This window comes from Dipteris shenzhenensis, chromosome 12, assembly GCF_047967505.1.
Source record: "Dipteris shenzhenensis isolate YYH24624 ecotype China chromosome 12, Dip_SZ_1.0, whole genome shotgun sequence".
NCBI lineage: Eukaryota > Viridiplantae > Streptophyta > Polypodiopsida > Gleicheniales > Dipteridaceae > Dipteris > Dipteris shenzhenensis.
In genome coordinates, this window is record NC_141607.1 from 53,973,531 (window position 1) to 54,045,619 (window position 72,089).

Below are 72,089 nucleotides of genomic sequence, written 5' to 3' on the forward strand. Positions count from 1 at the left end.
CTCTCTCCATTGAGCAAGATGATGAATCCAAAGACATATACACAACTCTTACTTGGAGAACCCTAATGATCTCTTCACACTCTACCTATACACTAAGGGCATATTGATGTCATCTCTCTTATGTGCACTATATGAACATGGTGCAATTTTACATCCTCCACAAGACCTTGTGATAATTAGAAGACCTCCTTGCTGGGCCTCAACTACATGTCATTGGAAGCACCCTCTTCCTTCACTTCTAAGACATCACCTCTATAATGATCACAAAATGTATGCTTCCTCTTTAGACACTTTTTCAAATGCGATCAAGCATGTTTCCATGATGTTAGTGCATGTGACCTTTAGTGGTTGAATCAATGCTTCCCAAGTGTCACTCTTAGGAGACCCCATTATTTGTTGTCAAGAGTCTTGTAAAAAGTATAATATATATACTTTAGAGAAAGGTGCACAAGCTACCACATCTTACCATTTCCATAGGTCAAGAACTACTATGCGAGATAGGTTAGGAATTTGTCCACTTACCATTCTTCATGGCTCTATACACTTTGAGCATGCATTCCTTTTTGTCGTTTAAGTGTGTTTTGGAGAGGTCTTTTGATGTGCCTAGCCTTGGTAGGAGGGATGCATAGGGATGAAGCCTATTTCAAGTCAAGGTTGGGCATCATGTGTCCCTATTTAAATTGTGGATTTGCCTTGTGAAATTTTGATGTCTATCCTTTTAGAGCACTTATTGCCTTTGCTTGTGCTAGGTCGAAAATTTGCTCTTGCCAATTTGTAGGTAGTCAAATTCTGCTCTTTGTAGCTACATTCTCCAAGATCGCCCTATATATTGATCAAGGAATTGGTTGCCAAAAGACTACCTTGCTCGTCGAGTGTGACAATCACCTTAGTCATGACTTTTATCCATAAGTTAGATTGATCTCAAACTTGCACCACAGCTATTGGCATGATATCTGTTACTGAAATCGAAGACTTGATGAATCTCACAGCTATATCCTTGCTTAATATCACAATTCTTGGCTTCCATCAAACACCATCTTTTTTATCTTGTAAGGCCCCTTGATCAGATTTCCCTTGTCATAGAGAGCCACCTCTTTGCAAGAGGCCTTACAGGTGACACAATAGCCATTATTGCCAATGGTCGACACTACATCTAATGGTAATCACAGAGGAGGAGGATGAGTGCTAAGGAGAGAGAAGTGAGAGACCTCCGAATGGAAACTCAAGTGGAGATGTCAACCATCTGGCTACCACATAGGCGACTTGGTAGCTTAAGAATCCATCATTCTTGGGCGGCACAGAATCTCGTGTGCCACATAAGGAAAATTGTGATGCAGGCATGGCACTATGCAGGCATGGCGCTATGCAGGCATGGCGCTGTTGAGAAGGCATCATGTGGGGAATTGATGAGGAGAGGCATGAGGGAAACCCCTTCCATGCGTTTGAGAGGAGGTGCATGCAAAGCACATAATAGATGATATCGGAGAGAACATCAATAAATATGAGTGGTATGCTACACCCTTTTTGAGTAAGAGGAACAACTTTGTGCATAAGCCATTCCCATTGCTATTGCTCATTTGGGTATTCATTCATTTGACTCCCCTATTTGGGCATGAAGATGAAGATGCAGACCGCCCCTTGAGACCGCCCTTGATTGCCATTCTGCTTGTTGCTGCATCCCTTCCTTGCCCTTGCTAGCGATGAAAAGAGGTGCAGCAGTAGCTTCCTCCTCCTCTTCCTCTTCCTCCTCCTCCTCCTCCAAACAGCACGCTGAAGATACCACCCAGCAGGCCACTTCTTCCTCTCTTTGTGCCTCCGAGAATCCTGTCATCCCTGGTCGATCCGAAAAGAGCGTTGCCCGAGGCGGAGAGCATGCAGATGAGCCCCGAGAAGGTGGGCAGGAGTCCGTTGTCGTAGAGAAGCGCGGTGAGTATGCGGCTGTCTGCAAGTGGACGATCGTGCAGTTTGCCAAGATGAAGGCACGGGCATTATGGAGCCGTTACTTCGAGGTGGGGGGTTACGATTGCAGACTTTTGGTTTATCCCAGGGGGGACACGCAAGCACTGCCAGGTTATTTGTCCATCTATTTGCAAGTCATGGATCCTCGGGGTTCATCATCATCCAAGTGGGATTGTTTTGCTAGCTATAGATTATGCGTAGTCAATCAGAGAGATGAGGGAAAATCCATCCAGAGAGATTCGTGGCATCGTTTCTCAGGAAAGAAGAAGTCCCACGGCTGGTGCGACTTCACTCCTTCTTCAACGGTTCTGGATCCTAAAGCGGGATTCCTGATCAATGACACGGTGTTAATTACCGCAGAGATCTTGGTTTTACACGAGTCTGTATCATTTTCAAGGGATAACGACCTGCAATCCATGATGGGCCCAATGCCAGAAGTTCTAAGTGGGAAATTTAGCTGGAAAGTGTACAACTTGTCCCTCTTCAAAGAGATGATTAAAACACAGAAGATTATGAGTCCCGTTTTCCCTGCTGGAGAATGCAATCTTCGGCTCAGCGTGTATCAATCTTCTGTTAGTAGCATCGAATACCTATCCATGTGCTTGGAAAGCAAGGACACGGAAAAGTCAGCTTCATCGGAACGCAGCTGCTGGTGCCTCTTTCGCATGTCTGTACTAAACCAGAAAGCAGGATCAAATCATATGCTTAGGGACTCCTACGGTCGGTTTGCCGCTGATAACAAAAGTGGGGATAATACCAGCCTGGGTTGGAATGATTATATGAAAATGTCAGATTTTGTAGCACCAGAGATGGGATATCTTGTAGATGACACTGCAGTATTCACTGCTTCTTTTCACGTCATCAAAGAAGTTAGCACGTTCTCTAAGAACCTGGGTCCTTTAAGCGGCAGCGGAAGAGCAGGAGCCAAAAAATCAGATGGGCATCAAGGGAAGTTCATTTGGAAAATTGAAAATTTTACAAGGCTTAAGGACCTTCTCAAGAAGCGGAAAATCACGGGGTTATGTATCAAGAGCAGGCGATTTAAGGTTGGAAATCGGGATTGCAGACTCATTGTCTATCCAAGAGGTGGGTAATCTAATATCATCAACGGTACTCATGCTGCTGCAATTGTTTCTTTTATTTGAAACAGAATTTCCGTATATGGGTCATCTGGAAACTTGGTCGGGCAGTTTCCTTGATCTGAAGTTTTATACATGAGTCAATATTTCAGAGACATTGGAATCCTACAGTCTTGTCACTACCTTAACTAATCTTGGCATCTGTAGGCTTTTCATTGCCTTGTGGCAAAATAAACATTTGCTAGATATTGGTGAATGTCAACTTCTTGTGGAGCACTTAACTTATGATAAGCCTTTTTGGGTCCTGCTCTGTGGTTTGTAATGTTGCAAGGCTGGGTGAATGTGAAATTCCCTCAAATGCTTGTGGTGTGTTGTTGCCAATCCAAGCACGTAAGCTCAGCCTCATCTTTGCTACCTGCATTTGCATAAGCAGGACACAAAATTATGTGCTCACTAGCCTTGCTTGGTATTAATTGCGTTGGATTCTTGCCCATAGAAATTCTTTCCCACCGAGGTTGTGGAATGTACTCCATGTGGAGTTTTTTGAAATGAAGAAATGTTTTTTTCTAGTTTTAATGGGAACAACTCAGTAGCCTTGGAAAAGCTAGATTGTCATATCTAGCCAATATTTAAAAAGATTCCTAGTCCTTACATGCAATATGTGCTCACTGCGGTGCTTTATTTTGGTTCACCAGGACAGTCGCAACCGCCATGCCACTTGTCCATGTTTTTAGAGGTTACAGATCCCCGAAATACTGCAGCTGATTGGAGTTGCTTTGTTAGCCATCGGCTCTCAGTTGTCAATCAACGCGCAGATGATCGGTCTGTGACAAAAGAATCTCAGAATAGATATTCCAAGGCAGCCAAGGATTGGGGCTGGCGAGAGTTTGTTACATTGACAAGCCTCTTCGATCAAGACTCTGGTTTCCTTGTACAGGACACTGTAGTCTTTTCAGCTGAGGTTCTGATTCTCAAGGAGGCTTCTACTATGCAAGAATTCATAGATGCTGACGAGTCATCTGCCACTGTCTTGGGGACTGAAAGTGGTAGGATTCTGCATAGGGGTACATTCACTTGGCGAGTCGAGAATTTTCTTGCATTCAAAGAAATTATGGAAACTCGCAAGATCTTCAGCAAGTTTTTCCAAGCTGCCGGCTGTGAGCTGCGGATTGGTACATCTTTACCATCCAGTCCCTGCATGTAGCAGGATATTATTTTTCTGTCACTTTACTTTCCTTAGCTCCTTTGATTTTCTTGGAGTTCACTCCTTATGGTTGCACCTCACTGCAATCCGATTTTGTTTTTTACAAAAGTGGATCGTGATTTTGTGTGCACATCCTGTCCGCAAAGCTGTGTTTCTAGGGCTCTTCAGACCTTTGTCGTGTGCTTAGCTGGTTTTCTTTCGATGCAGGTGTTTATGAGTCATTTGATACTTTATGTATATACTTAGAAAGCGACCAGTCTGTAGGAGCTGACCTGGACAGGAACTTTTGGGTCAGATATCGAATGGCTGTTGTCAATCAAAAGCATGCTGACAGAACAGTGTGGAAAGAATCATCCATCTGTACAAAGACTTGGAACAATTCAGTCCTGCAGTTTATGAAGGTTTCTGAAATGGTGGAACCAGATGCAGGGTTTCTTGTACGTGATACCGTAGTATTTTCCTGCGAGATTCTGGATTGTTGCCCTTGGTTTGAGTTCTCTGATCTCGAGGTGTGTCTTACTGGCTTGTGATTCTCTTGTATTCATGTGGATATTGCATGCATCATTATCTTATGTAATAGGTGGCACAACACATATTCATTTATTGTCAATGGCTTGGCTTGATACTGGATTAGGTGATGATGTCTGACGAAGAGCAAGATGCCATCTCGACAGACCCTGATGAACTGTTGGATTCCGATGATAGTGAGGGTATAAGTGGGGACGAGGAGGACATTTTTAGAAATCTGCTTGCCAGAGCTGGTTTTCATCTGAGCTATGGTGACAACCCACCGCTGCTTTTAGATCCTTCACAGCTGCAGGTCACTCTTAGGGAGAAGCTGTTGATGGATGCTGGGGCTATAGCAGCTTTCCTTACAGGCCTGCGTGTGTATCTTGATGATCCAGCCAAAGTTAAACGGCTACTCCTTCCCACAAAGTTGTCCTCCTCAGCTGCCAATGGGACAAAGAAAGGTAATGGGAAGGGGGAGGCTACATCTCCAAGCTTAATGAATCTGCTGATGGGAGTGAAGGTTCTTCAGCAGGCCATTGTTGATTTACTGCTTGATATTATGGTGGAATGTTGTCAGCCATCAGATGGAGATGAGTTTGCAGATGCCAAGTCACGGTTTGTGCAGTCAGATGCAAGCAATTCTGGTGCAAAAAGCTCTTTTGATTGGAGGGCCTGTGGGGCTGCTGCACCCGATACAGCGATACAAAATCCTATTGTTCAAAGATTAGATGGTGACTTTGATGGAATGATGGTTACTCAAGCAGTTCAAAGCAGTGACACATCAGCCATAGACCCACAGACTCCAAAGGCCTCAGCTCTACCAACAGGAATTCTGGCACATTCCCTGCAGCGGGAGTCTGTGATGGCAAACAATGTGAATCATATACAAAAGGTGCTCTTGCTGAACTTCGTTCATAAATATCGGGTTTGTTTTTGAGAGCTTATTATCTGTGTGATTAGCCAGATGAATCAAGCTTTAATGTTTCTTCCTTTCGTGTGCCTTGTTTTTTGGGGTGTTTCATTGCAGGCAAAATGGCCAGATCAATCGGAAGAACTACTGGGTCTGATAGTAAACTCACTTAGGGCACTGGATGGGGTAGTCCCACAAGGTTGTCGTGAACCACGCAGAAGACCGCAATCAGCCCAGAAGATTGCTTTAGTTTTAGAAAAGGCTCCAAAGCATTTGCTGCCTGATCTCATTGCATTGGTACCAAAGCTTGTTGATGTGTCCGAACATACGTTAGCAGCTGATGCTCTCCTTGACCGCCTACGGAAACCTAATGCTGAACCTGCCTCACATCTGCCAGTATGTATATTGCTTTATTGTGTATTCTAAGTTTCCAGCACCACAGTCTCCTTTTGTAGGAGAATGTAGCATCCTTTGTGCATTTGAACGTTTCTTGAGGCAAGAGGGCCTTTTTATTCAAATGCCACCTCAAATTGCAGGTATTGGGGGCACTTAGCCAGTTGGAGGTTGGTAGTGACATGTGGGAGATAGTATTGAATCAGGCTTTGAAAATTCTTGCTGATGCTAATGATGAACCTCTTGCTGCGGTGATGAGTTTCACCTTTAAGGCTGCAGTCGAGTGCCAGCAGCTGTCACCTGCTGTATGTTTTCTGGCATATTTTATGTTTGTCAATTTCTGATGGAAATCTCTATCTACGTTTTATTTGTTGCATCCTTCAAATTTGGCTCATTGGATGCGATGTGCAGGCAAAAGCAGTTCGGGAAAGGCTGAAACGGTTGGGGCCTGCTGTCTCACCTCGTGTGTTAGATGTCGTCAGAAGTACAGTCTGTAGTCAAAAGGATGTTGCGGAAGCTTTGCTTCGAGACATTGACAGTGATTGTGAGTGTAGTGAGCCTGACATGGCCTCGCCATCATCAAATCTTGTTTTTGAGGATCGTGATGGTGGTGCTGCAGCTGAACACTTACACCTGGCAGCTGCCTGTTGGCGTGTAGCAGATGTGGATATCCTCGTAGAGATGTTAACTGTACCTGCCCTTAGAGTAGAAGCTCAGAGGGTATTTGAGAGAGCCATAAGTAGGGGTGCATTTGGTGAGCATTCTGTAGTCATGGTTTTGGAAAGACGGCATTCTCAAAGGCTAATTATGGATTCTCGATGCAATATTGCGGGCTTACAGGGTTCTGAATCATTCATATCTAATGCCGTGAGCATGCCAATCCCTGAGAATGATGATGATTTTCCGGCTGTGCTTGGGTTAGCAGAAACCTTGGCTCTTTCAAGCGACGTCAGGGTCAGAGAGTTTGTCAGCACATTATATGCTGTAATGTTTAAAGTATATGGCGATGAAGGTTATCGTGAACGAATGTTAAGGGGACTTGTAGAACGTGCAACGAGCAGCGTTAATGGTCCTCCTGAGGTTGATCTGGGCATGGATATTCTCACCTTTTTGGTTCGAGAAGAAGAGGGTACTGCGAGGCCGGTTTTGTGTATGATGCGTGAAGCAGCTGAGCTGGCCCATGCAGACCGTGCTGCTTTGTGGCAGCAGCTCCGTGCCAATGAGGATGAGATTGCACAGGCTCGCAATGAACGGCAGGGGGAGATTAATATTCTTTTGAAAGAGAAGAGTTCGTTATCTCAAAGAGTTACAGAGGCAGAAGCAGCACAAGCACGTTTGAAAGTAAGCTGTCTATTCGTTTGTAGCATTTTGGTTTAATGCATTTTTTTTGGATTGCATGGAGACTTCTTAAAGCTTTTATATACAGGCCGAAATGAAGACTGAAGTGGATCGCTTATCGCGGGAAAAGAGAGATCTTGCGGAAAGGGTCCGTGAGGCAGAGAGTCAACTGGATTGGGTCAGGTCAGAACATGATGATGAGGTAGCAAGACTTTCTACAGACAAAAAAAGTGTGCAGGATCGATTGCGTGATGCAGAAGCACAACTGTCTCAACTCAAGTCTCGCAAGCGTGATGAGATCAAGGTACTTTTTTCTAAGAGATGGGCCCACAATTGCAATGAGAGGTGATACCTTTAATTTTGCAATTGGAGAAACAATACCATTATGTATGCAATTATGCACCCTCTCAGAAGCTTTTTTATATTTATTGCCTTTTTGACACAGTGATCAAGGTTTCAAATACATATTTGTATCTTAATTCACTGCCGATGGCTAATAAGGACTCTAGAGGTTGCACAATGCGAAAGGCTTTTTAGGCTAATTGTAGGTGTGCGCTATCGATTAAGATTTATTCTTTATGAAACACATAAACATCAAAGAACAATCGTCAGGACATTGAGAGGAATGAGTTGTACTAATGTCAATTGGGACTCTCAACAGGGATAGTAGGTGGATGTTTTCGGTGGCCCAAAGTATCAGATGGGCAGGATTCATTAAGATAGTGAACTGTGAGAATGATGAAGATGCGTAACATCTCGAAAGGGCGGTGAAGAATGTTGGAGTAGTTGCTATGTGGGCACACTATTTGAGTGCCACATGGGCAGATCTAGGAGGAAAGACAACTCCACGTGGGCTGCAATGTGGGCAGCAGCATGACTGCTGTGTGGGCAGCAGATGGATCAGCAATGTGGGCTGTGCATATGGAGTTACATGCTTGACCCAGCATAGAGGGGTGGGTAGGTGAGCAGCCCGAGAGAGTCTAATGCCACATGGGCTGCGTATGGAGCTAGATGCTTGGCCCAGCATAGAGACCTGATAGCCCCCACCCCCGCCACTTCATCACCTTGCTCTACCCCCACCTCCTTGCCACTTCACCACCACCTCTTGCCTCCACCGCCCTCCCCCCTACCTGTCTGCTGCTCCCCTCCTCTGCACTCGCTGCACCCCCTGTTGCCACACTGCAGCTCTTCCCTCCCCGCCCCATAAGTTTCCGGCTTCGACAAAGCTAGCAGGAGTGGCCTCTCGGTTCTCGTAATTGCAAGGACCAAAGTCTTGTCTAGGATAGCCCATCCTGATGGAGTTCTGGAGGTTAGGGTGTTGGAACGAGCTTGATGTCCCACTTCTTGGGGTTTCAAATTTTGCATCTATATGAGAGGAGCGATGGACCCCCTTCTCTTTGACCTTATGATGTGGGACTAGATGTTCCGCATGATGGAGGAGTGGCTGGAACAACAAGGGAAGGGGTTGTGGATCACCACAGTCACACGGCGACGTTTCAGTTTGCCTTCTCAAGGAATAAACGTGGCTTGGGCCTTGCAGTAGCGGTGATTCGTTTTGGACCGGAGGATCAACTTAAGCAGGTCACATACTAGCCACTAAATTTATGCCTAGCTGACGAGGAGTGAAGGCCTCCTTCTTGGTGCTCCCCCCTTGATTGGGATTTCTTGAGGAGTGAAGACCTCCTTCATGCTCCCCCTTTTCGTGTGCTACCAGCAGGGCCCAAAAGAAGATCCGCAGTCAGAGAAACAGCAGCCATGAGGAGAGCAGCACCTCGAAATGCTGCTGACAGACGGGCGAAAAAACCCACGACCAGGCTCTTTGGGGGGGGGGGAGCTGCAGCACTGCTGCAAAGGAGCGTGGCAGTCAGAGAAAGAGGTGCAGGGCGTGCAGGAGAATGGAGCAAAGGGATGGAGGAGGCCGAGAAAGAGTGGGGGGAGAAGCCAAGCACAGAAAAAAGGGGGAGAGGGGGGGGGGGGGGGGGGGAACATAAGGTGGGGTGAGACAGGAGCAGAGGAGATGATAGGGGGGACTGAGGATGGGGGAAGGCGGGGTGGGGCTGGGGCTGGCAGCAGGAGTGTGAGCAGGAGAGATTGGTATTCCTATTCCTCGTAACTATGTCTTACATGCAGCCCAAAACTAGCTTCCATTATACTGCAGCAGGCCTTCCAAAACAGCCTTTTTCCCGTCACCATCTGATCTGCAGCTCTGCTGTGAACTTCGTGCCAATTTTTGTGAGAGCATATGCTTATACGTTGGTCTATATCCGCTGCTGTTCAGTAATTGAGTTTGGGAAGATGTCATGGTAGCCATTTTGATGCATGTTGAATTATTGATTTAGAAACCTTGGGCACAAATTTATAAGGTGAGAAACTGCATGTTTCTTGTTTGCTTTTAAATGATGGATTCAGGGGTGCTCCCAAAATCATTAAATATTTATCAGCTATGCCGGGGTTATTGTATTGCAGAAAGTGATGAAAGAGAAAAATGCATTGGCAGAGAGGCTGAAAAGTGCAGAGGCAGCTCGCAAAAGGTTCGATGAAGAGCTGAAACGCTTTGCTACTGAAACTGTGACTCGTGAAGAGGTGAGACAATCATTGGAAGATGAAGTTCGTCGATTGACAGAAACAGTTGGGCAGACAGAAGGAGGACTCCGGGAAAAAGAGGAGCAAGTTATGCGATGTGAAGCATACATTGACGGAATGGAAGCCAAACTTCATGCTTGCCAGGTTGGTTCTATGTACAATATATTGACTTTTTTCAGGTACATGGTCGATGAATTTCTTAAAGTGCTTGAAAATGGGGTTTTTATCGGCACATTGCAATGGAGACGTTGGTTGTCGGTTAATTAGTAGAATCCATCTTCATCATGCTGACTATTTAAAATTTATATTTTATCAAATCAAATCAAGGAACCAATAGTATTGCTTTGTCAGTGAAAAGGTCTTCTCTCTCTCTCTCTCTCTCTTCCCCCCCCCGGGCCTTCTTTTATGTTCCAAAAGAGAGCAAAGGGCATTTGAAGGACTTGTGGCCCGGCAACATAAACATTGTCAAATACCTAGTGAACAAACATGGTGATGCATCATTTGCGCTTTGTTAAACTACTTGATATACACACAAAACACTCGAAGGTCGTTATATCATTCCTTGTGTTGATTTGGCAATACCATCTTGACGGGGTGAGCAATATATTTGTAAATTGCCAACCCATCTACATTGTGTTCCCTTTTTCTTTTCATGAAAAGGTCTCTTAGAAGCGTTGAAAAGACTTCGCCTTCCATGAGGCATTGAGGAAAGCTGGCTGTCCTACATCTGCCTTTCAGGGTCCTAGTTCATTGCCTAGAGTACCTTGAATACCTTGAAAGCTGTTAGAATTATAGATATAATTCAGCAGTGACCAATGTAATTTAATAAGCTAGTTAGGGGTACTTTTCCCTCTTTAAGAGGTTTTCCCCCCTAACCGCAGTTAGTCCACTAACTATGGTTAGTGACTACTAAGGTTTTGTCACTAGGACAAAACCTTATCTCTCACTCTTTCAGTTGTACTCTCACACTCTTCTATTGCAACTAAGCTTTCAAGCTTTCAGCTCTCAGCTCACTCTCTTGCTCTCTCTCTCCCCCAAATCTTTCATTTGGTATCAGAGCGGGTTCAAGAGCTCCGTGCTCCCTGCTCCCTTCAGCTCCTGCTCTCTGCCTCAAGCTCTAGCCCAACATCTCCCTGCTCCAATCGGTCGCTGTCCGTACTGATCGTGATCGTCGGCCGTACCGCACGTGTGGTCGCCATCTGTACCATCTTTCGTCAGTTCAGTACAGCCAGTCGTAGCTACTACGCATGACCGTACAGCTGTAGCGCCTGCCCCGTCCGTACTTGTGATCGTACGATTCGCCGTCCATACCTGCGATCGTACGATTCGTCGCCGTACCTGCTGTGCTAGTGCGTACCTGCCGTACGTGCTGTACCTGATCGCACCTGCAGCCTTACCTGCATCATCGCCGTACGTACCAGTCAAACCTACAAATAGTTCTCCATACGTGCTTCGCCGTACATCCCGGATCTACGTCACATTCCGTACATCAATCGTACCTGCTTCCGTACAACTACGAACAAATATTTCGTACCGCATGTGTGGCAGATCTGTACCTGCCCATCTGTACTCTGTCGTACAACCGTACCTGCTCATCCATACTCATCGTACCAACAGATCTGGTGGTATTTGTGCAGACATTTGCAGCCTTTTGCAGTCATTTGGGTATTTTCGGGTTCATAGTTGCTTGTGAAGCAAACATTGCAGACAGATCTGCAGATTTGGTCTGAAATTTGGGGCTTTCAGTTTTGCAGTACAATTTCTTGCAAAAATTTGGGGATTTTGTGATTACACTGCAATTTCGCAGTGAAATTTGGGGCTTTTGCAGACAGAGCGCAATTCTTGCAACATTTGGGGCTTTTGATCAATTTGCCCCTTTCTGGTTGCAATTTCGGGCCTATTTTGGGGCTTTGTGTTGGGAGAGCAATTTTGGAGATTTCAGTTCATACTGCCTTTCTTGAAGTGTTTTGCAGCGCTTTTGGCAGATTCTGGAGAGTTTTTGATGCTTGGACAGGTTTCCGACAGTGCAAGTGCAGAAATCTGAGTTGCATTTACAGCCAGTGCTTGGCTGTGTTTTTTGGGAGTTGTGCATTTCATTCCCAGTAAGGGAATTCAGTCTTGTATCTGCTAAAATCTCTTTCTTAGATATGGCCCAACAAAATCAGAATGATTTCCAGTTCGGTGGTCTTTCACAGGAAGACAAGTTGGATGGTAACCAACTACTCCCTCTGGAGTTTTATGGTACGCAATATTCTGATTTCTCGCAATTTATGGGATTATGTGAATGGGGGTGAGATCCGACCAATAGGTATGGCACCTAATACCCCTCCCCAGCAAGGAGGTGGAAGAGGTCGTGCACAGGGTGCAGCTGCAGAACAAGTTGTTGGTGCAGCTATAGCCACTACTCCAGAGCAGAAGAGATGGGATTCACGGGATGCCTTAGCTTTGTCATGCATCTCTCTTTCAGTGAAAAGATTTATCATTCTGCTTATCCGGTTGTGTAAGACCTCGAAGGCAGCATGGGATATCTTAGAAAGCATGTATGCAGCCCGGAATGATGCAAGGGTATCTTTCTTGAAAAGAGAGTAAGTAATACACATATGGAAGAGGGTGACTCCATGTCAGTCCACCTCACAAAGCTATAGGATCTTAGAGAGCAATTATTGAACATAGATGAGATTATTCCTGATTCAGAGATGATTACCACCACTCTGAATTCTCTTCTTGAGTCTTGTCTCAGCTTTCATACCTCGCTGAACTTATCATTGAGGGGGGGTGCAAATCCTCTCACTTTTCATGAGTTGATGGGACTTCTGCTTCAGGAAGAGCAGACCAGGAAAAACTTGGCTTCACGTGCAGGTGAACAAGCTATGCTCTCAAAGTTCAAGTCAAAAACAAAGGGACAGGCAAAGACATCAGTAAATCAGCCTTCCAGTGGGTCAGGACAGCCTTCACAAAAGGCTAAAAATGATGCAAGTAAGCCCAAGAAGAAGGGTTTTTGTCATTATTGCAAAAAGCCAGGTCATCACATTGCAGAATGCAGGAAAAGGCTTGCAAAAGAGTAGAAAAATAGCTCCAGTATGGTTGTTTCAGATTCAGCTCCTCATGCATCTGACAGTGGGGATGCTGCAGCCAACTTTGTTGGACAGAATTATGCCTTTTTATCTTGCATTTCAGATTCTAGGCTGGCTGCTCGAGATGCTCGGGATAGTACAACCACTTGTAATGATGATACATATGCCTTTTTGACTTGCAGTTATGACCCCTCTACGGATGCATCAGCTTTCAGTGTCAATGAAACACTGAATACTTGGTATTTTGACAGCGGTGCCTCCAAGCATATCACTTCTAGGAAGTGTCTCTTTACTTCCTTGCATCCACCTCCCGTTGGTAAGAAAGTCACTTGTGCCAACAACTCGTCATATTCAGTACGTGGCACAGGAGAAGTTGAGCTTACCGCCATTGATGGCTCAGTTTTCAGACTTTCAAATGTCTTGTATGTGCCTGGTATCACCAAGAATCTCCTTTCAGTGTCCACTCTTAACAGGGCTGGATTTCAGGTCATCTTTGAGGATGACAAATGTGTTGTCCGAGACAGGGAAAATGATTATGCCTTGAGATTATCTGGTACTCTGCTGCGTGGGCTTTTTCAGCTTGATCTTTTTGAGAAAAGAGCAGCCCATGCTCTTGCAGTTTCTACTCTTGATGACACTTCAGAAGCACTCTATGGTTGATGCATTGCCACCTCTTGAGATACCTCCTCCACATGCCTGTGAAGGGTGCATTTTAGGCAAGATGCATAGATTCCCCTTCAAAAAGGATGGTTCAGTTAAAGCTGTTCGGAAATTACAGCTTATACACAGTGATGTCTGTGGTCCCATGAGGACTCCATCATTGGGTGGTCATCTCTACTTTGTTACTTTTATTGATGATTACTCCAATTTCACTTGGGTCTTTGGGCTGAAGCGCAAATTAGAAGTGTTCATGGTGTTTAAACACTTTTCAGCCATGGTTGAAAATGAAACTGGACTCAAGATACAAACATTGCGCACAGATAGAGGTGGGGAATACTTGTTTGCAGATTTTGATGCTTTTCTGAAAGGCAAGGGTATTGTGCATCAGCTCACAGTGAGGCTGACCCCTCAGCAAAATGGCAAAGCTGAGAGGAAAAATAGAACTCTTATGGAGATGGACAGATGTATGCTGAAAAGCAAACACATGTCTCTTAAATTCTGGCTTGAAGGTCTAATGTGTGCCAACTACATCTTAAATCGGGCTCCCACTAAGGCTTTGAAAAAAAAAACTCCCTATGAGGTCTGGAATGGGAGAAAGCCTTCAGTGGATCATTTCTGAGTCTTTGGATGCCTTGCATATGCTCATGTGCCAGTTGAATTTCGGCATAAGTTGTCAGATAAGGCAATTAAGTGCATATTTGTTGGATACAATGCATAAAGCAAGGGGTACCGTCTCTACAATCTTGCTGCACGCAAGATCATTGTCAGTAGAGATGTGATATTTGCAGAAAATTCAGCTCACACTGAGGCTGAATTTCATTTGCCTTCTTCTTCAGAGGATGTTTTTGAGGGGTTGCTACCCATTGCCTTGGTTCCCCTGCTGATATTTCTGATGCAAATCAGAATTTACAGCCACCTCCCGATGCTCCAATTCAGCCACAAGATGTCTTGCCACCTCCACAGCCAGTGGAACAGGTGGTTCAGCAAGAAATTGCAGACATACATGCAGCAAAAACAGTCCCAAACTGGCTGTTACAGACTCTCAGGGAGAGTAAGATTGATGCTCCATTACCTGGCAGGACTTGCAGTGCAGCAAGGCACATGGAAGGTGCTAATTCAGTGGAATCAGCATATGCAGGTACTCTTCTCGATGAGGAGGAGCCTGCAACATTCAAAGAAGCAAAGGACAATGTGCATTGGATGAACGCCATGCACGATGAGTTGCAGTCCATTAAGAAAAATCAGACTTGGGATGTTGTAGACTTGCACACGATGGGTTTTCAAGGTGAAACGGAAGCCAGATGGCTCCATTGACAGATACAAGGCAAGGCTGGTTGCTAAAGGCTATGCTCAGAAAAAGGGCATAGATCTCCAATTCTCACTGATAGTCAGAGTGCCATTGCAGTGGCAAAGAATCCAGTGTTTCATGCTCGCACGAAGCACATTGAGGTTCACTATCACCACGTCAGAGAGAAGTTGCATGTGCAGGAGAGATCAATATGATCTTTGTGTCCACACATGACAATGTTGCAGATATTTTCACCAAAGCACTACCACGTGAAAAGTTTGAGGCATTTCGCAGTGCCCTGAACTTATATCCGTTTGGTGATTAATCAGCCTTGTACATGACATTGGCACTGCAGGGGGGTGTTAGAATTATAGATATAATTCAGCAGTGACCAATGTAATTTAATAAGCTAGTTAGGGACACTTTTTCCTCTTTAAGAGGTTTTTTCCCCTAACCGCAGTTAGTCCACTAACTATGGTTAGTGACTACTAAGGTTTTGTCACTAGGACAAAACCTTATCTCTCACTCTTTCAGTTGTACTCTCACACTCTTCTGTTGCAACTAAGCTTTCAAGCTTTCAGCTCTCAGCTCACTCTCTTGCTCTCTCTCTCCCCCAAATCTTTCAAAAGCAAGCACCACCAAGTAGGGGAGAGGGGCTGCAACCATCAGATACTTCGATATGTGAAAATGTAAAAAATGCTTGCAGGCCATGCCTTGTAGAAACACTCATGCCTTTTGGTAGTCTTCCTAGAACCCTCCGTACATTGCTCCTGAATAGCTCGTAGAATATAGATGATATCATACTATCTATATATAGATGAAGGGTTGTGGCTAGTATAGATGTTAACATACTATATATAGACAAAAGTGCCACGCTTCCCCCTCCCTCTCTTCTCTCTTTTTTCCCTAGACTCCATTGTGCACCCCATGACTTAGACTCCATCATGCAACCTAGATAATCCCCAGGCTATGATGTTGATGAGGGTATGGATGGCCATCCATTGGGGGAACTAGGACAGGAGCCACGACCGGAGTCGGGGTGACAGCCAACGTCTGAACTGGGAACCCATTGGAATTAGCTACCTACACACATTGTAACTAGGTATGTCGGTTGTGAGTCTGTTGTATGGGTGGCGATTTGGTTGATAGCGTGCCAAGGGAGACTAAGGCCATACTCCTCTGGGCCATGCCCACTATTGCAACATTTGGCACACCAAACTGTTGGGTGCAAGCTTGGCAAGGTGGCACATTGGCAGTGCCATCTTCAAAGAAACATGTGTTTGCCACCACTCTCTCTAGATGGAGCGTGTTGGCCTTTGTTGCAGCTCATTTCTTACTGCGGGGGATGCTTGGTCTGGTTTTCTGACTCTCAAGTTGTCCACAATTTTACTCTTTTGTTTTTCCCTTACAAAAGAAACGATAAAATGAATGCAATAAGATGCAAATCTATCAACTTAAGCAACTACGAGTTATTCCAATAGAGCTACATGCACTTAACCTACATGGAGTCATTATCAAGATTAACCTAAGAAAAGGAAAAATCCAAGCTACCCACACTAGTTAGGAGAGGTATGAAATTGAAAGGAAAGAGAGGGGAGAAAAGGGAGAGAAGTTGAAAAGGGATGGGCGTGAAAAAGAGTAGAGAAAAGGGGAATCGTCTCCCTTTCCTTTGCCGAACTCTATCTACTGACGAACAAGAGATCTCAAGGATGTCCCGACCGATAACGTGTGTGTCGTCTATCAAGTAAGCTGGTGAGGTTATTGCAAATGGAGAAAGGATGCCTCCTAGGCGACCACATAGCCGCCCTTCTTTCATGAATGCAAATGATTGTGACATCTAGGGTGGATAGTTGAAAGGAACATCCTTGTAGTTCCAGGGCCCAACTCTCCAAAAGTCCTCATAAATAGGTTGTCTTACCAAGGGGATGGGTGAGAAGGTTCAAGATGAGGAAGCAGAGGGAGAGGAACCTTTGACTATGGGTCTACCCCAATTAACTCTTGTGCGGAGGGGGAGGAGGCAAAGGGGCCTTTGGAAGCGGTGATCATAGCTTTTTCCATACGTTACCATACGCATACGGCATACGGGTACAAAGGTATGATTGGAGTATGGATTAGTCCGTGGGACTGAATCATACGTGGCCCTAATTTTACAAAAAAGAAAAAGAAAAATACACATTGTACACATTTAATTGGCAGAGAGCTACAAAAGTTTTAACTTCAAACGTCAAACTTTAATTTTGAAGTCAAGAAATTTATTACAAAACATTTTCATAAAGTTCTAGAAATGCCGTTTTTCTCCTTTAAAAAGGCCAAGTATGATTGGCCGTACCATACGCGTACGGAAGAATTATTTCATACGCGTATGGTTTAGCCAACCATACGAGTACAGAACCAACTATGGCGGTGATACGAGAGGGGGCATTGGAATGGGATTGGGGAGGGGATGGGGGGAGGTTTGGGAAGAGGCTACAAGACAGGGGGGGGGAGGGGGACGAAGCATGAGAGCAATGACAGGGGAGTCGGTGTCGGGACCATGCTTGGGGTCAGAGGAGAAAACAAATTCTTATTGAATGGAAAAGAACTATAACAATATATTAGCCATGGAGTCTCTTCCCATGAACAAAGAGCTGTTTTGCCAGGTGGAAATTAGAGGGGTGGCGCCAAAAGGAGGGAGGGAAGGAAAGGAGCCCTCAAGGGGAGGCGCAAGTCCCCTAGGGGTGGTGGAAGCCCAAAAGGGCTAGCAAGAGCAACACTACCCTCCCAAATAGATCTGCAGGTATGGTAGGGAAATGTGCCACCAGGATGAGCGACATGCAAAGGACATGAGAATGGGTTGGGCAAAGTTGCTATGGGCCCGTGGGCAAAACAGATCACAGGTTATGGCGTGTAGGCTAGGGCAAGCAATGGAAGCTCAAAGAAGAAAAACGAGCTGCTGTAATGAATTGCTGCAAAAACTGAGTGGAGGCTAAAGAGAGAGCCAATATAACAAAACCCTAGGGCTAAGTGTCCTAACTAGACTAAGTGTCCTAAGTGTCCTAAGTGGTACATGTATTAACTGTACTAATTGACCTAATAGACTGTAACTAGGCCTACAAGGCACATACCAAGGAATGAGTGGCACCTATGGATAGCCCATAGAATGGCCTACAACCCCCCCTCCATGATATGGGCTGAAGTATCTTGGACACGGCTTAGGATACCTGAATATCTAATGTCATGGTTGCACATGTTCATCTTGTAGGGATATAGCAACTTACAACTGTACAGGGTACAACAGATCAAGTCACAAAAGGTACGAAGTTTAAAGCTTGCCGAAAAGCTTCAAACTTTGGTCGAGGAAGAGCCTTCGTAAAAAGATATGCCAAGTTGTCTTCAGTGGGAACATAAGACAACTGAATATCACGTGTTGATAATCTCTCTCAGACATAGTGATAGTGAACCTCAATATGTTTTGTGGGAGCATGGAAAACGGGATTTCGTGCAACAGCCAAAGCACTCTAACTATCAGCGAAGATGACGCTAGGAGCAGTCTGACATGCATAAAGATTTGCAAGTAACTTCCGGAGCCAAACACACTCCACGGTAGCTGTAAAAGCTGCTCTGTACTCAGCTTCTCTACTAGAAGTAGCAACTGTAGTTTGCTTCTTACTGAACCAAGAAATGCATGAAGTACCAAGCATGAAACAGTTGCCACTATGTGACACATGGGTGTCCGAACAGCCAGCCCAATCACTATCAGTGAATCCATGCATAACAAGTGAAGAATCAGCCTCATAAAGGAGGCCCAAATGCTGAGTGCCTTTGAGATATTTGAAGCCACGCTTCATGGCTTGCTAATGGTGCGTAGAGGGGCTGTGCATATATATCTGCTCAACTGTGAGACATCATACTAGAGATTGGGTCTCGTATGGCATAAGTAAATCAAACAACCAAGTGCTTGCTGATAGAGGGTGACATCACATGTACCGTTGCCATCCTCAGAAGAGAAGTGAAAACTAGGCTCTAATGGTGTGGATACTGGCTTGCAATCCTCAAACTGAAAACGCTGCAAAAGCTGTCCAATATACTTGGATTGTGACATCAAAATGCCCCCCTCACTACTAGCAAATTGAATGCCCAGATAGTAATGCAAAAGACCAAGATCAGACATAGCAAATGTCCTCTGCAAATCAAGCTTAAAAGCTTTGCTAAGCATGTGTCCCAGTCACAAGCATGCCATCCACATAGAGCACTAAAATCAGCAAATCTGTCCCATTCTTGCGGATGTAAAGGGTAGCCTCAGTAGGGCTGTTCTGAAAGCAAGTGTTAGCAAATGAGCATGTATCTTGGAATACCAAGCCCGGGGTGCTTGCTTCAATCCATAAAGGGCTTTCTTTAAGCGGCATACCTTGCTTTCAGAACCTTCAACCTTAAAGCTAGGAGGTTGGGAAACATAGACCTCTTCCTGTAAATGCCCATGAAGGAAAGCAATCTTGATATCAAGTTGATGTACCTCCCAATGAAAGTGGGCAGGAAAGGCAATAACGATACGGATAGTAGTGATCCTGGAAGTAGGGGCAAAAGTCTCCTCAAAGTCAATGCCCTGCTGCTAAGCATAGCCCTTAGCAACAAGACGGGCTTTGTAACAGTCGAGTGAACCATCAGCTTTCCGTTTGATCTTATAAACCCACTTAGCTCCAATGGCATTCTTGCCAGGTTGCAAGTCACATAACTCCCAAGTGTTATTCTGCTAGATGGAATCCAATTCAGCTTGCAAAGCCTTCAACCAACAATCATTCTGTAAGGCATCGTGATGTCATAATGGCTCTTCATTGCATGCTGTAGCAACCAATGCACAAGCAACCAAATTAGCACGCTCTTTATGGACAGCTGCTCTAGTACGGGCTGGGAGAGGAGTATCCTCTTTGCTGTCTTCTAATGTGTCAAGGAGCCAACGGGGGACTTTTTTGGGCTCTTGTATTTCAGCTCTCTCTTGGTCAAGAGCCTTGTGCACAATGTCCTGATCAAGTTGAGGCATATCATGCTATAAATGGGACATGAATATCATGCTGCACATGTGGCTGCAAATGACCAACAGATGTAGGAAGAGCAACCTCATATGTGACATCATCATGAGCATCTGACAGAAACAAAGGCATTAAGCTATCAAAGAGATTTGGTGCATCAACAACGGGCTGTTTTTGACAGTCTAGCAAAGGCATAGAGGAGGATTCATCAGATACAACATCCCTACTGACAAAACACTTGCCCGTGCGAGGCTTGTAGAGCTTATAGCCCTTGCTCTCTAAGCTATGCCCAATAAAAATGCATTTGACATTTTTATCATCCAACTGGTGCGTGTCTGAGAAGGCACATGGGCATATGCCAAGCATCCAAAAGTCCTCAAGTGAGAAATCCTGGGCTTATGACCTGTCCAAGCCTCATAAGGTGTGATGGTCTTCAATGCCTTTGTGAAACATCTGTTCAAAATGTAAGTAGCACACATAACGGCATCCAACCACAACTTGTTAGGCAAGTGCTTGCCTTTCAACATACACCTGGCCATTTCCATTACTGATCTATTCTTTCTCTTAGCCACGGGATTCTATTGAGGGGTGTAAGGCACCGTGCATTGATGATGTATGCCACGTGAGGGGAAAAAAACAGCAAAATCCTTTGACATATATTCACCCCCCTGTCTGTATTAAGGTGAGCAATTTTCAGCCTACTCTCATTCTCAGCCAAGGCAATAAAGGCACTGGCCACCCTTGTAACAGTATTAATCTAGTACTACTAAGTACACTAAGTACACATTGTACTTAGGTACTTAGTGGCCCTAGTCTTATCCATATATACTAGTGTGTGTACTTGGGGAGGTACCACTCATTCCTTTATCCCCACCCACTGGTGTGTGACTACTGTGAGTGTGTCTCTCTACTCCCTACTCGATCTCTCCCTCACTCTCTATCAACTGGTATCAGAGCCAACGGGCTCTCTCCCTACACTACCACTACCTCCTCTCCCTATCCTACCCCTTCCGTACGGACTGATCCGTACGGCCGTACGACGTCCGTACAACCGTACGGACGGATCGCGAAGGGCGGCTGCAAGCGCGGGTCATACTGACGGAACGCAAACGGCGGCTGCAACGGCAGGCAACGATCGTAAACGGCGCATCTGCATCGGAGCAGCTGACAGGGCTCAGGGCGTGGCTGCACGTCGCTGGTTTCACGGCTCACAGGCCTTGTGAGTTCAAGCCAAAGGAGCCTTCCAAGTCGACGGATCGCGATTTGTCCCAAGCATTCGTCGACGGATCGCGATAGCCAGGCCAAGGCGAGGCGCGGGCGTGGTAGCTGCGGCGTAGCTGGAGCGGCTGCAAGCAAGGCGACGACATAGGTCGGCCGACAGGGCCGACACAGCAACCGTCGACGACACAGGTCGGCCGACAGCCGACACAGTGGGCGACGACCAACAGGTCGGCCAGAGCCAAGCCGGCCGACAGGAGTCGGCCGTACTGCCAAGCCTCGCCAGCCTCTTCTTTCTCTGCCCCGCGTTCCCCCGACCTCTTCTACGCTGCTCTTCGAATAGCAGCATAGGCTGCATTTCTCGCGTGTCTCCCCGTGGCTGAGACAGCTGCACATACGTGTAGTTCTACAAGGTCTCCGGGCAGCAAAGGTATGCAGGTGCTACTGTGGCAGGGCATCACTCAACTCTGAGGCTTAGCTTATGCCGCAAACAGAGTTGAGACAGGTTATTCACTTGGCCAGTGAGGGTTGACACAGTGTATGCATTGTCAGATTTGCAGTGTGTATGCTTGACACTTGGGCAGAGGTTTATGCTTTTGTCAGTGTGTACCCTCACATGCAGTGATTGCAGGCAGTTGCATGATTTCTTTGGAAGATTGTGAACGAAATTTCACAGGACAAATGCTTTAGCTTGTTGCTAAAAGTACAATCACTTTTGGTACAGATTTGGTCGATTTTGACCAAGTTTGACTTTAGTCAAATTTGGGGCTTTTGTAGCCTGACCGGAAATCTGTCAAGTGGGAGCACTCTACATGCATCAGGCTATCTCGTAAAGCACTACTATGCTTTGAAAGTGCAAATTTGACTTACAGTTTTTTTTTTTTTTTTTTGGTCAAAGGTCAATCTTTTTAATTGGAGGTCAAATCTCTGATTTTCTTCATGCATTCAAAGGGCTTTTGAGCAATCTCACTTCCAAACTGTGAATTCAGTTGGGGGGAAGTTTCTGAAGCATATGGAGGTCTAAAATCAGAGATCTTCATCCACAATCTGAGATTCACTGTTTTTTTGACAGTCCGGGACTGTCAACCAGCAAGTTTGACCAGATTTCACTGTCAAAAAGGTCAAAAAGTACTGCTACTTTTTCAGAAAACAGTTCTGGGATTTTTTCTGGAGCACTTTGAAGGAGCTGTACCGCACTTTCGCCAGCAAAAAAAAAAAGACAGGAACAGATTGCTGTACTGTTTCTGCAGCAAGTGGGAGAAAGACTTTCAGTCGGTTTTATGCCACTGAAACAGTACCAAGTTCATTTTCTGATCGTACTTCCGCTGCGGGGGAATTTTCTTGGAGTAACTAGTGCTTAATTGCACGACTACAGGGAGTCAAACTCTATTTTCTTTACCATGAGTTCCGGCAGCGATGTGTCGTCCTTGTTTCAGATAAAGAAGCTCGAAGGAGCTAAAAATTACGACATATGGAGGACACAATGCTACAATGTGTTGATGCAGAAGGACCAGTACAAACCTATAAAGGAGAAGGGTGTTAAGCCCTCCAACATTACTGATGAGCAGTGGGAGAAGATGGACGGCTTGGCCAGGTCGACCATTATGCTTACAGTTGTTGATTCACTGGTTGTAGGCATCAGGGATGAACCTACTGCGTGGAAAATGTGGCAACGCCTTGAGGATACTTATGCCAAGAAAAGTGCCACGGGAAAAGCTTACTGGCTGAAAAAGCTTGTTGGTCTTCAAATGAAGGAGGGGACAGCTATGTCCACTCATATTATTGAGTTTAACAGCATATTCAGCCAGGTGATCAACCAGGGGTTGAAGCTCGATGATGAGCTGAAAGCTACACTCATCTTATGTTCTCTACCTGAGTCATGGGACACATTCAGGACTTCTACCAGCAACTCAAATGTCATTCTGTTATTTGCAGATGTGGAGAGTGCTCTTCTACAGGAAGAGATGAACAGAAAGAACAATGCTATTGGGAAGTCAAATGCTTTGAATGCACGCAGCAGGTCCAAAACACGTGGTAAAGACAAAGAAAGAGAGAGGAGCAAGTCCCGCTCTAAGAGTGATCTTGTATGCAACTATTGTGGCAAGAAGGGACATATTGAGAAAAAGTGTTTTCAAAAGAAGAATGACCAGAGAGCCAAAGAAGGCAAGGCTCAAGGCAAGTCTAAGGGCAAAGAAAAAGAGGAGCTGAATGTTACTTATGTTAGTGACAGTGACAGTGGACATGAAATATGTTTCACCTCTTCACTGGAGGCTCATACACTTCATGCTGGTGATGGATCAGATATGTTTTCCTGGATTATAGATTCAGGTGCTTCCTTTCATGTGACATCCTACAGAGATCTGTTTGTCAGATATGCAGGAGGGCAGAAGGGAGTTGTCTTTCTTGGTGATAACCATGCATGTTCTATCATTGGTATAGGTGATGTCATGCTTGTTCTTGAAAATGGCCAGCAGTTAATGCTTAAAGGGGTCAGGCATGTTCCTGAGGTGAAGAAGAACTTGATTTCCACAGGGTTGTTGGATGATGATGGTTATCTTACCACCTTTGGTAATCAGAAATGGAAAATCAGCAAAGGGGCAATGGCTATTGCCAGGGGTCCTAAGGTTGATACTTTGTACTCACTTCATGCTGGACATTGTCCGCATTCTGATGTAAATGCCACCGAGCTGCCAAAGATTTCATTGTGGCATAGCCGGCTTGGCCATATGAGTATTAAGGGAATGGAGCAATTGGCTCATTTTGGTTACTTGCCGAGTCTAAAATATTCAGATTTGCAGAAATGTGAATTTTGTCTCTACGGTCGTCAAGTACAAATACCTCATAAGAGAAGGTCAAATCAGAAATTACAGCTCTTGGAGCTAGTACATACAGATGTGTGTGAGATGCCTACACTCTCTTTAGGAGGTTCAAAGTACATACTGTCATTCATAGATGACGCCACCCGCAAAGTGTGGGTTTACACTCTCAGAAAGAAGAGTGATACGTTCAAGGCTTTCACTAAGTTTGTTGCACTAGTTGAAAATGAGACAGGCAAAAAACTGAAAGCCTTACGATCTGACAATGGTGGAGAGTACTTGTCCAAAGAATTTCAAGAATTTTGTGAGGCAAAGGGTATCCAAAGGGTTTTGTCTGCACCATATGATCCTCCACAGAATGGTACAGCTGAAAAAATGTTCAGGACCATTCAAGAGAAAGTCAGATCCATGTTGTCACATGCTGCATTGCCCCACACATTTTGGGCTGAAGCTGTAAAGACAGCTGTGCACCTTATTAACAGGTCACCAAACAAGAGACTATGTGGTGGTGTGCCTGAACAAGCATGGACGGGCAAGCCTCCGTCTTACAAACACCTACGGGTCTTTGGTTGTGTCGCGTATGTGCATGTACGCAGGGAGGACAGAACTAAACTGGATCCAAAGTCTCTTAAATGCATATTCCTAGGTTATGGTGACAAAGGTGAGATGGGCTACAGGATTTGGGATCCCAAGAACAGAAAACTTATACGCAGCAATGATGTCGTGTTTGATGAAACCATCATGTTCAAGGAACCTGTTGTACAGCAGGAACCTTTAAAAGTAACTATTGATGATGACAGGCATCATGGGCAACACAGACAGGCTGTAAATCAGCCACAACAGCAGCATAATCAGCCATTAAATGATGCTGCAGCAGATCCTAATGGACAGCCAGTTATGGCAGAAAACATCCCAATGGATGAGGCACAGTTAGGTGATCTTCCTGACATGCAAATGCAGCCAGGAATCATGGAACAGCCACCTTATCTGGGTGATGAACAGGCTGGACAGCCAGCTCAGGATGATGGTCTTTGGGTTAGAAGGTCAACCAGACAGACGCGGCAGCCAGAAAGATTTGTTCCAGGCATTGATTATTTGATGCTCACTGATTGTGGAGAGCCTTCATGCTACAGAGAGGCTAGGCAGAGGGCAGACAAGGTTCAATGGGATCTTGCTATGAAGTCTGAAATGGACAGTCTTCACAAGAATGGCACTTGGGAATTGGTACCCTTGCCTACTGGTAAGAAGGTACTGCCATGCAAATGGGTTTATAGACTTAAAGTCACACCTGGTGAAAAACCAAGGCATAAAGCCATACTGGTTGCCAAAGGGTTCAAGCAGGAATATGGTGTTGACTTTGAGGAGATATTCTCTCCCGTTGTCAAGATGACAACACTCAGAACTGTATTAGCATTGGTTGCACATGCAGATATGGATTTGGTCCAAATGGATGTCAAAACAGCATTTCTTCATGGTGATTTACATGAGGAAATTTTTATGCAGCAGCCAGAGGGTTTTACAGTGAAGGGCAAAGAGAAGCTTGTATGCAGACTGAAGAAAAGTCTTTATGGTCTAAAGCAGGCACCCAGGGAATGGTATCATAAGTTTGATACATTCATGCGAACCCAGGGTTACAGGAGAAGTGACATTGATCACTGCTTATATACCAAGAAAGCTTCAGATGGCAGTTTACTTATCCTCATTTTGTATGTGGATGACATGTTAATTGCTGGAAAATCTCATAAGGAAATGAATGCCTTGAAAAAGAGATTGCACCAGACCTTTGATATGAAGGATCTTGGTGATGCCAACCATATATTGGGTATGCGCATACTTCGGGACAGGGAAAAGCGGTTGCTATACTTGTCTCAGCAGGAATACATTGGCAAGGTCTTGCAGAGATTTCACATGGAGGGGGGGAAGAGTATTGGTACTCCATTACCTCCTTATGTGAAAATCAGCGCTTTGGACAGCCCTCAGACAGATGCTGAGAGAGCTGAGATGTCAAAGATTCCGTATGCATCAGCTTGTGGCAGTCTCATGTATGCTATGGTTGCAACCAGGCCCGATATTGCGTTTGCAGTGGGAGTGGTTAGCAGATACATGGCTAAACCTGGCAAGAAGCATTGGAATGCAGTGAAAGGTGTCATGAGATACCTAAAGGGTACACAGGACTTGTGTATATGTTTCGGCAGTCAAGATGCAAAAGTGCAGGGTTATACAGACTCTGATTATGCCGGTCACCCTGATACCCGGAAGTCTACTACCGGCTATGTTTTCACTTTCACTGGAGGTGCAGTGTCGTGGGTATCTAGAATGCAGCAATGCGTTGCTTTGTCTACTACAGAAGCTGAATATATTGCAGCCACTGAGGCGTGCAAGGAAGCTATATGGCTATCTCGGCTAGTGGCAGATTTGGGCTACTCTAGTGATACTCCATTGTTGCATTGTGACAGTCAGAGTGCCATACAGTTGGCACGAAATCCTGTTTTTCATGCAAAGACGAAGCACATCGACGTGAAGTATCATTTTATCAGGGAGGTGCTTGAGAACAAGCAACTTCAGCTTGTGAAAGTTCACACTGATGACAATCCAGCAGATCTGTTGACAAAAGGATTGGCTGCTGAGCGGTTTGCACACTGCAGACGGCTTATGGGTATAGGATAAGCAGACCAACTGGTCCTGTACATGATGATGTATATTGCTTTCTTTTACTCTCTCTTATGGGCACACTGCCTTTAAGTGGGAGGTTGTTGGGGTAAAGGCACTGGCCACCCTTGTAACAGTATTAATCTAGTACTACTAAGTACACTAAGTACACATTGTACTTAGGTACTTAGTGGCCCTAGTCTTATCCATATATACTAGTGTGTGTACTTGGGGAGGTACCACTCATTCCTTTATCCCCACCCACTGGTGTGTGACTACTGTGAGTGTGTCTCTCTACTCCCTACTCGATCTCTCCCTCACTCTCTATCAATATTCACCCCCCTGTCTGTATTAAGGTGAGCAATTTTCAGCCTACTCTCATTCTCAGCCAAGGCAATAAAATGCTTGAAGCATGCAGAAACTTCAGATTTGGATTTCAATGCGAAAATATACTTGGTGAAGTCATTGATGAATGTGACAAAATAATAGAATCCCTTAAGAGCTGCAACCCGCATGGGTCCACAAACATCACTATGAACCAAATAAAGCTTGCGTGAGGCACCAACTCTCCCATCCTTAGGAAATGCAGAACAGTGCATCTTACCAAGCAAACAAGGTTCACAAACATGCTTTGAAGGCATATGCATTTTAAGAACCATACCATCCTTATGAAGCTTCACCAAAGCCCTAAAGTTGAGGTGTCCAAACCTCTCATGCCACAAAGGGGTATCTGCCATGGTAGAGAAATCAACAGCAAAGGCATCTGCATTTGCAAGTCCAGTATCATCCAAGCATGTGTCATAGGCATCAAGTCTATACAACCCTCTAGTCAATGTCCCAGTCAAGACCATGGTAAAGGCATGCGTATTATCATAAACCGCACACTGAACGCCATCAAAGAGGACATGATAGCCACAAGTAGCTATGGCTGAAATAGAGATGAGGTGCTTGCAAGTGTCTGGTGAGAGATTGAGAGGGAGATAGAGTCGGGAGTGAGGAGACTCACTGCACACACACACTAGTGGGGATAATCACAATGAGTGAGTGGTACCTCCCCAAGCACACACTTTTTATATATTATGGATAAGGTAGTAACCCTTAAGTACAGCTAAGTACAAATGTGTACTTAGCGTACTTAAGTGTCCTACACTAAAGTACAACATAAAGTACTATTTACATAGGGTGGCCAGTGCCTTTACCCCAACAACCTCCCACTTAAAGGCAGTGTGCCCTCAAGGAGAGAAAGAATATTGGCCTCAACCAATACCCATAAGAGATCTGCAGTGTGCAAACCTCTCTGCAGCTAACCCTTTGGTTAACAGATCTGCCGGATTGTCATCTGTATGCACCTTAACAAGCTGAATTTGCTTGTTCTCAAGCACCTCCCTGATGAAGTGATATTTCACATCTATGTGCTTCGTCTTTGCATGAAAGACAGGATTACGTGCCAACTGTAATCACTCTGACTATCACAATGCAACAATGGAATCTCCAATGGATAACCCAAATCTGCCACTAACCGAGATAGCCATATAGCCTCCTTGCATGCCTCAGTGGCTGCAATATATTCAGCTTCTGTGGTAGACAAAGCAATGCATTGCTGCATTCTAGATACCCACGACACTGCACCTCCAGTGAAAGTGAAAACATATCCGGTAGTAGACTTCCGGGTATCAGGGTGACTGGCATAATCAGAGTCTGTATAACCTTGCACTTTTGCATCTTGACTGCCGAAACATATACACAAATCTTGTGTACCCTTCAGGTATCTCATGACACCTTTCACTGCATTCCAATGCTTCTTGCCGTGGTTTGCCATGTATCTACTAACCACTCCCACTGCAAATGCAATATCGGGCCTGGTTGCAACCATAGCATACATGAGACTGCCACACGCTGATGCATACGGGATCTTTGACATCTCAGCTCTCTCATCATCTGTCTGAGGGCTGTCCAAAGCACTGATTTTCACATAAGGAGGCAATGGAGTACCAATACTCTTCCCCCCTTCCATGTGAAATCTCTGCAAGACCTTGCCAATGTATTCCTTCTGAGACAAGTATAGCAACCGCTTTTCCCTATCCCGAAGTATCCGCATGCCCAGTATATGGTTGGCATCACCAAGATCCTTCATATCAAAGGTTTGGTGCAATCTTTTCTTGAAGGCATTGATCTCCTTATGAGATTTTCCAGCAATCAACATATCATCCACATACAAAATGAGGATCAGTAAACTGCCATCTGAAGCTTTCTTGGTATACAAGCAGTGATCAATGTCACTTCTCCTATAACCTTGGATTCGCATGAATGTATCAAACTTATGATACCATTCTCTGGGTGCCTGCTTAAGACCATAAAGACTTTTCTTCAGTCTGCACACAAGCTTCTCCTTTCCCTTCACTGTAAAACCTTCTGGCTGCTGCATAAAAATCTCTTCATGTAAATCACCATGAAGAAATGCCGTCTTGACATCCATTTGGACCAAGTCCATATCTGCATGTGCAACCAATGCTAATACAGTTCTGAGAGTTGTCATCTTAACGACAGGAGAGAATATCTCATCAAAGTCAACACCATATTCCTGCTTGAACCCCTTGGCAACCAGTCTGGCTTTATGCCTTGGCTTTTCACCAGGTGTGACCTTAAGTCGATAAACCCATTTGCATGGTAGTACCTTCTTACCAGTAGGCAAGGATACCAATTCCCAAGTGCCATTCTTGTGAAGGCTGTCCATTTCAGCCTTCATAGCAAGATCCCATTGAACCTTGTCTGCCCTCTGCCTAGCCTCTCTGTAGCATGAAGGCTCTCCACAATCAGTGAGCATCAAATAATCAATGCCTGGAACAAATCTTTCTGGCTGCCGCGTCGGTCTGGTTGACCTTCTAACCCAATGCCCATCGTCTTGAGCTGGCTGTCCAGCCTGTTCATCACCCAGATAAGGTGGCTGTCCCATGTCTCCTAGCTGCATTTGCATGTCAGGAAGATCACCTAACTGTGCCTCATTTATTGGGATGTCTTCAGCCATACCTGGCTGTCCATTAGGACCTGCTGCAGCATCATTTAATGGCTGGTTATGCTGCTGTTGTGGCTGATTTACAGCCTGTCTGTGTTGCCCGTGATGCCTGTCATCATCAATAGTTACTTTTAAAGGTCCCTGCTGTACAACAGGTTCCTTGAACATGATGGTTTCATCAAACACGACATCATTGCTGCGTATAAGCTTTCTGTTCTTGGGATCCCAAATCCTGTAGCCCATCTCACCTTTGTCACCGTAACCTAGGAATATGCATTTAAGAGACTTTGGATCCAGTTTAGTTTTGTCCTCCCTGCGTACATGCACATACACGACACAACCAAAGACCCGTAGGTGTTTGTAAGACGGAGGCTTACCCGTCCATGCCTGTTCAGGCACACCGCCACATAGTCTCTTGTTTGGTGACCTATTAATAAGGTGCACAGCTGTCTTTACAGCTTCAGCCCAAAATGTGTGGGGCAGTGCAGCATGTGACAACATGGATCTGACTTTCTCTTGAATGGTCCTGAACATTTTTTCAGCGGTACCATTCTGTGGAGGATCATATGGTGCAGACAACACCCTTTGAATACCCTTTGCCTCACAGAATTCTTGAAACTCTTTGGACAAATACTCTCCACCATTGTCAGATCGTAAAGCTTTCAGTTTATTGCCTGTCTCATTTTCGACCATTGCAACAAACTTAGTGAAAGCCTTGAACGTATCACTCTTCTTTTTGAGAGTGTAAACCCACACTTTGCGGGTGGCGTCATCTATGAATGACAGTATGTACTTAGAACCTCCTAAAGAGAGTGTAGGCATCTCACACACATCTGTATGTACAAGCTCCAAGAGCTGTAATTTCTGATCTGACCTTCTCTTATGAGGTATTTGTACTTGACGACCGTAGAGACAAAATTCACATTTCTTTAAATCTGAAAATTTTAGACTCGGCAAGTAACCAAAATGAGCCAATTGCTCCATTCCCTTAATACTCATATGGCCAAGCCGGCTATGCCACAATGAAATCTTTGGCAGCTCGGCGGCATTTACATCGGAATGCGGACAATGTCCAGCATGAAGTGAATACAAAGTATCAACCTTAGGACCCCTGGCAATAGCCATTGCCCCTTTGCTGATTTTCCATTTCTGACTGCCAAGGTGGTCTGATAACCATCGTCATCCAATAAACCTATGGAAATCAAGTTCTTCTTCACTTCAGGGACATGCCTGACTCCTTTGAGCATTAACTGTTGGCCATTTTCAAGAACAAGCCTGACATCACCTATGCCAATGATCGAACATGCATGGTTATCACCAAGAAAGACAACTCCCTTCTGCCCACCTGCATATCTGACAAACAGATCTCTGTAGGGTGTAACATGAAAGGAAGCACCTGAATCTATAATCCAGGAAAGCATATCTGATCCATCACCAGCATGAAGTGTATGAGCCTCCAGTGAAGAGGTGAAACATATCTCACGTCCACTGTCACTGTCACTAACATAAGTAACATGCAGCTCCTCTTTTTCCTTGTCCTTAGACTTGCCTTGAGTCTTGCCTTCTTTGGCTCTCAGGTCGTTCTTCTTTTGAAAACACTTTTTCTCAATATGTCCCTTCTTGCCGCAATAGTTGCATACAAGATCACTTTTAGAGCGGGACTTGCTCCTCTCTCTTTCTTTGTAGTTTCCACGTGTCTTGGACCTGCTGCGTGCATTCAAAGCATTCGACTTCCCAACAGCATTGTTCTTTCTATTCATCTCTTCCTGTAGAAAAGCACTCTCCACATCTGCAAATAACAGAATGGCATTTGAGTTGCTGGTAGAAGTCCTGAATGTGTCCCATGACTCAGGTAGAGAACATAGGATGAGTGTAGCTTTCAGCTCATCATCGAGCTTCAACCCCTGGTTGATCACCTGGCTGAATATGCTGTTAAACTCAATTATATGAGTGGACATAGGTGTCCCCTCCTTCATTTGAAGACCAACAAGCTTTTTCAGCCAGTAAGCTTTTCCCGTGGCACTTTTCTTGGCATAAGTATCCTCAAGACGTTTCCACATCCTCCACGCAGTAGGTTCATCCCTGATGCCTACAACCAGTGAATCAACAACTGTAAGCATAATGGTCGACATGGCCAAGTTGTCCATCTTCTCCCACTGCTCATCAGTAACGGTGGAGGGCTTAACACCCTTCTCCTTTATAGGCTTGTACTGGTCCTTCTGCATCAACACATTGTAGCATTGTGTCCTCCATATGTCGTAGTTTTTAGCTCCTTCGAGCTTCTTTATCTGGAACAAGGACGACACGTCGCTGCTGGAACTCATGGTAAAGAAAGTAGAGTTTGTTCCTCAATGGAACCGCCTGACTCCCTGTAGTCGTGCAATTAAGCACTCGTCACTCCAAGAAAATTCCCCCCCGCAGCGGAAGTACGATCAAAAGTGAATTTGGTACTGTTTCAGTGGCACAAAACCAACTGAATATATATATATATATATATTTTTTTTCTCCCACTTGCTGCAGAAACAGTACAGCAAACTGTTCCTGTCTTTTTCGCTGGCGAAAGTGTGGTATGGCTGTGTCAAATCGCTCCAGAAAAATCCCAGAACTGATATAATAAAAAAAGCAGTACTTTTTGACTTTTTTGATAGTCAAATATGGTCAAACCTGATGTTTGACAGTCCCGGACTGTCAAAAAAACTGTAAATCTCTGATTTTTTGATGAAAATCCCTGATTTTAGACCTCCATATGCTTCAGAAACTTCCCCCCCAACTGAATTTACAGTTTGGAAGTGAGGTGGCTCAAAAGCCCTTTGAATGCATGAAGAAAATCAGAGATTTGACATCCAATCTGGAAAAGATTGACCTTTGACCAAACACTGTAAGTCAAATTTGCACTTTCAAAGCATAGATGGCTCCACGAGATAGTCTGATGCATGTAGAGTGCTCCCACTTGACAGATTGCCGGTCAGGCAACAAAAGCCCCAAATTTGACGAAAGTCAAAATTGGTCAAGATCGACCAAATCTGTACCAAATGTGGTTGTACTTTCAGCAACAAGTTAAAGCATATGTCCCACGCACAATAGCATCAAAAGCCCCTTGAATTTACGGCACATTCCGTGCATTAACACAGTAAGTGGCATCAACTGCTACTGCTCACAAGGCATGTGACTGGATGTCGTTTGACCTGCATCCAAGAGCATACACTGCATGTGTCTAAACAGATCTGACCAATGCATATACCTAGTGCCAACACTGTGTACAATCACTGGCCAAGTGATAAGACCTGTCTCGACACTGTTTGCGGCATAAGTTAAGCCTCAGTGCGAGTGTAAGCCCTGCCCCAAGTAGAACACCTGGCTCATATGCCAATGGCGAAGTACAGTGCTGTCCCGTGGACAACGAATAAACAGTAAAGAATTTCTCCTCAATGTATGAGCCCAGTGAGACTCAAAGATCCTCCTCGATGTGCGGGAAAGCACAAAAAAATAAAAATGTGCTGTCGAAGTGCAAGAAAATACAGCAATGTGTGCCCTTGCACAAGATGCACTCTTACCCTGAGTACCTTTGCACGGTACCTTGCCTATTGGCTGTACTTGTACGGAGATGAGTGCAGCCGTTGCTGCTGTTCGTCTGGCACGAAAAAGAGGCTGAAGAGAAGGGGGGGGGGTTGGTACGGCGATGTGCCTTCTCGATTTACGTGCACGCTGCCCGGAGAGCTTGTAGAACCACACGTATGTGGAGCTTTCTTTATCAGAGAGCAGCCACGGGGAGACTCGCGCTGAATGCAGCCTATGCTGCTATTTCTGTCGAAAAGCAGCGTAGAAGAGGTCGAGGGGCACGCGGGGCGGAGAAGGAAGAGGGCCTGTGTCGGCCGACCTGCTGGTCGTCGCGCGTCTGTGTCGGCCCTGTCGGCCGACCTGCTTGTCGTCGCGCGTCTGCGCGCGCCTCGCTTGCAGCCACTCCCGCTTTGCTTGCAGCCGCTCACGCTTGCTTGCAGTTGCTTCCGCTTTGCTTGCAGCCGCTCCCACTTGCTTGCAGCCGCTCAATGCTCGCTCACAGCTCACGTGCCTTTGCCATCGCGATGAGAGAGAGTGAGCTCCCTGTTCCAGCCCGTTGGCTGAGAGAGAGAGAACCCGCAATACCCGTGAGGATGAGAGGAGGGGAGAGAGCCCGTTGGCTCTGATACCAGTTGAGAGATTGAGAGGGAGATAGAGTCGGGAGTGAGGAGACTCACTGCACACACACACTAGTGGGGATAATCACAATGAGTGAGTGGTACCTCCCCAAGCACACACTTTTTATATATTATGGATAAGGTAGTAATCCTTAAGTACAGCTAAGTACAAATGTGTACTTAGCGTACTTAAGTGTCCTACACTAAAGTACAACATAAAGTACTATTTACATAGGGTGGCCAGTGCCTTTACCCCAACATCTGGAACATAAAGCACATTCTCTAGAGTGACTAGACTACCAAAAACAGAAGTAAGAGCAACTTGCCCAATGCCTCTCATTGTATATGATGCATTATTGGCGCATGTGATTGTCCCCCCCTTAGATGCATGCTCAAGTGAGCTGAATAACTTCCTGCAGGAAGTAATGTGCTTACTAGCACCACTATCAAAGAACCAGGCATCATATACATAAAAAACTGTCATGCAGCCATCATAAGCATCATGAACATCAAGATTATACTGACATGTAACAAGAAAAGCCCAATGCTGGTCTTGTGCAAAGTTAGCTGACTCATTCTATCATCTAGACTAGGAGAACCAGATACTACAAGACCAAACTCTTTCTTGTTCTTCTCAGATGCGATTCTTTTCCTGTATTCAGAAATGTCATGCCCAGGTTTCCTGCAATAGCTGCATCTCTTCTTCTTTTTCTTATCCCCCGAAGAAGCAGCATCATGGGAGTGATTAGCATGTGAATGAGGGGGTTTACCTACTGAAACCTTGCCTTTGCCTTTGTTTTTATGAAAGGCTTGATCACCAGCCATAGAAGCATTACGGTTTGCACGGCTTTGTTCCTCCTGCAGTAAGAGGGCAACCAACTGGCCAAAGGAATAATGGTTGGCATTGCCACCTGCAACCAACCTCAATGTAGTAGCAAAGCCCTGATAAGAGTCAAGCAACCCATCAAGGGTATTAGAAACAAGATGAGAATTGGGCACCACCTCATCAATGTTAGCCAACTACTCTTTCAAATCCTTCAGAGTGGTGAGATAGGCATCCATGTTACCACCCTCTTCAAGCTTCAAGTCCTTCAATTGCTTGCGGAGATAGGCAACCTGCGCCTCATTCTGCACCTGATATAAGGATGCAAGCTGATCTCACGCTTGCTTCGCTGTCTTGCAAGACCGGATATGAGGAATAATGACCCTTTTAACTGAAAGAGCAATCAAGGCGAGCAGTACCTGTAGTACTTGAGGCAGGAGCTGTAGCACCATAAGCAGCATTACGTGTAGGCCTGACCTCAATGCGTGAAACAATGTTCCACAAATTCTTGGCAACCAAAACATGCCCCATCATGTATGCCCACATGGGGTAATTTGTGCCATCAAGCTTGTCCTCAGCCCCAAGCATCCCAAACAAATCATCCTTGCTACTAGTCATGGTGCTGAAATTCAAGGCAAATGCACCAACTGGTAAGACAAATAAGAGAAGGGCAACCTCTCAAAATCAAAAGGCAAAACGCTGCTCAACCTTCAAAGCTTTTCACTGCAAATGTGTGGCTGTCACAAGGTGTACTTGCTGCAAAAAGATTCTCAAAAGGCAACACGAGGCCTTCCAAGAAAATGCCAAGAAAACAAAAGAAAGAAATGTTTTGCTGGAAATGAAGGAAACTTTGCAGTAGGTGCTTACCAAATGATGTAGACCCAAAAATGCAGCAAGGAAAAGGCTCCAAATGCAAGCATAGGTGGTCAGCCTTGTAGGAGAGGTGAAAGGGACAGCAAATGACAAATGAGACGGCTGTGAGAGTCTGGAATATGATGTTTCAGCAAGATTAGATGCTCCCACAAGTGGGAAACAGCTCAAAATGAGTGCAGCAGCAGTGAGATGGGGGAAGCTCGTAGCCCGAGGTGTTAGAACAACAAATGAGGGAAATAGAGCTTCAGAAATGGTCTCCAAACAGCAGCAGCAGGCTCCTAACTCCAAGGTCGATATCTGTAAGTGCTCAGAACAGCAGCAGCAGGCCTCCAGGTGCAAAACTGACTTCAACAAGTGCTCCAAAAGCAGGCGACTCTCACACGTGTGGTAGGTGGCTGCAGCAGACCCTGCAAACAGCTCCAAACTGATCCCAGACAGCTCCGTACGACTTTAAAAGGGCATTAAATGCGCCGTACAGCTGTCTGCACAGCTGTACAGCTCACATGTGTGAAAAAGGATGCAATAAATGGACAGTTCAGGGCTGGAACAGGTCAAAAATGCTGAGGAATTACCCAAAAACAGCTGCCCTTGAGGCGCCTTGGTTGGAGGAGCCCCAGAGACACGTTTTCCGGTGATGGAATTGCTCGAAAGAGCCCCAAACAGCTTTATATCGCTGCAAATGCCTTGAGAATGAACCAACCAGCAGGAATGAGAGCTCTAGGGGCTGCCAAACAGCTTGGAAAAGCTGTCAATGGTTAAGGGAATGGATTCCCGACCTGCTCTGATACCACTGTAGGCTAGGGCAAGCAATGGAAGCTCAAAAAATGAAGAGGAGAAGACAAAAACGAGCTGCTGTAATGAATTGCTGCAAAAACTGAGTGGAGGCTCAAGAGAGTGCCAATATAACAAAACCCTAGGGCTAAGTGTCCTAACTGAACTAAGTGTCCTAAGTGGCACATGTACTAACTGTACCAACCGACCTACCTGACTTTTAACTAGGTCTACAAGGCACATACCAAGGAATGAGTGGCACCTATATCCCATAGAATGGCCTACATGGCGATGGATTGGAGAGGGAGAAAAACAAGTAGGGAAGTAGGAGAAGACGATGAAGGGAGTGCTGATGGAGAGAGAGGGAGGGCAAATGGGGGTGCAATCGCTCCTCCAACAAGGAGTAACGAGACCTGTAAGAAATCCTAGATTTACTATATTTAGAAATGTGCTAAGGAACAGAAAGGAGACCGAGATAGCAGAGAACAAGGAATAATTGTATTGCTTGAATGTCTGTAGGATAGATGTAGTGTCATCCATATAATTGGGCCTCTCTTATATAGAGAGTGAAGAGTCACACATGAAAAGGTGTGTACTCCAAAGGGTATGTGCATGAAGAGGTGTGTACCCCTTGTGAAGGGTGTGACCCTTGATGAGAGGGTACATTACAATAGGAATGTCTCTTCAACAGAGTGTCTCTTGTGAAGGGTTGTGCCTCATAGAAAGTGTCCCGTCGAAAGGGCATAGGGTTGTGCCTCATAGGAAGTGTCCCGTCGAAAGGGCATACCCTTCCACAAGTGTCCATTCATCAAACCATCCATAAGTCTAGAAATAGAGAAAGGAATACGTCACAGATCGTGACATCCCCTCCCACTCAAAATAAGACCCTGGTGGAGATAATGAACTGATGTAGAAAATATCACTGTAAATTTTGAAAATATTGCTGTAAAATGTCAGGGTACTGCTGTAAGTCTTCATCAGATTGCCAAGTAGCATCGGAGTCGTCCAGATCTCGCCAAAGAACAAGGAATTTCGTGATAAGTCGATGTCGAGTCTCTCGCTGTCGATGGTCCAGAATACGCTAAGGAATAAGGAGAACATAATTGTCTTCAATTTCTGGGACATAATCACCTGCAGGAGGAACTGCTTCATCGCCTGGAATGTACGTCTTTAGCCAAGAAACATGAAATGTTGGATGGATTTTACCCCATGATGGTGGTAATTCCAATTTGTAACTTAAAGGTGAAGTTTTCTTGACGATCCGGAAAGGTCCATAGTATCTTGGTCGCAACTTAGGAAATACAAACTTAACCGTCTTATAGCGATGTGGGGCTACAAATAATAGCACCATGTCACCAGTGTCAAATTCTAGGTGACGTCTATGTTTGTTGGCAGACCGTTGATACCGCTCTTGCGCTTTTCGCATATGATCCCTGACTTGGAGTAGAATGTCTTGCATTTCTTGAACTAGTTGATCAGCTAGGGCCACTCGATGTTGAAGTACAAAATTCATTGGTACAATCGGAGTGTGTCCATAAGCTGCTTGGAATGGAGTCATGCTGATGGCACTATGGAAAGAGTTATTATAAGCAAACTCAAGGAGTGGTAGATACTTCTCCCAAGCTGCTAGGCGTGACTGAATATAATGTCGAAGCATTTCTTCCAGAACTTGGTTGACTCTTTCAGTCTGGCCATCTGATTCTGGGTGGTAGGCTGAACTGAACAGTAGAGTTGTACCCAAAGATTCGAACAGTGAAATCCAAAAGTGAGTGGTAAACTTAGGATCTCTGTCGGATATGATATTCTTGGGCAATTTATGGTGTCGGAAGATGTGTTGTATGAAGAGTTTGGCTATGTCCGGAGCCTGGGCACTGCTTTTGCAAGCAACAAAGTGTGCCATTTTGGACAATCGATCAACAATTACCATAATCTGAGTGTTACCTCTGGAGGATCGTGGTAGTGTTGTAATGAAATCCATGGAAATACTTTCCCACCTTTCAGTTGGAACTGGAAGAGGCTGAAGAAGTCCTGTTGGAAGTCGTCGGCTTGCTTTCATTTGTTGACAAGATAAGCAAGATGTAACCATTTTGATGACGTCGCTTTTCATCTGAGGCGAGTAGTATGTTGCACTGAGTAACCGATAAGTCTTGTTGATGCCTGGATGGGCAGCATAAGGAACTACATGATGCTCTTTTAACAAAAGACGTCGAACATCCTTGTCATGTGGTACACAGACGCGATCTTGATAGTACAGAAGGTCGTCCGTATAAGAATAGGATGAGAAAATCTTCTGTTCGGAAGTTGAAGGGTGATCTTTTGAAAGAACTTGTACTGTTGTGCCGAAGTCTTTATCATTGAAATACTTTGCTTTGAATGAATTCGGAACATCCACAGATAATGTAGAGATTACCATAGCTGATGCTAGAGGTAACCTGTTGAGAGCATCTGCAACTACATTGCGTAGTCTGGGAATGTACTCAATGGTCATGTGAAAGTTGGCCAGAAACTCAACCCAGCGTGCTTGTCGAGCGTTCATGACTGGCTGAGTAAAGATATACTTTAAAGAGTGATTGTCTGTCTTGACCAGAGAGTCGGCTCCCATGAGATAATGTTTCCAAGAGCGATAAGCATGTACAACGGCAAGAAACTCCTTATCATAAATCGGGTATCGGGTTTGGATATCAGAATGTTTATGGCTGTCAAAAGCAATAACTCTACCTTCTTGCATCAAGACTGCTCTTGTAGCGATGTCGGAAGCGTCGGTCATGACCTCAAATGGAAGGTTTGGGTCAGCAATAGCCATAACTGGTGTGGTAGTGAGTGCTTGCTTGAGTTGCTGGAAACTATACTCTGTTTCGGGAAGCCACTGAAAAACTGCTATGCTTTTCAATAATTCGGACATAGGAGCTGCGATTTCGGAAAACTGATAGACCTTTGTATGGTAGAAGTTTGCCAATCCGAGAAAAGAGCGGACATCATGAACATTCTTAGGAGTAGGCCAGTTTTTGATTACCTCGACCTTCTTGGGATCCGCAGAGATGCCTTGAGCTGAAATAACATGTCCCAAATATTCGAGTTGGGTTTTGAAGAACTCACTCCTCTCAATGTTGATGTAGAGAGAATTTGCGCGGAGTACTTCAAAAACTTGGTGAAGATGTTGTTTGTGCTCATGTAGGGATCTGCTGAAAACGAGGATGTCATCGAGGTAAACGATGACGAACTTATCGAGGAAAGGCCTGAAGATGTCGTTCATTAGTGTCATGAATGTGGCCGGGGCATTGTTTAACCCAAAAGGCATGACCAAACATTCATAGTGTCCATACTTTGTTCGAAAAGCTGTCTTGTACTCATCGCCTTCTCGTATGCGAATTTGATGATAACCTGAACGAAGATCAATCTTTGAGAATTGTGTTGCGTGTAGAAGTTGATCGAAGAGGTCATCGATGCGAGGCAATGGATACTTGTTTTTTATAGTGAGCTTGTTGAGGGCTCGGTAGTCGATGTAGAGGCGCATTGATTTATTCTTTTTTTCCACAAGTAGTACAGGAGATCCGAAAGGGCTGCGACTGGGCCGAATGTGACCTTTGTCGAGTAGTTCGGTGACCTGTCTTTGGATTTCTTCATTCTGAGTGTAAGAAACCCGATAAGGAGGTTTCGACGGTGGATTACTGCCGGGAATAAGTTCGATTGGGTGATCCACTGGTCGTCGAGGTGGTAACTGCTTTAGCAATTCATGTGGAAAAAGATCCAGGTAGGGCTGGAAAAAAGGTTGGTTGAGGTATTCAGGAGGATCCTTTGTTGGCGTCTCCTCTACTGCCGCAACCAACAGAAGTGAAGTCTTGACTTGACGTTTACGAACCCACTTCTTTACTTGTAGTTAAACCATCAATCTCCAGCACCAATGTGGTGAACTGAGAGATGTAGGAAGACAGGGAGCCGGTTTGCTCCAACTGTCGGAGTTTTGAACGTGCTTGGAAATCCACATTGCACATAGAAAAGCTATATCCTTGAGGAGGGAGGCTGCCAAGGCGATCTTTTTGCCTTCAGTGAGGTCAACAGTATCAAAATACATGCGCATTTTTGCGAGCCATTGGTCAACTGTTCGGCGATTGCGTTGACCAGTGTAGGCTTCCGGAAGTTTGATATCAAGTCTTTTAGTTTTGGAAGCTTAAAGTAAACGGTAGAGGGCATGTAGTTCAGTGTTTTCTACCTCTGGTGGGAATGAATCCGCATAGTCGTCTGGTTGCGTCACGTCATCCTCTGTATGTGTGGTACTGCGAGACTCTTGAAGTTGTTGAACTTTCTGGACCAAGTCGGATATGCTGTCCTGAAGCTGGGAAATTTGAAGTTGCAGTAGTGATTCGCCTTGTACGTTGACTTTAGGGGTCTTTTTTGGACTTGAGTCTTTGATCTCTGGAGAGGCTTCACGCGATCGTTGCGACATATCGGAGAACCCTGTGAGAAAAGCGCGAACTTGCGCTCTAGTTTGTACCATTCCTGGAAGAAGATTCGGGCTGCTCCCTGAGGTTGCTCATGTTGGAGGGGGCAGGCGAGGCAGGATGGAACCACGTGTGGAAGTCTGGTAAAGGAGGTCTTGTCTGAGGTAACATTGGTGATGCCGAAAGTGGTGTTACAGCTCGTGAGAGGACAGGAGTAGGTTGCAGAGTCCACGGATCTGAGAAGGGATAAGGAGCTGCTATCGGAAATGGAGGATATCCAGGAGGAGTGCCTTCACAGTGTAACTACTGTCTTGGGGAAGGTACAACCTGTATAGGAGGATATCTGGGAGCTGAAGGAGGTGGAGAGTACCCTAGAGATGCCGAAGGTGAGGGGTAAAATTCTCTCCAAAGATGGACAGTAAACTCTTGAGGAATATCGGGTTCCGGGTATCTTCGTGTCTCATGGAACACAACCTGGACTGTGCTGAGGAAGTAATGTAACTGAGGTGCCTCACGCAGAAGATATAGGATGTGGTCCAAATCACTAGGAGGGCACGTGACACAGAAGACCCACGATGCAAAAGCTCTGAAATGGGCTGGTTGTGCAATCTGAACACGATATTGTGTGGTAGATGATGCCTGAGGTGTCCTTGAAATGCCGGGTGAATTACCAGGGGTTTCCATGCTTTAAGGGAGCGTCTTTCATTTGCTGTAATTTGATAATGACAAGAGAATCCTTAAAAGCAGAATGGAAAGACTCCACTTGGCAATGATTTAATCTGCCAAATTGTTGCGTAGAAGATCGCAGATCTGGGCCTGGTATTTAACAGGATGTCTTCATCGCGATAGGAGGCTGAAACTGCTGCTGATCTGGCAGGAAAATGTAGCGAACCAAGGAGAGCAGGCTATCAATGGCGCAACAGGCTGCAGGTACCCGATTCTGGATCACAATAGGGGCTGGCGCACCAGGCTGCTGCTGTCATGGCGAAAATCTGTTTGCAGGCTGTTTTGCGACCGAAGGGCTAGCTGGTGCTGTGCTCATGTTGCAGGCTGGAAAGGAGCAGGGCTGTAATACCAGCGGGGCTGCAAAGGGCAAAGAACCTGGCAGCGAAAAAGGCGAGGGCTGGCAGCAGAAATGGCACGGCTGGCAGCGTGAATGGCGCGTGAAGGCGGCAGCAGGATGCGTGGGCTGGCAGCGAGATGGCGAGGGCTGAAGGCGGGCAGACCCTGCGTGGGCTGGCAGTGCAATGGTAAGGCCAAGCAGGGCAGCGAAAAGGGGCTGCGCTGAGCGAAATGGCGAGGCTAGGGCTGCGCAGGTAGGCTGCGATATGGCGAGGCTAGGGGATGCTGCTGCGTGGAGATCCGTACGGTGCAGATCCGTACGGAACGGGGCTGAGGCGGGCTGCTGCTGCGTGGAGATCCGTACGGTGCAGATCCGCACGGAACGTGAAAGAGGTTCGCCTCTTTTTCGTTGGGGGCTGCCTAAGGTTAGGTAGTTGCCCAAAAATTAATTGGGGGGTTTAATTAACCCTAGGGTAGCTAGGGTAAACCTAAGGTTAGGGGCTGGTTTTTTTTTTTTTTTCCATTTTAATGTCGGAGTCTGATTGAGGGCTATACTGAAGCTATGAGATTGTCTATGGGAGAGGCTATGGTGGAGGCTACGCTGTAAAGGTATATAGCTGATCTGTCCCCATGGGAGGAAGGATCCTCTAGAGGCTATGGGGTCTACTACTGTAGAGACTGCTGCGACTGCTGCTGCTGTAGTCGTGTGGGCTCATGGGGCTGCTGCATCTACTGAGAGATGTGCAGATTGCTGCGGGGCTATCTGGAGCTGATGCATATGCTATTATTACCAATGCTATTGTTGGAGGGTGTACATTTTTTAAACCCGTTTCTAGACAAAACGCCTGGCAAAATCAAGAAACGTGTTTCTAGAAACGTTTCTTGTCACACTGAGCCCATGGCATGGCTGTGTACATGGCAGTTTTGCATCCATGCAGTCCACAGGAGCAGGACAGTCAACAGGGATGACGGCAGCCTATATAGTAGCTGATGTCAGCAGCATAGGCCAGATCTGCACAAAGCAGGTCAGCAATAGAGTCAGGCAGTCTATACAAAGCTTCCATGTCGATGCACAGCAAATGGATCCGGTACAGCAAGTGCCCGACTGCCGCATGGCACGTCAGGACTGGTCAAAAGCCTGCGGCAGTGGTCGGGTGATACATGGCAAGGTCGGCAGTCTACAAGCCCAGTCGGTCAATCTGTGGCATCTTCTGGGTCAACCATTCTCCTGCATTAACCTCACATTCAAGCATCCCCAAAAGTAGTAGAAGCCTCAGCAGCATCTCCAGTGGTGGCTATTTTATATGAATTTTATATAAAACATAAAATTATCTTCAGATTCTCTCTATCTCTGTGTGTGAAAAGAGCTCTCAAATACAATATACACATTGAGCACTCTCAAAAGAGTCAAGACACAGGCGACTGCCTGTACTAGGGCTTTCGCCCAATGCACTGGCGTTTCGCCCGTTTCGGGGAAATGTTTTTTCTAGAAAAGTTTCTAAGTGTTTTCCCGGCTAGAAACACGTTTTTTGGTTACACTGCATGGGCTGCAAATCAGAGTTACAAGGGATTGCCGTTCCCCCTTCCTGAATGGTCTGAATGTCGATGCAGAGGCCTACTTAGAATGTCAACCGGCCGCGGAATGCCATTCCCACATTCCCGGAACGCGTTCTAGAATGCATGACCCGGCATTCTGGCTGTAGACTCTTCCTCGCGCGCACAGAACCTGTGTGAAGTGGTGAAAGTGCATTTTTTGCACTGTTTCATGTCGCCTGTTGCCGCTCCAACTTTCCTAACCATCTAGCACCTTTTCCTCTCATGCCCCTCGGGCCTCCTCACATTGTTTCGTGTCACTTGTTGCTGCTCTAGCTCTCCTAAGTCCTAACCATCTAGCATTCTACTAAGCCCCTTAGCCCATCTCTCACTGCCCTTTCCTCTCATCCCCCTCAGGCCTCCTCTTCTCAGCCTGCTTCTCTACCCCCTTCCTAGCGGTTTTAATGTCCAACTGATGGACCTCCCAATGCCTATGAGATGCACAAGCAATGATGTACCGAATGGTTCTAATGTGTGACGTGGGAGTGAATGTGTCCTCAAAGTCAATGCCATGTTGTTGGGCATAGCCTTTTGCAACAAGGCAAGCTTTGTAACGATCAACACTACCATCAGCTTTTCACTTTAATTTGTAGACCCACTTAGTGCTGATGGCATGCTCGCCTGCTGGCAAGTCACACAACTCTCATGTACCATTTGCATAATGGAATCAAGTTCAGCTCTCATGGCATCCATCCATTCTATGCTATCAAATGCATCCTTATGATAGTGATGCATTTCTTTTTGTGCACCTCTGGTGCGAGCACTCAGCTTGCCTGTTGTCTCGAAGAGCCACCTAAAACTCTTTTCTGCTGTCTAATGACAGCCTACTCCTCATTAACTGCATGATAAACAAGTGGCTGCAAATCAGACTGAACATGGGCAACATGAGGAGGTTGTGAACTGCTAGAAGCATTTGGAGTCATATCTTGCAAAGTGTCATCTGAATCTGTTAAGGGCAATGTAGAATCAAATACATAAGGCTTCCACTGATGGCTGCTTTTTACAGTCCAGCCAAGATAAAGGGGCATGCTTAGGAAAAACACGTCTCTACTAGCAATTACCTTGCCTATGCTAGGCTGAAACAATCTATATCCTTTGCTTTGTGAGCTGTAGCCAATGAAATTGCATTTGATGGTGTTATCATCAAGCTTATGCCTCAGCTGAGAGGATACATGTGCATATGCAAGAGATCCAAACACCCGGACACACACATGCTAGGCCTACGCAGGTCGTCAAAAAGGAGCAAGAGAGACTCGTTCATTCGTGTTCATAGGAGCAAGAACCTCCGAGAGCTGGCAACCGACTTGACCACGTTTACTGCATGAAGATCTAGTGCCAAGTGAGCCAATCACACACACTTTGATTGCATGGTCCAATTAGACAACTCGACTTACGCCAACCCAGCCAATCACGTGCAAGATAGTAATGTTAGGACAATGGATGCCTCCGCATGAGGTTTACCTTCCAACAATCCCCCCCGCAAGCGAAATGGGGAGGGTAGAGCTGAATGATCCCGTCTACAAAAGATCATAGCAAAAATGGTGTCTGCAAAAGACCATAAATAAAGGTTGCTACCAAGAGAGAGTTGTCTATAAAAGACCAGATGACATATTCTTCTACTCAACTGCCTACAAAAGGCATTCACTGTGGCTTACTACAAAAGAACCAGCTCACAATAACACCCTAAGCATCCACAAAGGACGTAGAATTTTCAGAACGTGTAATCTGCATCCGTGAAGCCTTCTATCTCCACCAGAGCTGCTCCTTCTTCCTTGTCTTCAACTGCATGTGTCTTCTGTTTACATTTCATCGGCTTCATCGCTTCATCATGCTGTTTTGTGTAGCGTTGTGCCTCCAAATGACCCAGCTTCCCACAATAATTACATTCTCTCCTTTCGAGTATTTGGACCTGTCCTTTTTTATCTTCTGTGGCATAAGCTTTTGTTGTCTCAAACATTGAGGAACTATCTCGCTTCTCCTCACTCATGAGCATACCTACACAATCCAAAAAGTCCATGTCATCATCAAGACACACGATACGTATTGTCTCTACATACCGAGTAGAAGGAAGGCTTTTCAAAAGAATTGCTTTCTTATCTTCATCCTCCATGCGTGCACCAAGCGTCTGCAATTGCTTGAGTAATGATTGCATCCTGTTCAAAAGATTCCTAGTGACTCTGACTCATCCATCTGAAGGTTGAACAATTCTTTCTTGAGATTGGCTTTGGAATGCTTCGTACGAACCCCAAATAATGTCTCTAGAGTTTGCTAGTTCTCTGCTGTTGTCATAGTCATATCGAGGTGGTAGAAATATTATGGTCCTAGAGCCCTTCCCAAATAGCCTAAAGCTTTTTCATCTTTTGCCTCCCATGCTGGAATCTTGTCTGCATCATGTGAGCGTTCCTTGGGCTTCTTTGTTCGTGAAACAACTCCCTAGAGTCCCTTCTGCATGAATAGTAAGCGAGTCGCAAGTTGCCACGTTGGGAAGTTTCTACCATTGAAGGTGACTTGGATCCCTCTAGATTTCTCCTTAGTCAGCGTATCCATCTCCAAACTTAAAGGGATTTAGTTGTACTTGGAAACAAGCCTCTGCTAGTACTTCGAGTGACGTCCTCTCTCTTCTGAACCTTCGACTTATGCGCTTCGTGGGAATTGAAAGCACCTTGTAACTAGGGTTCTTCGAGACGTCTATACCTTCAAAGCATCGATTGCCTACCAGCTGGTTCTGATGCCACTTGAGATGCAAGCTAACTGCAATGGATGATAGCATGCAACCAGAGATGCAAGCTAACTACAAGAAATGATAGCATGCAACTCGTAATAATTCGGAATTGACTTATTAACCAGTATAACAGTGTTCAAAGCTTACTCTGATATGTTGAAATAACTTAACCCCAAAATTGAGCTTGTACCAGCTCGACTCCTTCTATAGCTATTGAAGTCACATGACTAGAAGATCTTCTCATATAGGCCTTGTCGCAGGTAACAAAGACGACAAAAAAACTTCTTCTACTAGGGACCCTATTGACACACCAGACTAACATAAAGAGGACCGCCATTGCTGTCTCCTCAGGTCTATTGACCTTGTTGGAGCTTACAAGAGAAGGGCGACATTTCAGAGACTTACACACACACACACACACACACACACACACACACACGACCTGCGCAGGTCGTCAAAAAGGAGCAAGAGAGACTCGTTCATCTGTGTTCACAGGAGCCTGAACCTTTGTGAGCTGCCATCGACCTCGTTTACTGCACGAAGATCTAGTGCCACGTAGTGAACCATGCACTAGTGAGCCAATCACATACACTTTGATTGCATGGTCCAATCAAACAACTCGACTTACGCCACCCAGCCAACCATGTGCAAGATTGTAACATTAGGGCAATGGATGCCTCCCCATTGGGATTACCTTCCAACATGCACATATATTTGAAGCATATAAGTTACAAAGTTTGTGATTCCACTCACCATACACATTGTGTGAGCTCCTGGGCTATTCTATCAGTCTTCCACTGTGCGTACCCTCTGTTGTCGATTTCTAACAAAGTTTCCAAATCAAAGGGCAAATGCAAATAGAGCCCAAATCTGGCTGAACCAAGCTAAGATCATTGCAAATATGAGCAAAGCCCGAAAATCTGAAAGGGCAAAAATTGCCAAAACCAGGATAAATGTGGAGAAGCCCCAAAATAAGATGCAATATTGCACATGTGACCAAATCTACTGCGCCGTACCTGTCTGACAATCGACCACACAACTTACGTAAGTTGTCCGCACATCAGTTGTACAGTGCATAAATCTTCCATGCATCTACCATACAACCTGTGGACAGTCTATGCCACTCTTTGGTACAGCTGCAGAAATATGATGTACATCTTTTGTACAGTCTGCGCCACTGTTCCATACAACATCAGGAAACTATTCTGTACAGCTCGTAGATTCGACTATAGAGCCTTCGAAAATCTGCCGTATAGCTCGCAGATGTTGTCCGCACATCCTTAGTTTTCTGTCATACATGTGCCTTCTACTCAAATTCCTTTCAGATTTGGATTGATACCTGTCAAACTCGGCACAAGTTGGGGCATTTTGTGTACATTGACAAAATTCGCAATAAAATTGCAAATTTATAGACAAGATTTGCAAGTTATTTTTTCACATTTGCCTAGATAGCACTGACATTTGATGAGCGGAGTGGATACACTGGTCACTTTTCCCCATCTCCCTTTTCCAGCCACCACTTTGGCTGCTGCTTCATGTTGAGGGTAACACATGCTTCTTTATCTTGGTACAACGCCATGTTTAACAGTGCCGTGGGTTGTTTTTTGGTTGTTTGAGGGTGTACAGTATTGAAAACAGCGTAAATTGCACCTCTTTTAGTTGACCTGCATGTATGGCTTGTTGTTTGTACTCCATTTGCAGCCATGTTCATTTACATATGAGTGGTGATTGCTTGTAGATATATGCTTGAGTGGATATCTTTGAGATAGATGTTGGATGGAGCAGCAGCTTTTGACAATTGTAGAAAATAACAAGCCACTGCAATTCCCCTCCAATCATGTTTTTCTGTGTTTCGTTTTTGCTGTTGTTCGGTAATTGCACCACGTGATCTCATCAACGGAAAAGATGATTGGCAACTGTGAATTGGTGCAATGGAACTAATGTGGAGAAATCTAAGTTCTGTTAAGTCTGCTATTTATAATTGCCTAATTGTTAAGAGTTTTGAAATTTCTTGTTGAGTTGTTACTTCGCTGATAGTACATCTTGTTTGTTTTGTCGTTAATTGTCAGTTTTTGGATTTTGTAGAACTATATTCAAAGTTTGGAAGCATCTTTACAAGAAGAAATGTCACGCCATGCCCCACTTTATGGGGTTGGTTTGGAAGCACTCTCCGTGAGTGAACTGGAGACATTATCCCGCATACATGAAGAAGGCTTGCGGCAGGTGCGATCAATACAGCAGCAAAGGAAGGGGGCAGGGGATGTTATGGTGACAAACCATCTTGATCCTCTGGTAAGTTGCCCCCCAGTGCCTTCTCCTGTAGGATTATTTCCAACCCCACCCCCTATAGCCATTGGATTACCCCCATTAAGTCCTAATGGGGTTGGCATGCATAGTAATGGCCATCTAAATGGGACTGCGGGCCCTTGGTACACTCCAACGTGATAAAGCCTCTTTCCCAGGTCATTGTATATTTTGATTAGCTATGGTGTAACAGAGCTCTTGCTGTAGCTGCATTAGGATGAACTTGTATGGTTCACCATAGCTATCGTTCTCAAAGTGGTAGTCAGACATCTGTATCAAGGTGGGCATGAGATGGGATCTAGATTAGGACACTGATCAGAATTTTGAGGGTTGGACTGTGGTGACTTTTCTTAACCAAAGAAAAGATCACATTATTGTGAAAATTTCATTTGAAACCAGTGGATCAGCCCTTTTGCGCATGCATTTGTGCCTTGGAGCAGCTCCTCTCAGAACAATTTTCTTGGATGGGGAGTACCCTCTTGCCAAATCTGATGTACCATTTTGATTTGCATTGGGAGGCTCTAAAGCTCCTTCTGTTCAATTATTTCATTCTAAAACTTTAGAAATATGACTCGTCTGTTGAATCACCTTATTCTGAGTCGTTACAGTTTGAGATTTTTGCATTGTTTCCAGCGAACACCACAGAGGAGTCCAGCTCATGGGTTCTTGGTGAAGGGTTCTCATAATCTGTAGGTTTCTCATTTTTTGTCATGATTGTTTACTAGGTGACCAACAGTTTAAGCTTCCTATACCAAAATTTTACTTTATTAGAATTATGATTGGTATTTTGATGATGAGTGTGATTTTAATGCCTTGATTCAAGAGGAGCTTTCCAGCAAGTGCTAAGGACAAAGAACTGTTTGGCTTATAAGGGGAATCAGGTGGTGTTTGTGAGTTAATTCTTGGGTGTGCCCCCTTATGCCCTGATAGTCCAATAAAGATGGACACCTAGGATGGTCTGCTCTTTGTAGGCATCAAAACTTTTGCTTGGTCGATTCAGGGCAGTTGCAAAACTTCAATGTGAATTTTTTCTCATTATTTGTTAGGAGAAACATAATAAGCAACCATGGAGTACTAACTAGTACTTACATGGTGGCAATTTAGTTATAACACATCACCATTAGTATACATAGCACTGAAAAGAGTATAACCAGCATAGTACTATGTTAGTGCAATTAGCATAAGGCGTACTAAATTCAATCTATATATAGTGTTGAATAGTAATAATGCTAACATAGCACTATCTTACTACAATCACTCTAAGGAATAAATAGTACATTGATTAGTCTATCATTTTCACCATAATACAATGTTAGTACAATGAGTCTATAACGCTTACATAGTATTATTTTAGTTTTAAAATAGAATTCTAACATAGCACTATCTTACTAACTACAATCACCATAAGGCGTATGAAGTAGTACATTGATATGTCTTATCATTCCTAACATAGTACTATGGTAGTACAATCAACCTATAATGCTAACATAGTATTTTTTTAGGGCTTTGATATTAACAAAGTACTATATTGGTACTATGCTAGATTAATAATATGTTATTTAATCATGGAATTTAATCATGGATTGAAGAGTTTACTTAAAAAAGTGAAATTTCAAATCATGTTGTAAATAAAATTTACTAATTTTTACAAATCCCATGGTAGCCACTCATGCATTTGGCATATAGACTTGTCTCATGATAGAGAAATGCGTTGCATATGCTTGAAACAATGAATTGTTGGTGTACAAAGGTGAAGCCAACATTAAACACATTGCATATGTATGGAAAGGATTAGTAGATATTAGTTGTATAAATATCTCATAATGAAAAAAAACTCACACTCTTTTGAGCCACAATGTTTAAATCAACTTTGGTATTCATGTGCAATTGTCTTCACATGTCCATGTTCTCTTGCACTATCAATGGTTAATAGCATGTCTAACTCTCATCTTGCACTCTCTCCTCCTCCAACCTTGAAACTTAATTTCTCCTCTCCTCTTCGCTTCTTCTTCTTTCTCAATCCCTTTGTTCTTGCCCATTCCTTCTTTCCCACTCTTGCTCTTTACCTAAACTCAAGTACACTTTTAGATTAGTTTCTCATCCCTTTCACTTCTGCATCTATGAGGGAGATAATTGACTTAACCTTTTTTTTTAACTTTTGACTCAATTACGCAGAGCCTATAGGATGGTGTATCGGCGCAAGGATCATAACACGTAAACCTTCAAAAAACTTACACATGCTTCCAATTGCCCTCTATATGCGGATGCGATATGGTTTTTCTTATCTTAACTTTCTTCTTGTTGATTTCAACTTTGCTTATAAGGTGGTCAAATCATTCATTAGCTCTTTAAGTAACTCACTGATGGTGCTAGGGGAATGTAAAACATTTTCAAGTGTAATGTAGGCCCAATTGATAATTTGTGTACTTGAGTCAACCCTTTTTTGGGCTTTTGGCTCACCATGGGTAGTAAACTTAAATTTTGACAATAATTTTACTTTCTAATCTTCCAACTTACTCTCCAATCACATATCATAGTTTGTTGCTTCATAGTCAATGTCTTGCATTTCATTCTAGTCACATCAATTTCATAGAATGTCTCATTTTCTTTGCTTATGATGGGAGGCCTACATCATGCTCTTGTCTAATGCAGCTGTTGTCTTGACTACTTGGTCTTAGGTTTTGATCTCTATGGTGCGCAAATTCGTCTCAATCCACCTCAATTTTGTGAATTGATGTAGCCTGGCTCGGGCTATAACAATGCCCACCTTGTTGTCATTGACTATTTGGGATTGGTAGATCCTCTTGTATACATGTCTGAAGTCCTTGGACAAACCTTTCTTGAGGTTGCAGATGTGATAGCCACATATATCAAGCATCCACCCCTCCATCTAATGATACAAGTTTGACCTAGTTTCAAGAAAAAAAATTAGTCGTGCTTCGATCCCTACAAGAATTGAAAGGGTTTTATGCCTTGTTCTTCCCCTTTTCCTTTGTTGTAGATTTGTTACTAGGAGAGGTGATCTTAGGCTTTGTTGTGGATTTCTTGTAGATAATTTGCTTGTGTTTGCAAATAGAGTTAAGAGTTCAGTCCTATGAAACACCAAGGATAGATGAAACAAAGCAAAAGTTGAAGAAGAAAAGAGAGAGAGAGAGAGAGAGAGAGAGAGAGAGAGAGAGAGAGAGAGAGAGAGAGGTAATATTGGGCTGCGTATTTGTTATTGTTGCCTCATAATTCATAACTTTGGCAAATGAGTGATAAGTTAAACGACAAAGAATGGAAAGAATATCCCTCCCAACCTCCTCTGTGTGCATGTACTAGCGCCCCCTCTCCGTTTGCATGCATGTGTGACACAACTCGCCTCCCCCCCTTCCCCCCATCTTCACGAAGTCGTATATGTCTTCCCCTCCCCATTTAAGAAAGTTGTGCATCCCCCCGGAACTATCTTTATGAAATAAGACAATAATCGCTTCTCACAACTCTATTACATGGTGTGATTATACCAACACTAATACATCGGATCCCACCAGAACTCTGCATTTAAATGTACTTGGAATAGAATCGTATTGGAATGGTTGACCTCCTAGGAAGTCTTGGTACTACATATGGGCATATTCACACCACCATTACCCTCTTGTGGATCACCCTCAACCCTGACCTCCCACACTGCGATCGGCCCTAGCCTCTCGCACTGCGCCACATCCTCATGTCCTCCTCATCCCCTTCTTGGACCTTTGCCCTGGCATCCTATTATGCCTCATCCTACCCTTTTCCTTGCCCCCTCTCACCCTCTTGTGCCTCACAATCTCCCGCATTGTGCTTGGCCCCTTGTCTCCGCATCCTACTCTTCTCTCATGCCACCAACACCCCTAATCCTTGTGCCAACACCATCCTCCCAAGCCTCACCCCTGACCTCGACCTCTCGCATAGTGCCAGTCTTATTAGCTTCACCTTGACCCCCACCCTCACACCCCTGTCAACCTCTGGTGCCTTGCTCTAGGCCTTGACCTCTTGCACCATGCCCAGTCCGTAAACCTTAGGAAACATCCCCAACCTTTTAGCCTTGTGTGCCGACCTTGGACCCTTAGCCTCATGTGCCTCGATGTCAACCTGCTGCCCCTGACCCTCCGACACCTCGCTCTGATGTGCCCTTCCATGCCTCGGCCTCGATGCACACCGTAATCTCCCATGCCTTGCCTCGACTCGGCATGCCTTCAATCTCGATGCCTTGCATTGATTCTCGCCCTCGTGTCCTCGTCACCCTTCCCTGCCCCACCGTTGGCCCCAACCTGATGTACCATGCCTCGACCTTGGCCTCCATGCCTCGTCTTGACTGTGACACACTCCTCCCTCTTTGCAACTCGACCCCTTCCCTCATGCTCCCATCACCCTGCCCTCATGTCCCATCACCCTTGCACTCCTCCCTTGGGATTGACCCCTTCCCTCATGCTCCCATCACCCTTGCACTCATGTCACCCCTCGTGCTTTCGTTACCCTCTCGTGCCTCATCCTTTTTTCATGACCTCCCTTACTGCATAGGCCCATATGCTCGGTCCCAACACTCGATCTTGACACCCTTGCTTCAATACCCACTCGTGATGCGCTATTGCCTCTCGCCCCTTGCCCCTAGCCCCAACCTCTCACCACCCTCTGATGCCTCACCCCTTAAGCATTCCACGCCCACCCTCAGCCTTGGTGCCTCGCCTCGACCCCACCCCTTTGCGTCGAGCTCTCAGCTTTGAAGCCTGACCCTAATCCCCACCTCGCCCCAACGCTCGGCTTTGATCCTCGACCCCGACCCCTTGATTGCTATCGTCTCCCATGCCTCACCTTCAGCGTTGATGCACTTGCATCACCCTCGGCCGCGACTTCCTGTCACTCTCTCGTGCCTCGTTGTCTATGCCTCCACTTATCCCCGACCTCTCCTCACCCTCCCATGCCTTGCCTCAACGCCCACCCTTGCATTGACCTCTCAACCCCGACACGTTGCCATGTCACACCTCGCCCCCGACCTCGACCTCCACACCCTCGCCTCGACCCTTGCCCTTGCATCGACCTTCTCGCACTTGAATGCCTCGCCTTGGCTATCGTGAAAAGAGAAATGACTATTTTGTAATTAATATACATTAGAACAGTAGCACTTTATGTGCCAAACTGATGGTGCGACATGTGTTGTATTTATGATGGACACCAACTGATATTGTTATGGAGGTGGTCATCTGAGTAGATAGGGTCTGTTGAGCTGGAGCCAATGCTTTAGATGGCACCAAATTTGGATATGTAACATTTATTTTATTAATTAAGATGTGCACCCACATGTTTAGGTTCTAGGGATAATAGGACCTAGGTGTATAAGGAAAGGGAAGGGTGCATTAAATGGTAGGTGCATGGGTCATAGGCTAAGGGTAGGTCTAAATGGGAAGATCGACCTTTAGTGATCTCAAGGGACATTAATGAAGGGGTATCCCCTTCATTGTGAACACAAGTATCATTTTCTCTACCACCTTACATGCATAGGCAAAATCTCTCTCACCTTCTCTCAGCTTGCATATAGGTCAATTTGGTGGTATGACACTTGTTGTGGACATCGAACGATATTGTTATGGTGGTGGATCATCTTAGTAGATAGGGCCCGTTGAGTTGGAGCCACTGCTTCAGATGGCACCAAATTTGAACATGTAACATTTATTTTATTAATAAAGATGTGCAACCATTGTCTAGGCCCTAGGGGTAATAGGAAAGGGAAGGGTACATTAGAGTGCATTAAATAGTAGGTGCATGGGTAGGCTAAGGGTTGGTCTAGATGGAAAGATGGACCTTGAATGATCTCAAGGGACATTAATGAAGGGATATCCCCACACAAACGTATCATTATCTCTACACAATAATGAAGGGGTATCCCCCTTCATTGTAAACACATGTATCATTCTCTCTACCACCTTGTATGCATGGGTAATATTTCTCACTTGGTCAAATAGAAACAAGTACTCTCAGAAGGGCTCTCTTCCCCCATTGGAAGGGCCAATCAATGTCAAAATTCTGCATACATTGTACCCTTTTGCCTTCTAAAATTTTTGGTTCTTCAAATCGACCCCTACCCTCACCTTGATGTGCACGGCCTCAACATCCCAACCTTGAACCCTAGCCCTAACATGATGTCGCCTTCTATGCCTCACCTCATCATTCTCTTGTGGCTCATCCCCACCCTCGTCACCTTACCCTGACACCCTCTCACTCCTCAACCCTAGTCTTGAACTCCCCTCATCACCCTCTCATGTCTTGCCTTGATTCTTGCCCTTGCGTCAACCACCCACCCTTGATGCCTCGCCGCCCCGTCACCCTCTTGCCTTGCCACCGTCTCATGCCTTGCCTTGACCCCAACCCTCGCACTGACCTCTTGTGCCACACCCCTGACCTTAACACCTTGCTCCGTCGACCCTCACCCTTGGCACAACCCTCGGCCCCATGCTTGGTCATGATCCTCAGCTTGAGTCTCAGGCTCGATGCCTAGCCCCAACTACTTGCCTCGACCTTGACCCTTGGCCCTGACATGCCACCACATCCTGCACCTCGCCCTCGGTCTCGGCACCATGCAATGACCGTTGTCCTCATGCCTCCATCATCCTCATGCGCCTTGCCTTGACCCCCACATGCCGCCTCCCACACCTCTCCCCTAAACTTTCCCCAAAACTCTTTCTTTTGTCCTCAGCACCCTCCCATGCCTTGCCCTTGGCACCAAACTCTCGCACCGCACTACACCCCAACTTAGCCTCTCGTTTTGCCCTCAGCCTCTTGCTTCACCCTTTCCCCCCATCCAAATCTTTGCTTTCTCGTTCCTCGCCCTCATCCCTAACCTCCCTATCAGCCTAACACACCTCACCTCTTGGCCCTATGATCCTCATCATGCGCCTCGCCCCGACATCCTAGCCACCATCACCAACGCTAATGCCTCACCTCGAACCCCTAGTCTCGTGCTCCTATCACCCTTTAACATCTCGCTTTCAACCCTGAAGCACCGCAGTCACTCTACTGTGCCTCAAAACAAAAAAAGCTGCAACCTCCTCTAGCCCCCAACACCTCATCTCCCTACCCTTGCGTTCTCCTCCCATCACTCTCCTATGCCTCGTCCTTGGCTCTAAAATCCCACAATGCACCTGGCCCCTCGACCTTACGTGCCACCCTCAACTTTCCACACTGCCCTTGCCCCCTAACACATAGTCGTCCTATGCCTTGAGGGACCCACACCACCCACTCCGTCCCAATGCCTTGCCCCGACCCCCATCCTCTCGGTTCGAATCATCATTAAGGACTATCCTCATGGAAGTGGGCCATGGCTATAAGTGGAAGTAATTGTCTAAAGTCACTTAAATAATATGCATTTGTGTCAAAACAAGCGGCATTTTCCTCACTACAACCTGCATTCTCCTCACTACAGCCAACATTCCCATCAGTAATCACGATATCAATTTCATTCACGTTATTGCTAGTAAATTGGCTAGGATTTGTGGGTACCATTGAGCAATGCATAAGTTATGGGTCATGCAAGATACCTATACACAGAAAAGCCCCTGAACCTCACAAAAAATGGCTACACCCAAGCAAACAATGACCCAATTGTTAAAAAAAGGAGAGTTGGCATGCTTACTCTCCCAAAATTATAAGAACAATGAGTGTGTCTTTTCTTGAGCACATAGCAATTCTCATTCAACATATAGCACTTTGCAAAAGTGAGTTTGATATTGATTTTTGGAAAATTAGAGTAGATGTTGTGTTGGATAAGTGGAAAGCACTTTCCATTTAGGACATAAAAACAAATTTGTTGTTAGCCCTTGGGTTAGGCTAACATGGAGCCACGTGGTCACTAAGTGCCGACCTTGGATGTAAGTGGTGGAGTCAGTTGAGCACTAGTTTTGTAGTGGAGGTGCATAACCAATCAGTAAATGGAGGTTGGTGCACTGAGCTCATATCTTTTTGGATGGTGGTTCCTTAGGTAGAGTGATATGGTTGTAATAGGAAAAGGAGAGAGCTAGAGAGCAGTGTGTCGAGTTCTCTTCCTCTGACCTGAGCTTACTAGGATAGGGATTGTTCACCGCAAGTTGAGGCAGCTTGGTCGAAGTTAAGTTGGTTTGATTCAATATAAGTGAATGTTGGTTGTCCATTCAACAATGTTGCTGTTTGTACTGCACATTCTAAGTGTTTGAAGTGTGTACATGACTCCGGAATCTCCCGTCATCACAGGTTCTCCTACAATAGCTAACCTCGACCTTTGAGTGTATATATGTTGGCATCTATTTTGCACTTGAGAACATTTACTTAGGACTACAAGACAGTGCATCTTCACTGAGCACAACATGGAATTGGGTTATCATTGAACACTTTTTGAGTTAGTCTAGTGAGGGAACCATCAACATTTCAACAATCCTATTGGGGAAGGGTCAATTGAATTTTGAGTTAACAAGCTATCGGGATAGGAGATTTAGAGAACTGAGTTAGTAAGCTCAATTTCACAGTAAAGAGAAGAGAGCATGTTTTCCACCAGCGATGAAGTAAAACAAGGTTTGGGAATCGTGGGCTACTACAGAAAGTTTATTCAAGCTACCCCAGACAAGTGGCATCTATTGGTAGTGTGCTTGAAGACTGGTGTGTGGAATATAGAGATTACTTGGATTGCTATTCAACTACTTTCTACCTTAATCAATAACACATGCTCAGAAAGATGAAGAAGCTACGCGGCCCCAGATGTGAAGAGTATCTGGAGCCAAAGAGATTGGTTACATTCGATTATGAAAAGAGTGGTCTCAAAACCAGAGTTCAATGTCCCAAGGAGGCTGGCAGAAGAATTTGTCCAACAGGAGGGATGAGTATGTGAAGAGAGACTCAGCTATGCTACCCCAGGGGGTGGAAGTTGACTATTATGGAGAGCCAGAAGGTCAGAATGATGGTTTTGGGCCAAGGCAACCCAAAAGATTGGCTGAGTGGCAAGTGGAGTCCGAACACTCATCTATGGAGAGTTATATTGTGAGTGGATGACCATTTCCTTAGTTGAGCATCAGAATGAATCAAAGACAAATTCAAAGAATGATGAGAGCAACTTCTTGATAGTACTCGACTATCATTCTAGAGGGATTGAGTCGAGAAAGTATGAAGTTAGAAGTGGCAACTATGGTTGATGGACAAAGAACCCATTGTCAGGAAGAAATGCATGCTTCTTATGGAGAAAGATGCCATCGAAGACCCAAGGTGAATGAAGAGCAACTAAGGTAGTTTTGTCAAGTTCCTCTCATAATAGACATAAATACTACTCTACTGATATATATATGTCAAGCTATACCTTTAAGGCCTGAAGATAGTATGAATTGATCAGGGAGAGTCTACAGTGACCTCACACCCATGAAGGTAGTTATGAGCAGATGGAAGGCTAGTTAAGGTCCTTTCAAGTGGAAGACTTGCCTACTTAGGTTTTGGAACAAAAAATTTTAAGTCAAGCTCTAACATCAAGGTAAAGTTTCAAAACTTCAAAGACATAGATGATGAAGATCCTTACAGTCACTTGTAGAGTTTTTTGGATGTCTATCACATCAATGGTGCAACAATAGATGAAGAGTATATGGATTATTTTCCATGTACCTTAATTAAAAATTCTCAAAACCTAGTGGTTCAATCAGTTGTTGATTGGGTATTTCCCTTTTGATATGCAATATTCAGAGCATTCTTGCAAAGCTTCTAGCAAGAGATCAATGAGAAATATGTTAGGACAAAGCTTAGTAAACTAAAGAAGAACAAGGGAGAATCTATCCAAGACTTTGTGCTTTGGATGCGAGCTCTCATCAATCAGTTGAGTATGATTCCAAATGACAACTCTATGTGAGCTTGGTTAATCATAGGTTGTACTCAGGTAGATTTGCACAAGCCAGAGATAGTCAACCCGATTAGAACCTATGATTAGATAGATTTGCACAAGCCAGAGATAGATTTGCACAAGCCAGAGATAGTCAACCCGATTAGAACCTATGAGGAAGTATTAAACCAAGATATTGCTTTGGAGAAGAGTGAATGCTCAAAAAATAAGTTAAAGAAGAAATATGCTGACAGTGACACCGAGGAGATGCCAGCAAACAAAGATAAACTGAAAACTGAGCTAAAGAAGGCCTTAAAAGAATTGGGCACTTGAGGTAAGCTAGGTAACAAATGAGAAATGGTGTAGCAAGCAGATGTGGACATGTAGAAGTTGAATGCAAGACTAAGTATTGTAATACCTACACCAAATTTGGGCATGATGAGACAGATTGTTGGTTTAATGGTAAAAATTGCCAAGTGTAAGCAAATCAAGTGGTGGTTGATACTCAATCACTGAGCAAAAAACCATCACACCACAAGCAAAAGACAAAGGGGAAGAATGGACCGACCCATCTAAAATCAAGTGCTTCTATTGTGGAGAAAATCATTTGCGTTCTGATTGTCCAATTTGGGCGGAACACTTGAAATTCCTTAAGAATAATATGGAAAGGAAGGAATTGGATTGAGAAGCCGAGCGATTGTAGCCAAGATGCCAGATATGGTTGATGCTCAAGTGATCACTCGATTGAGAGGATCAAGGACAACCGCTAAAGACATAGATGCCTCAAGTAAAGACATCAATTGGAAAGCACAAAAGGAATTGGCAGCCAAAATTGCAAAGGAATTGGAGGGAAAAGCTCCCATAGTAGAAGTGCCCAACTAGACTTAGTATTCTATCTCACTAAGAGGGGAATCCTCAAAATGTAAGATCAAATAAGAAAAATCACGCATTCCATTGGAAACAAGTGTAAAGCTAGCCCAAGCATGAAAAACATTTAAAAATATGCAAGTGAGTTTGACATTTGCCAAGCTAATGCAAATAGCTCCATAATGTTGTGATTTCTTTGCTTAGCACATCAAGGAGTCATTCGAGCAACCAAAGGAAGTGCAATCCTTAGCCACTATACCTACGATTGATACTCTAGTAGTTGATGAAGAAGTTCCAGTGATCACTATCAAGGTTAAGAAACAAACCATACCGGGTGTAATGGTGAATATCACTCTGAAGAAGTTGCACAAAGACCGAAGTTTTGAGTCATATAAGCCATCACATTTTTGAGTGTGCATGGTAGACCAACGATGAGTTGACCCCAAAGATATGTTGCAAGATGTGGTCATTTATATAGGCGGCATCTATTATACAGTTAGTTTCATTGTGATTGCTATGGAACAACATGCCTACCCAATCCTATTGAAAAGACCTTGGCTAAAGGGTGCAAAAGTACTCCATGGTGGGGTACAAAAGAAATGATTATTAAGACAAATGGTCAAGATGTTTGTATACCAACCAAACCTCGAAAGGTCTCAAGTTGTTGTCAATGACTAAAGAATCCACAAATCAAAGGTCCATTTCCTCAAGATGTTGAATCACAATTGATGGAATCCTACTTGTAGGTGAGATAGAAGTTTTTCAAGTGGCTGCAGATATCAAATAGAAGTTGAAGGATGAGCAAACTACTAAGCAAAAAGACCTTTTTTTGAGTAATTTTACTGAGGACATTGAAGGAGAAAGGGAATCTACTAAGATACCAGTGATTATCACTCGACTCGATATGGAACAGTTGATTCCAGAGCCAACACAAGAACTAAACCTTAGAACACAAGATCACCCTGCTATGGTAGTGATGAGTGCTAATATTTCTTTTGAGAATCTTGGAATGATAAGAGATTTATTTGTCAAATACAAGGATGTGTTTACATGAAGTTATATAGATTTAAGGGGAGTTCCTCCTGAGTTGTATCAACACAAGATACCTCTAGTGCAAGATGCCAAACCATTTTTGGCAATAAAGTTATAGAATGAATCCTAACTATATAAAACAGGTAAAAGATGAGTTGGATCAACTCCTACATGATTTGGTTCATATATTCCATTGATCATAGTGGGATTGGCTCTTTCCTATTGTGGTTGTGCTTAAGAAAAATGGCAAACTCCAAGTCTATGTGGATTATAGGAAGTTGAATGCACAGAAAGTTCTTGATCTTTTTCATATACCCTTTACTAATGGAATTTTTGATTGCAAGACATGAGATGTACACATTTATGGATGGTTACAATGGTTATAACCATATTACAGTGGCTCTAGAAGATCAGTCCAAGGATGCCTTTATTACAGAATGGGGTGCTTATGCAACCAAGTTATGACTTTTGGATTGAGAAATGCGACAATTTTTTAGATTACCTTACCAAGCTCATTGCCAATTATCTAGATGATTTTTGTGTCTATTCCTTAGATATAGATCATCTTGGATACTTGGAGAAAGTTTTCTTGAGATGTAGACAAGTATCTAATTGAATGCAATTAAGAGCATATTCTATGTTCGAGTCGGCATACTACTTGGCCATGGTATTTCCTAGGATGGCATTAGAACCAGTCCAGGTAAAATTAACGCTATACAACAGATGCTTGAGCCTCAGGAACCTAACTCAATTGTGTTCTTTTGTGGGATTTATCTGTTTCTATCAAATATTCATCAAAGACTTTGCTAGGATCGTAACACCTTTGTATGCGTTGACAAAGAAGGATGCTAAGTTTGAATGAAATGCCAAGTTAACTATGGCTTTCCATGATTTCAAGAACCCAGCAATGGATACTCCTATTCTCAAGCAACCAAAGTGGGATGTCATCTTCCATGTACATGTGAATGCTTCTGGCTATGCTTTGCATTATTCTAGCTCAGCTGGATCATTGGATGGATTGTCTCGTATATATTTTCTAGTTGATAACTAACACCTATTGAGTCCAAATTATAGCACTACAATGGGAATGGGATTTAGTGTGCAAAAAATCTGGCATTATTTACTTAGTAAAACCATTTCGTGTTCTATGTGGATCATCAAGCCTTGCTTAGTTTACCTTATCAACACGACTATCATTCAAGGATGACTTGTTTGTTGGATGCTTTTGCTACAAGAATTCAACTTTAAAATCATTCATAAGCTAGGCAAGAACCATGTGGGAGCTATTATTTGTCTAGGTTACCAGCACTTGAGGATACACAAGGAGAATTGCCAGATGTTGAACTGTTTGCAATAGGTTATTGTGAGAATGAATATTCCGAGTTGATGGGATTGTTTAAATAAGGGCACATTTCTTGACACCATGTCTCGAGACAAATGCAAGCAACTAGCCTTAAAGGCTTGGAAATACGCCTTGATCAATGGGCAACTATAGCGACAATGTGCAGATGAAGTTCTTCGTTGATAGGTTTTTCCACATGAGAGAGCTATAGTGTTGCAGGAAGCTCACTTGGGTCTATCAAGAGGATATTTCCAAGGCGAGTTAACTGCTCATAAATTCGTGCAACCAGGTTTGTGGTCAAAAAACTTGTTTAAGGATGCTCAGAATAGATGCATTCAATGTGATATTTGTCAATGCACTGGACAACTATTGTCTAATCAAAGGCTATGCCCTTGCAACCTACCAGGCCATGGGAGGATTTCCAATGCTAGGGTTTGGACTTTGTTGGTCCTTTTTAACCAACTAGGTTTACTCAAAATAAATACGTTATTGTTGCCATTGACTATACTACTAAGTGGGCAAAAGCTAAGGCACTTGGAGACAACTCGGATTTGATTATTGCTAAGTTCATCTTTGAAAATATCATATGCAGGTAGGAATTCTCTTTGTAGCTTGTCGGTGACCAAGGGACACATTTCCTCAATGACGTGATGCAGTCACTCAAAAATGAATTTAAAATTATTCATACAATCTCCATTACTTACTATCCTCATGGCAATGGTGAAGCCGAGTCAACTAATAAGACATTAAAACTCATCCTCACTAAGATAGTACAATCAGCTAAGGGTGAGTGGGATAGAAAGTTGCACTCTGCTTTATGGACTTATTGAATTGCTAACAAGGTAATTACTAATCTTACACCCTTTCATATGGCCTTTGGCTTAGAGGTAGTTGTTCCCTTAGAGTTTATTATTCTGACTCATTGAATTGCTACCGAGCATCACTTAGGTGAGTCAAAAGAAATCAAGGGGTGATTGCATCAGCTAAGCCACCTAGATGAGTAACTTATGTCGTTGAGTAGTCGAGTCATAGTTGATGATCTAGTGTAGAAGAAAGGCCTGGCATTATAAATACATTATGCCTATGCATTTGAAGAAGGGTATGTTATGTTACTCTACAATGCTAAGTTGGGGCCTATGAAAACCAATTTTAAGTTGGGTTGGAATGGACCCTACCAGCTAGTGGGAAGTCTTTGACACTGGGATAGTTCAACTCAAAGATTTAGATTGACAATGTGTTCTTTGAGTTGTATAATGGAAGCAAAGTAAAGCCATACTGAGCAGCAAGTTCTTCAAACAAACAAAACTTGGAAATAGGGTTGACAATGCCTTGGTGAATTTCCCAAAAGATGACATGCCAATTAGCTATTTGGTCATGGTGGAGCAAATGCATCGCATATCACCACATGGCAGGATTAATGTTGAAAGTCCATTAATGCAAAACATCATGCTAAAGCAAGGGAGTCTCATGCAACCATTGATTTGATAGGACCCGTAGAGTTGTAGATTTGGGTCAACTATATTTGGTTAGGGACTACACTGTTAAACCTCACTTGCAAATTCAGTATACTATTATTTCCACTTCTTTGTCATTGTCATCCCCATCATCTACAATAGTCCTTTCTCTGTTCTTACTTACTGCTATAATCGTCATATTTCTATCATACTTTTTGATCCATCTATCTCTATTGTGCTAATATACTCCTTTTACTAGAAGCTCTCATGTTTCACCCCCACACCTGATTGAGGACTTCTCTAGTGATGTCCTCACATGAATCCTAGAGGCCAATCATCTATTGAAGTTTGCACAGTTACCATGGAAGGAGGTATGGGATGAGGAGCTTGTGAAGGAGATCCTTGACTCTTATATGAGGATAATCACAGCCTCATCATTAACAAGACTCATGTCAGGACTAGCTCAAACCTATTGAAGAAGGCTTTTAGGTTGAAGCAATGCACCAACCCTACAAAGTTGGTGGAAAGGTGTAATGCCTACTTCAATGACAATGGCCATTCTACCTCGCAAGGATATCTAATCAACAAGGTTGGCAACAAAAGCCTAAAGACTACCTGCAAGCTCCTATCTGAGTTCATTGGATTAAAGAAGAGTGTCAGGTATGTTTTGAGGTAGTATATGGCTTGACTAATGGTAGGTTGGTTTACCATCTTCAAAAAGGCCTTTGAGACCCAGATACTACAAGCGGTGAACTGGGGAAAGATTCACTATAAACTCGTCCCACACCTCTGCATGCTACCACTCTATCCCCGATGTCAGGACAGGTACCTTGGCCGAATATGTTGCCCCTTTTAGGTGGAGTAGGGACATCTAGGACAAGGAACGATGAACAAGATGAGCTTCGAAGCAAGGATGGGAAAGGGTTGAGCGACCAAGGAGGTGAAGTGGATCAACATGTTGACCAAGTTGCTAAGTAGGAGACACAGAAGGCATATGACGTAGGGATGGGCAAGACCAAAAAGAGCAAGCCACCAAGAAAGATGAGGGTGAGAAGACCCAAGATAAAGCAGTGAATGGGAACAGCACTAAGGGCACTTTCAAGCCAAAAAAAAATAACCAGGGGAACAGTGCTACGAGCACCTATGAGGAGCCAAAGCAGAACAAACTAGGGAACAATTAGAATAGCACCTTCGGGGATGAGAAAGTGGAAGTGGCCAAAGGAGCAAAGGGTGATGGGACATTCGAGTAGCAAGAGGGTGAAGTCATGCCCCAAGAGAAAAGGGAAATCCGGGTAGAACAAGGTGATGCTGAGCCTTTGCAAATGGCTGAGCAACAGAATGGTGGTTTGCCCATTTGTTACTGGGTATATAGGCAAACCGAGGAGATGGAATTGTTTGCTCCCCCGCATTCCTTGCACCAAGATGTTGTGGAACCAGTGCAGCCAGTGGTCTTGGTGTATGATCGAGAAACAAAGGAATTAAACCATTTTGTTGAGGAACGTACTGAATGTCAACACAATATCTTCAAAATCAAGCATAGATTGATTCTCGCCAAGGTACACCAGTTGTTGAAGCCATCCATGCCCGAGCTACCTACCTATTATGATAATATTTTACGGGAGCTCGAGAAGCTCATAAGTAGCCATGTGATTGATGCTAAGTCCATGCATGATAATATACAAGATCTATGTAAGGATTCTGGCATAAAGTGGTAGGAGTGGGTCAACCAGGTCCAACGCTATAAGATAAAATTTTCAACAATACTGGACATCGGCAAGCCATACGAAGACCCAATAGGAGCTAAAGCCTAGACAATGGAGTGGAGCAAAATCTATCATTGGCCACTTAGGGGGCACTGTTTTCAAGCTGAGGGACCATGTTCCCCTCCTCGCGCTTCTACCATAGATGAGGTTGGTCCATCTTGACAATTAGTTCGTCCTTGGCCTCCCCTCCATCGAAGGCATCATCGATGACCATCAAGCTTCAACCTTGGAGCTTTTGCATTCAAGCTTCTTGCTAGTCCATGAGGACCCAGCCAAGGTTAGCTGAGGCAAGATGTTAGTCCATGAGCACATAGCCAAGGTTAGCTGAGGCAAGATGTTAGCCCCGGCATTAGACTAACATGGATCCACCTGTGATGAATGAGTGCCGACCTCAGATGGAAGCAGTGAAGTCAACCGAGCACCAGTTTTGTAGTGGAGGTGCAAAAAATTACGGTGTCTACCAATCAACAAATGGAGGCTGGCACATCGCGAGCGCATATCTTCTTGGAAGGCCGTTCTTTAGGTATAGTGATATGGTTGTAACAGGCAGAGGAGAGAAGAAGAGAGTAGTGTGTCGAGTCCTCTTCCTCTAACTTGAGCTTACTATGATAGGGAGTGTTCTTTGCAAGCTGAGGCGGCTTCCTTGTTGTAATCAAGTTGGTTTGATTCAATATAAGTGAATGTTGGTTGTCCATTCAACTCTATTGCTATTTGTACTCCATATTCTAAGTGTTTAAAGTGTGTACACAACTCGGTAATCTCCCATCATCACATGGTTCTCCTATGAGTAGCTAACCCTGACCTCTGAGTGTATATATGTTGGCATCTGCTCTGCACTCAAGCGCATTTACGAGCACAGCACTGGGTTGGGTTGTCATTGAGTACTTTTTGAGTTAGTCAATTGAGGGAACTGGAGTGTCAACATTTGTGTGGGAAGAGAGTTGGACATGCTTCCTCTCCAAAAATTATAAGTCCAAGGAACATGCCCTTCCTTGGGCTTATAGCACGTTGCATTCTACAAATCGTAATTCACATTCAAAATCATAGCATTTTGCATTCATAGCATATGCAAAGCATATAGGAAGTTGCAATTCACACTTGAAGAAAGCCCACACTACTGATAGAAAGAAACTTCCCCAATAAAAAATCACATAGTGATGTGGATATATTGGCTTGAAGGCCCCCTTTACCCAACACCTACTCGTACTACGATGTCAGCAATATAGATCAATCAACACATTGTTGAAGTAGAAAGACTGACTCAAGACCATGGAAGGTCATAAACAAACACTGAGATGCATAAAGAAAAACTAAGTTACGTTCCAATCGTGTACGTGACAAGTTAACCCAAACAAGTGTTTGTAGAACATAGGATGGTGGGTAGCCTTTAACACACACAAAAATTTTAAAGATTTTGCACCACATTCATTAATGAAAACACGCATATCTCCTAACTCAGCTTCGAACATTTTTGAAACATGGTAGAAAACCAAGAAGAAGCTATTCACAATAATAAGAAGAGTACAAAAGTGTAGAGCCATCTAGAAGCATAGTATTCTCGTCAACATGCATGGCATGTTGCAAGGTGTACTTGTGAGTACCAATTATGAAAAGAATTGATGGAACATTTTTGAGATAACATTTAACCTTTCAATTGATGTCTAGCAATAAGGACAAGGAGAGAGTGAAGGAGAGGAGGGACGTACATGACAAGAGCAACTGGTAAAAGGTTACCATAGCCCAATCAAGTAAAAAAATGTTCAAATCCAGCAACTGTGAACAAAGGAAATGAGCAAATCGTGAACGAAAGGAATCACATAAACTCACAATTATAGGGTTGGAGATTTAGTCCTAAACTTGTTGGTCATACCCTTGAGATAAAATCTTGTCGCCTCCAATTTCAGCATTCATCTGTAGCAGATGGCTTACGCCGGTGCCACGTCGCACCAAAAAGGTGATTTGATTCTCCCTTTGTTTTGCCACTAAACTTTCTCTTAGACTCTCGATTGTGCTTTAGAAGGGCTAGGTGCAGGTGCATCCGCTCTTGCTGTGTAAGATCGGGAAGAGGGAATGACTTGGGAATTGTGATGGGAGGTGGTATTTTGGTCCAGAATTCTTGGTATGTAGGGAACGACTTTGGCACTAGGATGGGAGGTAGTAGGAGATCCAAAAGGCTTGGTATGTAGGGAACGACTTGGGTGTTGGGATGGGATGCCCTAAAACTTCCAAAATTCTTGGTATTGGGGGTCGAGGGAATGACTTGGGCATTTGGATGGGAGGTGCTATTTGATCCAAAATACTTCATGTATAGGGAATGATTTTGGCACTGGGATGGGAGGTAGTAGGAGACCCAAAATGCTTGGTATGTAGGGAACAACTTGGGTGCTTGGATGGGAGGCCGTAAAAGTTCCAAAAGGCTTGGTATGGGGGGCAAAGGATCCACTCAGTATTTGGGGGCCATTGGTAGGCAAGTGAGACTTGTGGAGTGATAGATATCGCTCAAAGTGACTCGCTCAAGCGCTATATAAAAATGCACCTGAGTGGAAGTGTCGAATAGTGGGTTGAAGAGAGCTTGGATGGGAGGTCAAGCATTGAATGAAAGGAATCATGCATGAAGATCTTCGAGAATTTTTTGATGATGCATCAACAAAGGGAAATTGCTACCTCTGGAAAGACTACCACTGCTGTGCCAAACGAGGGGCTATTTCCCACATAAATTCCATGTTGTTAGCAAACCAGGTATCGCCTTCATTCTTATAGTAGAAAAAGGCACTAAGCTTCACCACCACGGTGCTAGGTGCTGATGAGGTAGAGTCCTAGAAGGGATGGGTTCAAGTAGGGCTCAAGATGAAGTGGTCAAGGGTTTGGGTGAAGAAGAGATATGGAGGCAAGATCCGGGAGGGACAAAAACCAGGGGAGGAGGATAGGAGGCACCATAATAGAGGTGGTACATGGGAGATACAGAAGGCAAGAGGTGGAGATAGGCATAGCCAAAAGAAGGGGATAAGGATGGAGGGTCTACACAAAGAGGACACAATGAGCAAAGAGGGGAGGAGGAAGCCAAAGCCAAAGAGCTCTTCATCTCCCATAATCAGAGGATGGACATCACCATAGACAATGAGCTAAGTAGAGAAGAGGTAGTGAAGAGCTAAGCTGAAGAGGTTAGCCATAGAGGAAGGTTGAGGTGGCTATAGAATACATAGAACATAAGCATGACCTATGTTTAGAGTGTACACAAAAGGAGAAGCCAAATTCTTGTTTCATTCCCCTATGTTGCCTGCCTAAAATTGGAATTTTTTCCCATAGGAAATGAAATTGTTATTGGCTCATGCATTTGAGCTTCGCGGAGAATGTGAGAACCCCACAGCATAGGCAAGCAAACTTTGGTGTGTCTTAAATTTTGAGGGCATAAGTTTCTAGCGGTGCCTCCTTGGCTTCAAAAGTTTGTGCCTTTTCCATGCCTGTCCTTCACTTCACTTGCATTGACCAGGGCTTCATTCTTTGTTCGTTTGCCGCATGTTGCTTAGCGCTTCGGTGAATGGGACCACCAAGTTCTAAGGCTGGTTGTCTAGTATGGAGCATGTCATGTTTCGCACGCTGTAGCCTGTACACTTTGCTCATGACCACCTTCAATGCATGCGGGATGTTTGGATGGCTTCCATTGTATGCTCACGCTATCTCCCTAACGGATTGCCCATGGGGCACATTAAGAATTTCTTGTAGGTGTGCCTCATCTTCCGTGGACCATAACGTGTAGTCTGGTGCCATGGTTTGTATGACAAAGGGCTCAGGTTGTTTGGTTGTGTGATCTCATCCATCAGTACTTGCATAACTTATGTGGGGTGTTCAGCTTCTCGTGTGAAGACAAACTTGATTTGGATGCCATCGTACTGCACTAGGTTGAACCCTATGTGCAAGATGCTTGCAAGGCAGCCTAGACCATTTGAAAGCAGTGCCCAAGATGCTGAGGATAGTTGTAGTTGTAGTTGTATGTTTGTAAATCCTAGGTGGTTGTCGAAATGTTCAGATGGTGCAAAGGAAAGTGAAAACCACTGTGTCGATTTGATGTTTGTAGATGCAAGAATGGACATGCGTAGAGCATCGAGCAAGCTATGGTACTTGTGTTGTGCACATGTTGCGAGTACTCAATTCAATACGTTAGTATTGTGTGGGAATTGCAACTTGAATTCCCTATAGGTGGGCGTTGCAAACTCCAACTTTGGTGCTTGTGGGGCCATCTTCTTTACACCATGTGGTAGGTGTAAGTGCAAGTGTAATGAACATGAGAATTAAGATCAATGACGGCCGCACATGGATGAATGTGGTGGGTGTGATTGCATGATTTATGAACATGAGAATGAAGATCAGTAAGATTTGTATGTGTACAAATTGCAATGGAAGAAAGAGGGTGTATCGAAAGGGACTTGCTCATATTTTAGAAATCGTAAGACATGGATACGTAAAGTAGACGTACGTGCGAGATGAAAAATGTGAAAGAAGAGAGAGCAGAGTGTGCACATAGAAGGAAAGGAAGAAGATCAAGAGTCGAAGGGAGTGCTTTAGTCATCAGGATGTCAGCCAGCATCTTCTAGGTAGGAACATATACAAGCTAAACATCACGATCCTTGATGTGCTACTTAATGAAGTCACTATTTCATATTAATATGCTTGGTGCGTTCGCTGAAGGCGTTATTTTGAGCGATCGCCATCGCGGATTGATTGTTGCAGTGCAGCAGGAAGGAGAGTTTTGGGGAGAAGCCGAATTCTTGTAGGAGTCCTTTAATCCACAAGCCATCACATATGGCATTCGTCATGGTGAGGCACTCAGCTTTAGCTATGGAGATCGCCACGGTAGGTTGCTTCTTGCTGTACCACGTGATTGCACCTCCAGTGAGCATGAAGAGATGACAAGAGGTAGCATGGGCCGATTCACCTTCTCTTTTGTCATCCTCTTCTTCTTCTCATTCTTGTTTGAAGCATTGCTTCGAAAAGAGCACAGAGGAGAACATGGTTTTGAGAGAAGCAACTTCACTCAAATGTCATTTCAAAAAACAAAGAACTCAGTTTAGCGAAAAACTCAGAGAAAGCTAGGAGTCTAAATGCCATCCAATTCTAAGTACTAATAATGATACATGTCTCCAACGGTCTCGGTTGGATGGGAGAAATGCATTTGGAATCAAGTATAAAACAAGTGCCATTCACATGTCCAATCAATTCAGATTTGATGAAAAATTAAAGCCTTTAGATGTTCTTTGCAACGCGTTTTTGCTTGCTCAATATTTTCCAGTTGTCGTTGTTGAAAGAACGGGATTGAATCGCTTAAGAGAGGGACACTGAACAGTGAGGCAAAAATCTAAAGCTCTCAATGACGACAATCACACAATAACAATGGCAGCTGCTTCTGCCATATCAAATATGCCCAGCCATTGACGCAGCCCTTAGTCCCTTTGCACTATCGCAGGAAGACAAAGTCGACGAACTCTTCTCGATCATCTATCTGCCTTTGTTAATTCACATCATTGATCTTTGGGGGGAAAGCTTAGGCCCTACATTTCCAGATTCCTTTGAGTTCGAGGCATGACAGGTCAAATTTCTGACATTGTGCTGCGTAAACGCATGAAACACCCTCCGATCTATTTTGCAAAAACTTCCAAACAAAGCCATCGTGAATGGTAATCATGCCATCGTGTGAGAAGGAATCAGAAATGAATAGAATGGATTTTTGCAGTAAACCAAAAGGTTTGATGGCGTTTCAATATCAGGAGTGCAGTGACGTATAGCCAAAGGTGGCAAGCGTTGGTCTTCGTCATACCTCTCAAAACACAGCAAGTTTGAAATTGCCATAGCTATTTTCACTACATAGTAAGTGATTTTTCTCAGGTAGTTGCTCTTATTCAGCAAGTTGCCCAGCCTTGCACTGGTTGGACACAACTCAATCAGAGGGGGGTAGACAATCAGTTTCTAGCCCCAGAAGTGAATTGTCAGAGGTGAAAAGTAGCAGCAACTCGCCCCGTGGTGACTCCTTTTTTGGTATCGCCTACCTTCTAGCTGCCGATTACATCAAATCACCTCTCTTGGAGGGGTTACACTTTGTACACTACCACTGCTATCATGAAGAGGTGAGTCATTTACCTCCGATATAGGCTTAATCGTTGCTGGAATTGAAGCCTACCCTTCTACCTCATGAAGACCACGATCTGCGGTTTCCTCACATAACATAAGGCTGCAGGGATATTGATAAACATGACGAACTATACTTACAAGCGCCGGACAACCAAGACACAATAAGCTCGCACCATGTATGTATGTTCCTGCAAAACTGTGTCATGAATTATTAAAGTCTCCTCTCAATGCATTAAAAACGACATGAAAAACCACAAAATCTTGTCAATCTTTGAGTGGAATACCTTCGAGGCAGCGAGCATGAATTGGAGGAACTGGGCATGGTGAGTTTAGTGCAATTTGCAAACCTACGAGCGCTGCTAGAGATGCATTATCAAACCTAAGCGCCACCGAAGAGATCTGTGGGGGAGATGTCGGGAGTGAAGACGCTCAAGATTGAGTAGTGGGAGGAAAAGTAGCAAACAGACGCAGAGCACAGGCCCAGAGAAGGAGAGAGAGAGAGAGAGAGAGAGAGAGAGGTGAAGAAGGTGCTTTGGGCAAGGAGAATGTGGACAATGGGAGAGCTTTGCATAGCATTCAAGGTAGCATCATCCTCTAGCCTTCTTGAACACTCCTCTTCCCATCAGGTGAGCATCGGAGAGGAGCGCGGGAGCTGGAAGGAGCACCTTGCTGCCACGGATTCAAAATATTAAACATTGAATGCTCTACCCCCCTGTCGTGTGACACGTGCAGGTGTCTGTTAGCCACCACGTGGTAGCATCTTATCCCTCCCTCCCTCCTTAATATTGTTAGAGCTATATATAGCTTGCTCTAACTCAGCCTAGTCCTCAACTATATATATGCCTATGATCTATGAATAGAATCACTTCCTTGGGAGCAACTCTTGTGTCTGTCTCTCTCCTCTTTCTTTTCCTCTCAACACAACTCTTGTGTTCGTCTCTCTCCTCTTTCTCTTTCTCTTCCTCTTTCTCTTTCTCTTTCTCTCAACATGGTATCACAGCTTGGCTACGCTCTAGCGTGACTGTGAGAAGAAAGCGACATGTTTTTCATCAATTTGGTAACACAATCATTCACATAACGTTCTTTCTGATCGTTTCGACTACTTGATCGCTAGGTTTTGAGTTGATATGCAAAAGTTATCAAAGATACATCGCAAATCAGCGTTGTGGTCATGATTGATGAAAACGGCCCGCGATGGCTTCTTCGAA

General features: G+C 44.4%; 1 protein-coding gene across 1 annotated transcript; it reads left to right on the plus strand.

Annotated features, from left to right (window-relative positions):
* The first annotated feature begins 1,559 nt into the window (after positions 1–1,559).
* On the plus strand, positions 1,560–49,060 carry LOC147896399 (uncharacterized). Its single transcript, XM_087382333.1, has 10 exons — positions 1,560–3,045; positions 3,734–4,210; positions 4,450–4,751; positions 4,877–5,644; positions 5,780–6,058; positions 6,199–6,360; positions 6,467–7,396; positions 7,482–7,697; positions 9,860–10,120; positions 48,244–49,060. Exons 1-10 carry the CDS (start codon positions 1,701–1,703, stop codon positions 48,601–48,603), a joined length of 5,100 nt encoding a protein of 1,699 aa, XP_087238459.1. The 5' UTR covers positions 1,560–1,700; the 3' UTR covers positions 48,604–49,060.
* Positions 49,061–72,089: the final 23,029 nt, after the last annotated feature.

What these genes read in the sequence shown, in the direction of transcription:
- LOC147896399 (XM_087382333.1), top strand. Translation starts at nt 1,701, where the DNA reads ATGAAAAGAGGTGCAGCAGTAGCTTCCTCCTCCTCTTCCTCTTCCTCC. An exon ending in CGGCTGTGAGCTGCGGATTG is followed by an intron (nt 4,211 to 4,449) that starts GTACATCTTTAC and finishes CTTTCGATGCAG; the next exon opens with GTGTTTATGAGTCATTTGAT. An exon ending in GCAAGCGTGATGAGATCAAG is followed by an intron (nt 7,698 to 9,859) that starts GTACTTTTTTCT and finishes ATTGTATTGCAG; the next exon opens with AAAGTGATGAAAGAGAAAAA.